Source organism: Bradysia coprophila (assembly GCF_014529535.1).
Source record: "Bradysia coprophila strain Holo2 chromosome IV unlocalized genomic scaffold, BU_Bcop_v1 contig_5, whole genome shotgun sequence".
In the NCBI taxonomy this organism is placed as follows: Eukaryota; Metazoa; Arthropoda; class Insecta; order Diptera; family Sciaridae; genus Bradysia; species Bradysia coprophila.
This window is the reverse complement of record NW_023503374.1, coordinates 1,777,310-1,829,349: the sequence shown is the minus strand read 5'-3', so window position 1 is coordinate 1,829,349 and position 52,040 is coordinate 1,777,310. Positions and strand designations below refer to the sequence as shown.

General features: G+C 38.8%; 8 protein-coding genes across 10 annotated transcripts; 2 read left to right on the top strand and 6 right to left on the bottom strand.

Moving 5' to 3' along the window:
- Positions 1 to 5,579: 5,579 nt before the first annotated feature.
- LOC119072006 lies at positions 5,580 to 16,592 on the bottom strand. Its single transcript, XM_037177124.1, has 4 exons — positions 16,109 to 16,592; positions 15,067 to 16,016; positions 7,421 to 7,754; positions 5,580 to 7,357 (listed from the first exon to the last, which is right to left on the bottom strand). The coding sequence occupies exons 1-4, from the start codon at positions 16,404 to 16,406 to the stop codon at positions 5,787 to 5,789; spliced, it is 3,153 nt and encodes a 1,050-aa protein (XP_037033019.1). The 5' UTR covers positions 16,407 to 16,592; the 3' UTR covers positions 5,580 to 5,786.
- Positions 16,593 to 20,960: 4,368 nt separating this feature from the next.
- On the top strand, positions 20,961 to 33,743 carry LOC119071533 (TNF receptor-associated factor 6). Of its 2 annotated transcripts, XM_037176417.1 has the most exons (7): positions 20,961 to 20,974; positions 22,555 to 22,564; positions 30,503 to 30,598; positions 31,703 to 31,827; positions 31,907 to 32,204; positions 32,277 to 32,726; positions 33,235 to 33,743. In XM_037176417.1, exons 3-7 carry the CDS (start codon positions 30,536 to 30,538, stop codon positions 33,460 to 33,462), a joined length of 1,164 nt encoding a protein of 387 aa, XP_037032312.1. In that variant the 5' UTR covers positions 20,961 to 20,974; positions 22,555 to 22,564; positions 30,503 to 30,535; the 3' UTR covers positions 33,463 to 33,743. The 2 variants fall into 2 exon arrangements, with proteins under 2 accessions (XP_037032312.1, XP_037032311.1); XM_037176416.1 differs by lacking the exons at positions 20,961 to 20,974; positions 22,555 to 22,564 and having other exon boundaries at positions 30,371 to 30,598.
- On the top strand, positions 26,044 to 28,647 carry LOC119071532. Its single transcript, XM_037176415.1, has 4 exons — positions 26,044 to 26,202; positions 26,288 to 27,699; positions 27,757 to 27,985; positions 28,056 to 28,647. The coding sequence occupies exons 1-4, from the start codon at positions 26,177 to 26,179 to the stop codon at positions 28,594 to 28,596; spliced, it is 2,208 nt and encodes a 735-aa protein (XP_037032310.1). The 5' UTR covers positions 26,044 to 26,176; the 3' UTR covers positions 28,597 to 28,647.
- Positions 28,616 to 30,225, bottom strand: LOC119071534 (polyprenol reductase). Its single transcript, XM_037176419.1, has 3 exons — positions 29,448 to 30,225; positions 29,050 to 29,376; positions 28,616 to 28,988 (listed from the first exon to the last, which is right to left on the bottom strand). The coding sequence occupies exons 1-3, from the start codon at positions 29,773 to 29,775 to the stop codon at positions 28,732 to 28,734; spliced, it is 912 nt and encodes a 303-aa protein (XP_037032314.1). The 5' UTR covers positions 29,776 to 30,225; the 3' UTR covers positions 28,616 to 28,731.
- Positions 33,744 to 33,760: 17 nt separating the features above from the next.
- Positions 33,761 to 34,293, bottom strand: LOC119071535 (U6 snRNA-associated Sm-like protein LSm8). Of its 2 annotated transcripts, none has more exons than XM_037176420.1 (2): positions 34,152 to 34,293; positions 33,761 to 34,085 (listed from the first exon to the last, which is right to left on the bottom strand). In XM_037176420.1, the coding sequence occupies exon 2, from the start codon at positions 34,081 to 34,083 to the stop codon at positions 33,793 to 33,795; it is 291 nt and encodes a 96-aa protein (XP_037032315.1). In that variant the 5' UTR covers positions 34,084 to 34,085; positions 34,152 to 34,293; the 3' UTR covers positions 33,761 to 33,792. The 2 variants fall into 2 exon arrangements, with proteins under 2 accessions (XP_037032315.1, XP_037032316.1); XM_037176421.1 differs by having other exon boundaries at positions 33,761 to 34,103; positions 34,152 to 34,259.
- A 2,280-nt stretch (positions 34,294 to 36,573) lies between these two features.
- Positions 36,574 to 37,781, bottom strand: LOC119071530 (protein lin-37 homolog). Its single transcript, XM_037176414.1, has 5 exons — positions 37,655 to 37,781; positions 37,427 to 37,528; positions 37,134 to 37,338; positions 36,885 to 37,074; positions 36,574 to 36,822 (listed from the first exon to the last, which is right to left on the bottom strand). The coding sequence occupies exons 1-5, from the start codon at positions 37,677 to 37,679 to the stop codon at positions 36,664 to 36,666; spliced, it is 681 nt and encodes a 226-aa protein (XP_037032309.1). The 5' UTR covers positions 37,680 to 37,781; the 3' UTR covers positions 36,574 to 36,663.
- A 3,643-nt stretch (positions 37,782 to 41,424) lies between these two features.
- Positions 41,425 to 43,846, bottom strand: LOC119071529. The gene is made up of 4 exons (XM_037176413.1): positions 43,609 to 43,846; positions 42,540 to 43,527; positions 41,586 to 42,016; positions 41,425 to 41,515 (listed from the first exon to the last, which is right to left on the bottom strand). Exons 1-4 carry the CDS (start codon positions 43,723 to 43,725, stop codon positions 41,465 to 41,467), a joined length of 1,587 nt encoding a protein of 528 aa, XP_037032308.1. The 5' UTR covers positions 43,726 to 43,846; the 3' UTR covers positions 41,425 to 41,464.
- Positions 43,847 to 43,965: 119 nt separating this feature from the next.
- Positions 43,966 to 51,098, bottom strand: LOC119071528 (serine/threonine-protein phosphatase PPQ-like). The gene is made up of 18 exons (XM_037176412.1): positions 50,668 to 51,098; positions 50,484 to 50,612; positions 50,160 to 50,413; positions 49,975 to 50,100; positions 49,787 to 49,918; positions 49,593 to 49,727; positions 49,470 to 49,528; positions 49,260 to 49,391; positions 48,826 to 48,899; positions 48,682 to 48,771; positions 48,597 to 48,615; positions 48,435 to 48,527; positions 48,057 to 48,294; positions 47,929 to 48,004; positions 47,826 to 47,852; positions 47,615 to 47,755; positions 47,380 to 47,556; positions 43,966 to 44,210 (listed from the first exon to the last, which is right to left on the bottom strand). The coding sequence occupies exons 1-18, from the start codon at positions 51,001 to 51,003 to the stop codon at positions 44,076 to 44,078; spliced, it is 2,373 nt and encodes a 790-aa protein (XP_037032307.1). The 5' UTR covers positions 51,004 to 51,098; the 3' UTR covers positions 43,966 to 44,075.
- Positions 51,099 to 52,040: the final 942 nt, after the last annotated feature.

Below are 52,040 nucleotides of genomic sequence, written 5' to 3'. Positions count from 1 at the left end.
TCAACAAGAGAAGAAGCAGTTCATCAAAATTATGTGTATCGCCATACGTCTACCGTTTCTGCAAGGTTAAATTCGACTTTTAAATATCTGGCGAGACTGGATATTCTTTTTCCTTTTTCATTCGATTGGATGATTGACAGAAGGAAAATGTATCAATGAAATTTGTCCCTCGTATCCGTACTCAACGTTTAATATATAATTTAGCATCCATGCCCCGACACTATAATATGTTAGTTAAAATAAGGTAACGAACTTGTTCACTGACGGATCGTTATTTTTGTTCATTTTTTTAAAATATTTTCTTTAAATTATTATTTTACACAATTTGCTTAGAAGTACTCCGCACGCTCTTTAAATACGTATATTATATGGGGGTAAACCCGTTTGATAAATTAACGAAAAATGTAGAATTAGTATGGCTGTGAAAATTCATTATGGGCCTTTTTGTACTGAGGAAGAAAGAAAAATTTAAATTAAAATAAATAATAAAAATTGATAGTTTATATAATATATTTGTAATGTGTACTTATAGACTAAAATAAATTTAAATTTAACGAAAACTTAAACTAAAAAATAAAAACAACTCTGCTTGCAAGTACCGTTCTTTTGTATAGGAATATCGTTACTATTGAATAGAGATACTTTGAACTGATAAAAATTTATTGAAAACAAAATTAATTAAGAGAAAAACTGAATTATAAGCAATCGTTTTATCTCGGTATTTTGACTATAAATTCAATAAAAAGAGAAAGAAATAATCAAAAACTGATTAGTGCCTCAAATAACTTCTTTTTTTTTGTGGATCAGAATATTTGAATTAAAACGAAAAATTATTTTAAAATTGCAAAGAAATAATAAAAAAAAACGAAAGAAAACAAAAAATATTTTCCACAAAAATATATTGTGATATGAAGATTGTGCTCCCTTTAAAATTTTTAATTTAATTTAATTTATGAAGAAAGAAAAACGAAGAAGAAGAAGATTCAATTGTTGGAATGAAATTTTTCCACTGGGTTTTTCTTTCATATTCAATTGTCAAACCAAAATTTTGATTAGACTTAACACGATTCGGAGCATTTTTTTGTGAATATTTTAATTTTATTTATTTTTTAAATTTATTGTAAATATTAAATTTTGTTTAGAATTTTTAAAAATTATTAATTAAAGAAATTTGAAAAAAAAAAACGCCAACCAGCCGAGGACATTTTTATTTAGCCAATTTCCACTTTAAGAGTCACTTTGCGAAAACTTCGACCAATTGAAATCCAAGGGGTCTCCGATTATAGCTTTTTTGGTATCGATGGATTCGTTGGAGTCTGCTGAGTCATTTGTAGAAGATTTTTTTTCCTTCAAACACTTTCACTTTAGGTGTGGACCTTAGTAGTTGATTTTTGTACTTAAAGGCACTCTCACTGCACTCAGCCCGAGGGGTAACCGACTCGGGAAATTGACTACTCACACTTAAAGGAATTGCCGGAGTATCCGGTAAATAATTGTAATTGATGGAAATACGAGAAATTGATGGAGTTATAAGGAATTGACCGGAATTGACTGGAAATACGTTAAATTGTAAGGAATTGAAAGTACCGTTTCCTGGTACTTTTTCCTATCATCATTTTTATCTGTATTTAATCTAATTTACTTTCAATTCCCTTACAATTTAACGTATTTCCGGTCAATTCCTTATAACTGAATCAATTTCTTGTCTTTCCATCAATTACAATTATTTTCCGGAGTACCCGGGAAGCTGCAACATAGCTGTTCCAAATTTTAGTTTCGTATAGTCTGACCATTCTTCTTTAAAAACGCGTTTCAAAATAATCTGTTCATTGCAAAACCCTTCTTTAACTTTGAATTTAGTCTCTATTTGACAACTATATTTATAGTGAGTCACCAATAATGGATAATAATGGAAAATATCGTGGAATTATTTCGAAAATTCGTGGAATTATTTCGAAAATTCGTGGAATTATTTCGAAAATTCGTGGAATTGTAGAAATTAATTGGAATTATAGGAATTGAAGAGCGAATCCGGCAAGTATAGGTGTTAATACGGTAATAATTGAAGTAATAGAAGGAATTGAAAGCAATAAAAGGAATTAGTAATTGATTTGCCACCATTTCGGCCAGTTACTGATAAAACGTGACTACAGATCATACTTATCGCGTTCGGATCCTATCGTATGAAGTGTCAATGGAAAGGTTGGAGTTCAGTGAACAATATAAGACAAAAATTTTCTAACAAAAAATTTTATACTGATGAGTGACCAAATTTTCACGGGGGTGTCATTTTTTTGCTCTTTTTTTGAAAAAGTGATACTGTTGCCGGCGATCTATATAGGGTTCTTATCTAGGTACCTAGTGATGACATCCCATTCATTACTTTGCAGGTATCCGGATCGCGCCGTCCTCCGGACCTCTTTGAAAATCGTCAATTTTTCGAGGTAAAAATACTGCTAGAGCGACACAGCAGAACTTTTTCGAACATATCGATACTGCTCTAAAATTTAATGTGGACCTTGTTGAGGCTAGCATTTGACCATAATTTCACATTTATGCGTTTAGTTGTAAGGAGAATATTGCCAAAATACACTTATGCCCCATTCGGTGTAGTGCATTTTTCCCAAAGGTCCACACCCAAGGTGAAAGTGTTTGAAGGAAAAAATTCTTCTACAAAGTACTCAGTCTGGAGAAAGCTTTCGAACGAGATCATAAAGATCGGATACCTATTGGTTTCAAATTTCATATAAGCTCGTCGAAGTTTTCGCAAAGTGACTCTTAAACAAGGCTAACGTACGAGAGCGCTAAGCAAAATGGTTGCTACATCAACTTGTTGCATAGCAAAAACCACTACCTGTCAACAGTTTTTAGCCCCGTATGAAGTACTGCGGGCTTATAAGATTAATATGCCGTTTGTAACATGTTGAATTGGAAGCAGACGGTAAGGGCAAAGCATTTGTCATAGATAACGAATTCGCAATAAAAAAAATGTCCATCTGTCCGTCTGTCCGTGACCCCTCTAGCTTAAGTAAATCACAACCTTTTTTCAAAGTTCTTTTTTTCCCCGATTGGTATCGACAAAAGTAAGGTCAAGTTCGAAAATGAGCATGTTAGGGTCGGCCCTTCCAGAGCTAGGGCCCTATAGGTGTTTTTCAGTCTTTCGACGATATCTACCGAAATACGCACGCAATAGCTGCTTGTGATATATCAAATGAAAGGTATTGACTAGTAGAACAAAGTTGCTGAACATTGTTTTTGGGTAAGATGCAACGCGGTCTCGTTGGGAGGGCTCAAAGGTCGTTACTCGGCCCTAAGTGTTTTTTGCACATAAATCGAGTAAATCTCATCCGATTTTGCTAGTTTTTGTTTCATTTGAGAGGTAATTGAATACCCAATGGAAGGTTGGCAAAACATTTTGGGTTTCTAAAATAATGTCGTAAATTTTTGGTTTTATTTGAGAGGTACTTCGTACGGGCTTTCGTAATTGCGCTATGCGCAATTTTAAAAATGAACGCTTTCAGTAAATTTGATCATGCCCAACTTGACCTGCATTTTGGTAACAGACGCATTAGAGGGTTGTAGACGTATTAGGGTTCCGGGCGTATTACGGCTACGGACGTATTATGGTTACGGACGAAATAGGATTACGGGTCGTACGGGGCTAAGTCGCAGCAAACGCTCCGACTGTTCTGATGCCTTGTTTTTTCTTCCACTTGGTGTGTATTGATTGTGCTAAAGCGCCAAATTTAGATGCTATTAATTATACATATGTGAATTTTAACGATAATTTAATATTTGATGTTAGTTCACTTCCAAAATACCAGTGACATCATACCAATAGCATAATAATCAGTTCTGGTTTTAACAGAAAATAGGAAATACTTTTTTTTTGTCGAAACACCGGATACTCGGCCCAGCGAGAAAAGGAGAAATGAAACAGGAAAATCAGAAAATGACAGAGAATCGGGAAACGATCAGAAATCTGGAAATGACCGGAAATCTGGAAATGACCGGAAATTGGAAAATGACCGGAAATGGGAAAATGACCGGAAATGACAACAGATGAGTATACAGCGGTAAGCGAGATCTTCTGTGGGAAAATTGGAAAATAAGTCTTATCATTGAACTGTAATAGTGATCAAACGGAAATTTTCTCTCGCTTCGCTAGCTATTTCAGGTTTGAAAAAATCTTTGATCGATTTTCTTCATTTCGGAAACGTTGAAATAGAGTCACCTCGCTCGGTTCGCTTCTGCATTTCTGATTATATGAAGAAAAACATTGTTTGTCAGCATTATCGAAAAATTATGATAAAATGATGCCAAATGTGTTCAGAAACCTTGAAGAGGACTTTCATAGGTGTTTTCCTACAAATCAGTTGACGCAAAGGGTGTTGTACCTGCTGTGTATTGCGCTTGTATTAAGAATTTTATGTGAGACATTAGAATAAGAAGAAGTCTCCGGAAGTCTCGCTACACTCGATTTCGCATTGAGGGATTTTTTTGAAAAACAGAAGACCGAAATCGAAAGCCTTTTCTATTGGAATTTTTTATATGTGCCCAGTAAGGTATTCGACCCCAAGCCAAAACCATTTTTCGAAAAATTCTTCGAAGCTTGTGTGGCTGGTGAGAGGTCATCAAATACCGAAAACATGCACTTTTCTTACAAAAATTTCTCCAGATACACGAGCTGTACAGGGTCGTGTGGGGTATCATTAGAAAGGTAATTGCATGTACTTCCGGGAAAATACGGTCTTATTGGGTTTAAAATTCATCCACGCTGAGATATGTACAGTTGTAGTTTTCAACCGAAAAAAGACTAAACACTTACACTTTTCTCACAGAAATTTCTCGAGGTACACGAAGCGTTCATGGTCGTTTGGGGTGTCATTCGAAAGGTAATTGCATATACTTTCAGGGAAAGTAGAGCTTACGAAAGTTTGGCTGCATCTGCGATTCAATATAAGCACTTAAACATTTCAACTTCTATTTCATCGTAGATGCATCCAAACCACCCTATTTGGCCCAAAAGCACATTAAATTACCTGTCAAATGACACCATACACGACCATGTACGTTTTGTGTACCTCGAGAAATTTCAGTAAGAACAGTGTAAGTCTTCGGTTGAAAACTTCAACTGTACATATCTCAGTGTGGATGAATTTTACCTTTCTAATGACACCCCACACGACCCTGTACGGCTCGTGTAACTGGAGAAATTTTTGTAAGAATAGTACATGTTTTCGGTTTTTGAATACCTCTCACCAGCCACACAAGCTTCGAAGAATTTTTTTGAAAGTGGTTTCGGCTTCTGGGGTCGAATATCGAATACCTTACTGGGCACATATAAAAAATTCCAATAGAAAATGCGGCCGATTTCGGTCTTCTGTTTTTCAGAAGAATCCCTCATTTGGAGACTCGGAATAGTTTGATTCCAGGTCTAGCAAAATTGACCCAGTCTCCAATCGCTGTGGGTCAAATATAACCCCGATTTTCTTCTAGCCTGATCTGAGGATTCAACCTGATAGACGTCTTTTCTATCGAGGCACCATGGACTAATAAAACGAAGAATGAGACTGTCAGACTCTTATATAAATATTTTATTGAAATTTGAACCAAAGACTCATTACATCTAACAGAATTTGTCACAAGTAGGATTTAACTTCCTGTCAAATTGAGTGCTTGATTCGTCGATATTAAGCGGACATTCCGCAAGTCCAATTCGTTTCTCATTGCACCGCTTTAAACTTAAGAAAATTGTCGTTGACCCCTTGATCACATTTAAAAAGTCAATTCGTTTTGGATAGCATTTCGCGGAAAGATTGCAAGTACGCCTGATGTAATTTGTGCATAAAGCCAGTGTCCGTTCTGATAAGATGTGAAATTGCTTGCAACAATTGATTTTGTGTCAACGGTTCCGGGCTGTCATTGCCATTTCTCTCCGACGAATTCACCCGAAACACCCCCGATGACAATTGTTCCATTCCTGTTTTCACCGAAGCATTGAAGGTTTCGTTTGTTGATTGTTTCCGTTCCATGGACACAAGGGGCGAAGGTTTAATTGGATCGTGCATAAATGCTTTCAAACTGCCATACCGTCCCGGTTTATTCAATCCAATCACCCCAGTGACCTCCGTTGGCGTAGAAGTATCGTTCTGCAATGGTTTCCTATCCATGAACATAAGTGGCGAGTACAATTTTGGCTTCGGTCGAATGGTAGCATTCAGATGAGATTCCCATGCGGAAGCTTCGGCTTCGTCTTCACGACGTGTCGACGTTGATGACATCAATTGTGGCAAATGATGAGACGACGATGAAGCTTGGCTGACAGTGTCTGAATTCGTTTGACTGCACTGAAAAGACGCTGCAATTTTCTGTCGTTTCTCGATTTTATCGACACGCAACGGTGCTGGTAACGTCCTCTTCTTTGCAGCATTTGCGCCATTCGACATACTCATTACAGATGTCGATTCCGGTGTCATAATCGAATATGATGGACTCGATTTATCAACTTGGTACAGGTCGTGCGCCATCGCTGCATTTACGGCATCAGTAGTACTCATAGCTTTTGACGATGCCGGTGCTGTCCTGAATAGTGATGATGCAGCTTTATCTACCTGACGCCTTCGTGCATTTGTGTCGCGAGAAATATATGACGACGGAGGATATGTCCTTGCGGGCGCGGTTGATGGAATTAGTTTATCTTCTCCATTTAGGCTGCGTTTCTTGAACTTGGCTGCGTTTGCGAGGTCAAAATTGCTCAAAACTTTTGAAGATGTCGGTCTTGTCCTTGAGAGTTCTGATATCGGTCGATATCCTAGTCTTGCGGCTGGATTTGAGGAGCAAAAAATGCTAGACCGATCGACTAATGTTTCATTCACTTGGTTTGGGAAGTGTTTCATTGGTTTCATTGCTGCATTTACGGCATCAATGACGGATGGCGATGCCGCTGTCGTCCTTGAGGATAATGGAAACATTGTATTTAACACTGACTGGCTCGTCGCTGGATTGGGGGGATCAAAATTAAATGGCGTTTCAGATGTTACACTCTCGCATGATCGGACTGTTTCATTTCCTTCAATTCGAGCGTGTCGCATTGGTTCATTTTCATCATCAAGAATTGTCCATACATTTGATGGTGTTGTCCTTGATAGTGATGTCATGGCTTCATTAGCTTGGTTCGATTGCTCGGCTGAATGATCAGACACCCCCTGAGAGTCTGCCAACATTGACAGGACATCAGTATAGTTGTACCTGGGCATGTGTTGCGAGCGGAAGCGTATGCTTTGCATTAGATGGCGGATGAGTTTGCTAATTCGATTAAAATCGTCCTCAGTTTCGAATCGAAAACAACGAACACCTGTGGGACAGAGACCGTTAGTAACGAATTATTCGAGTCATTAACCTTAGCTGTCACACATACGTCCCAGGTCCTTACAGAACAAAAACGGTGCCTCGAAATGGAATTCCTTCTGAGGCGCAAGAGTTGTCACTTCTTGAGTGCGAGAAGCGCGGTCGAATGTAAACAGGGCGTAGCCTGATTCATAACTACGGTTATAGACGAGTACTGATGCTTGGTTGAAGGCTTCTGACCAGTCATTCATTTCGGGGCTACATGTGAAAACAGCCACGTTATGTGCACGGTCCAAGATTGTTTCTGCATGAGGATCTGAACATTTAACTTCAGCAATGCTCAATCCATAGCCACCTTGCTGACCTTGATCCATCATTAATTTGTTCAATGCAGTTAGACAATTCTAGTGTAAGTTAAAGACAAATTGATCTGATCCTTCCAAACCTTCTGCTAGCCTTTAAGTTCGAACTATTTTCCGACTATTTGACATTAGCAAAGTCTAAAAACGCGCGCAAAATATTGTCAATGAGGAGGTTTCAATTTTGTGCCGCATCAATTAGGTCAGGGCTGTGTAATCATAGATTTTGATGTAGATGGGAAGGGATGTGTTAAACGTAACGTGAGACAACCTCAGTGATTCTTTGAAAATCGACATCCAAAAATGACGTTTCGTTTATGGATTTTGCGACTGCTATGAGCGATCGGCTTGCATCCTCGTCGGAGTACCCATATCAAGAAATCTTCTCATTTTGACGATATTTTTTGGTGATTCTTATCACTTTGGCGGTTTGGAAAAGCCAAAGTTACACTAAAATTGGAAGAATCGCCAGAGGAAAATCTCCGAAATCACAAAAAAAAATCGTCAAGACGAGAAGAATCGCCAAAAAATCAATAAAAGCAAAATTTGAAAAGAGTGAAGTTTTTTGCGATTCTTCTACTTTTTGGTGATTTACAGATAAGAAGACAAACGCATTAAATAAATCGCAAAAATATTGCCTGGGGGGAAATCAATCATGTCAATCATCTTACTTCATTTTTTTCTCTGCTATATACAAATAAATTGCCGGAGGCAATATAGACAGCCCCGTACGAAGTCAACTTTCATAAATTCCTATTTTAACAGCTATATACCGCTAAGCATTCGATGCTAGGGGCTAGTTGACACGTCATGTAGTTGACACACGTTTTTTTCATGCTCAAGTTTTTGCTTTAATTCGACTGTTTTGCGCTCGTTTGTTGATGTTTTTTCGTTTTTAAATTTCGATAGAAAGTGTTTCTAATGTTTTCTAATTGTTTTCGTATCAATTAAGTGTCAAATATCATCGAAAACAAAAGTTGCATTGCTTTAGTGCTCCTGAACAAATTATGGCGGTGTGTGTGTATTGCCATCGTTCATCATCATCGTAATTCAACGCCTCATTGTTTACATTATATCAAAGCATTGGCATCAAATCGAGAAAATGAACAATTGTATGGTGTGCGACGGCTGTTTCCAAAATGACAATCCAAATAAAATTATTTGCGATGGGATTTGTCGCCAATCTTTTCATGCCGAATGTGTCAACTTCAGTAAAACTGCACTGTTGTGCTATAGAGAAATGCCGAATCTTCAATGGTTATGTGATGACTGCATCATTCAAACACGCTCGTCCGACGTTTCATCTTATCGATTCAATAATTTCAATTCGACCACTGTTAATCGAACCTCATCGCCATCGTACGCCCAACGTTTGCTTATTGCTGCCAAACGTAAGGCTGCGAGCGCACTTACGCCGTTTAGCACTCCGTTTACGAGTGAACAATGGAAGCTCCTCCCACTTTCCATTGTTAAAACGTAAACGGAGAGCTAAACGGTGTAAGTGCGCTCGCAGCTTAAGCGTAATCGAAATCCGTTGTCTAATCCAAAACCGAAGAATAGTTCAGTATTTTTGGTAAACCGATCGCCGAACGACAAACTTGTCATTAGAAACGTCAATGATTCAAAGACCCCATCAGTAAACAAAACGCAACCCGAAAATCGTATGGTCAAATCTCCTGGTGCAAATGGATCGAATCAACGGATTTCATCTGTAATAAGTCGTCCGGATGTCGCTCAATCCAAGCCGGAGACGCAACCCGAAAATTGTATAGTCAAATCACCTGGTGCACATGGATCGAATCAACTGATTACGCCTTCAATAAATCGTTCAGATGTCGCTCAACCCAAGCATCGCAATGACTCCGCAGATGTCAAAGAAACTCTCAAAGTACCACCGGATATCGAAAACCCGACGTCTAATTCTAGTTCTTTTGCCGAGGTGGTAACTAAATCGTCCATTGCAAAACCGATGCCCGCTGAAGTCAAAGACAATTCAACCGCAAAATGATTCGATTCGGTCTCAACGTACCTTTACGCCGGCAACAGAGACACATAAGGTTGCTTATTTATCCCAATTTGATCCGTCTACTACCGAATCGCAAATTGTCAGCTATTTGCTACGGAAGAATGTAATAACGTCGGCTGAAGATGTGTCATGCAAGATATTGGTTTCGCCCTATGAAAATATGAACTTCGTTAGCTTTGTATCATTTAAGGTCACTGTGAATTCTGACATATTTGACTCTGTAGTTGACAGTGAATTGTGGCCCGAGGGCATTGTTGCTCGTGAGTTTTTAAAGCGTTGAAAAGCCAATGAATTTTTGATTTTGAATTTTTTAAGAAGCAATTTAATAGCGCTGTAACTTTAGTTGTAAATATTGTAAACATTTTATTCAGCCAGTTTTTTTGGCGGTGACAATAAATTCATTCATTCATTCATTCAAATAAATTGCCGGAGGCAATATAGACAGCCCCGTACGAAGTCAACTTTCATAAATTCCTATTTTAACAGCTATATACCGCTATATTTACCTATATTTCACTATAAATAAACATTTCACAGAGGAATATGCTATTGTATAGCTCTATATACCTGTATATAGCTCAATATAGCTGAATATAGTTATAACGTTGAAACATTGGACGAATTGAATACCAAAATCGTCGATACAATAATGGGTTTCATGAAATCCAAATGCAAATCCGTCCAAGGGAAAGAATCAAAACTCAGCAGAGAAACATTAGACCTGATCGCAAGCAGAGCAGAGTTGGTAAAAAACGGAGGACGAGATTCGGTGGAATACCGGAACCTGTCTAAAAGTATCAACAAAGCAAGGAGATCACATGAAAGAAAATATAATGTCCAATTGGCTCAAAACATAATTGAAGCTAACTGCAATATGAAAGTCCTACGGAGAAAAATGACAAACGCCAAAAAAGAAATCTTCAAATTACGAGACAAAACAGGAACGATCCAAACGGATCGAAATGCGATATTAAACATTGCAACAGAATTTTATGAGAATTTGTTTTCTTCAGCAAGACAGAGTCCAACGGAAGAAACCGAAGATAGACCAATAATAAGAAACGTGGGATCGGAGGATATGCCCGACATAACTGTTGATGAAGTCAAGGCCGCAGTAGCCGAGATGAAAAACAAAAAGTCTCCCGGAGAAGATGGTGTTCCAGTGGAAGCCATTAAACTCGGTGGAGACTCCTTATTAAAGGCAATCACGGCTTTGTTTAATCAACGTCTCCAATGGGAAGAAGTACCAGAAGCCTGGGAAAATGCGGTCATTACATTGCTGCATAAAAAAGGAGACATAACAAAGCTGGAAAATTACCGGCCCATAAGCCTATTGTCAACACTCTACAAGTTGTTTATGAAAATCATTACGAAGAGGAACACTAACAAGTTCGACTTGTACCAACCTGTTGAACAAGCTGCTTTCAGATCTGGTTTCAGCACAAACGACCATTTGCAGGTGATGAGAACGCTTATTGAGAAGTGTCGTGAATACAACATCGACATAGTCTTGCTATTCATAGACTTCGAAAAAGCTTTCGATTCAGTGGAAACATGGTCGATATTGGACGCATTAGACGAATGTAGAGTAGACTCAAGGTACTCCAACACAATTCGATATGTGTACAAAAATGCTACTTCATGTATAAAACTTCATAAGAGCACGGAGAAATTCAGAATCGGCCGAGGTGTAAGGCAGGGTGACACCATTTCACCGAAATTATTCACGGCGATTCTGCAGAGTGTTTTTAGGAAGTTAAACTGGAGTAAAATGGTAATAAAAAGATAAATGGAGAGTACCTGAGCAATCTCCGCTTCGCTGATGACATTGTACCGATAGCAGCGAATCTAGGTCAGGCTCAGCTTATGCTACAACAGTTAAGTGAAGAGGCAAGCAAGGTTGGCCTCAAGATGAACTTATCAAAAACAAAAGTCATGACCAATATCGGGGACGATAGAGAAATCAAAATTGGTGACACTGTCATTGAACGAGTCGACAGCTACATATATCTAGGACATAAACTGAAGTTAGGACAACCAGACTGCAGAAATAAGACGTAGGATTGGTCTTGCATGGGCAGCGTTCGGAAAACTCAGACTAATTTTCAAAAGCAAAATGAATAATAGTCTGAAACGCAAAGTTTTCGACACTTCCAGTGCTCACTTATGGAGCGGAAACGTTAACTTTAACGAAAGCATCCGAAGATAAATTGAGAGTGACACAAAGAGCCATGGAACGGAGTATGCTTGGAATAACACTCAGAGACAGAATGACGAATCAATGGATTCGACAACAAACCAGGGTCGTTGATGTCATGGAAAGAATAGCATCTCTGAAATGGAGCTGGGCGGGACATATTGCAAGAAGGACAGACGAACGTTGGACCAAAAAGATCATGAAGACCATATAAAAGACGAGCTATAGGTAGACCACCAGAGAGATGGACAAACGGAATTAAGAATATTGCAGGTACAAACTGGCAGCAAATGGCAATGGATCGTACGAAATGGAAAGAAGTTGGAGAGGCCTACATCCAGCAGTGGATAGAAACAGGCTGAAAAAGAAGAAGAAGAAGAAGATGGTACCCATCGAATCCTTGCTTCATTATGAGTTCAACGAGATACATCTCGCCTCTCGCGGAATTGTCGTTTTCGTGCTAGAGCTGTTGGAAATATCGGTGGTTTTTAGGTGGAAATTTTTTCACCCTGATTATCTCGGGTAACAAAGGGTCGACTTCGTTCAAATTTTAGGGGATTGTAGTACTAGACTAGGTCGATCACACAAGTCATCAAATACGTCGAACCGTTGGCTGTACTGGCTTCAGTGACTGTGTTGACAAAATTTTTTCTCTGACTAATAACGCTTGCGCGCATCAGCAAGCCTGACGGTTGAGGGTTCCATTGGAAGGCAAAGACTCCCTATTTCCTAAAAGTATAAAAACTTGTGCTGGAGGGATTATTGGCTGTAAGAGATAGGGCAATTTCTAAAAATGTCACCTTGTACTCGAAAGACCGGTTTGTCGACCACTTTCATTTTTTTTACCTTAAATTTAATTTACAGAGTTTCTTCATACCTCAGCTCAGCACAAATGGAACGCATCCGGTTAGCCGAAAGGAAAATACTACGGTCTACCACTAACACTAAACGCGAACGAGGCAGCTTCATGTACGCTAACAACTCGACGCTATATAGAAAAGCAAACACAGTACGAGTGGATCGACACATAGCGAATCAAGCGTTGAATTTTATTGACCGCTGCACTGAAAGTACGGAACCAAGCATCAGCAACATTAGCACTTTTCGCCATGGCAACGATCCCAAATATTTACCAACATCCTTCTGGTCGAAATGGCGTTCAAATGGCGTTCACTATTTGACAACGATAGTTTTCTTGTATTCAACAAGGGTCAACGTGGAGTGGCCCGTCAACTGTACAACACGAACCAATAATTGTAAAAAACGGAAATCGTTTGGCCTATGCAAGTTTCGGATTCAGTGTCTCCCGAACATTGCTTGTATGAGCGGTTGGTGAAAAGAAGAGTTTTTCTTACCTGAGTGTGACAGTTTTCTCCTTCTGAGTTTCCTTACATTTTTGCTTTCGTTTTGTATTCAGAAGATTTCTGCTCTTTAATTTTTCCTATTTAATTTTCATGTGCGATACTTTAAAATGAGTCAAGTTCAACGCAAAGTAGAAGGGTTTCCTTTGCCCACAATGATATGTTTTAGATTGTATTTGTTCTATATAAACAAATAAAAAATAATAAAAAATAATAAAAAATAATAAAAAATAATCAAAAATAATAAAAAACCTCAGCTCAGCACCACAATCACCTAAAATTTGAATGAAGTCGACCCCTTGTTCCCGGGATAATCAGGGCAAAAAATTTCCACCTGAAAAGCAAAGTTCTAGCACGAAAACGACAATACCCCGAGAGGCGAGACGTACCTCGTTGAGCACGTAATGAAACACGGATTCGATGGGTAACATAGTTACTCTTCAAAAATCCGAATGGCATGGAAAGCCGATTGTTCGAAGATTTCGCGATATGACTCTTAACCCTTTTAGCCATAAAAAAATAATTACTCCAACATGCGAGATGTGAATAATGTAAAATTGTGTACGTTTATGAAGTTCAATCAGCTGAATATTATTGACCAACAAAAGCCGATGTTCGGCCCACCCAGCCGCCGCAACAAGTGGAAAACCTCGAGAAAACAGAAATTTTTGAAGGGCTCTGGGCGGCTGCGAAAGTTAGTAGCTGGAAGCTCTAACCCGGAATTTTGTAGCTTACTTCAAGCTCTATCCATTGACACCCCCTCGACCATACCCATCGTCCAAGATACGAATGGAGTTAATTTTTCACAATGTATCTCAACCCATCAAATTTTAGAAAATCATCGAACTTTAAAGTTCCCCAAATAACGTTTTTTTCGAGCGAATTTTATTATTCATAGGCTTACGAGAAAACTAACTTGATACAGCCAGATGTCTCATACAATTTTTTTGTAGAGGACAGACTGACGAAAAGAAGCACGAGAAGCACAACAGGCCCATCTGAGGCTTAGGTGCAGGATATTTTCCACCCACTTTTTCTTCTATCTTGGACGATGCCAGCTACTAACTTTCGCAGCCGCCCCATAGCCCTTCAAAAATTTCGGTTATTTCGAGGTTTTCCGCTTGTTGTGGCGGCTGGGTGGGCCGAACAGCGGCGTTTGTTGGTCAATAATATTCATCTCATTGTCCTTCATAAACGTGCACAATTTGACATCATTCATATTTCGGATGTTGGAGTAATTGATAAAAAACGATTTTCGCGACCACTTCGAAGAAAAATTTTCTAAGGGCCATGACAGACCAATAAAATTTTTTCGGGATCGACGATTCATTTGAGCCATAGCTCGATCGAATCGCCGTCGGCTTGAATCCCGACTGTTCGAAGTTTTGGCGAATTCACTCTTAAAAGATGCGGTAGACTGTGGAGATCCGTCGAGCCCATTCAAACAATTTGCCATTTTCATTTTGACATTCAACATTATTTTTATTTTCCTTTTTGTTTTTGCTCAGTTGATGCATCTCTAAGCAAACCACAACTATATTTTCAGTGGGGAAACGAAAATGTTTCCACACGAAAAAAAAAAAACGAGAAAGAAAATGAAAACAAAAATTAATTCAGATTCATTTTAACAAAATTGGATAAATTACGCAACGACGAATTTGGAAATAAAGCTTTTTTTTGTTGCTTCATCGATCGAAATTTAGATTATACAAAACGCTTCGACAATTTCCGTCCCACAACTTCTTTTTTGTTTTTGCTGCTTTTTTTGCTCTATAGGGACACCATCTCGGTGAACGATTTCAAATAGGCTTCGTGCAATTTCTTTACGAAGTCCGTGTCATTTTTGATGAGATACGACATCGCTTGCAGCAATTGACTTTGCGTTAACGGTTCCGGTTTACCAGGTACTACTGACGCTTGCTCCAGTTGGCCCAACGTCGCTGCCAAAGATTCCGCACCGGATCTGCCACCTTTATCGACCGAATTTTGTGTCACGGCAAACATTGTCGGTAACATTAGGGCAGGTTTACTCTGGCCGGTGATTGGTTCACCGGTTTTCTTAAGCAGTGCCTGCAACGGCTTCTGTCTCAGTTCCAATTCACTAACGTCCGTCGTATTAGCTGTAGGTGGTGCAGGTGGTCGATTCGAAGTCGACAGAAAATTGGCGAAAGGAGAGGTACCAAATTCTGGCGGATGATTCGGCGAATGAATTCGCATGAACGTAGCACCGGAACCATTTTCGACGGCTGTCGACGAATTCGGAATATTGATGGATTCCTGTGGCGGTGAATTGTTCTTTTCGTGCGGCGTAACGGTTCGTTGTTGTTTCTCAATTTGATCGACATGCACCGGTTGGGATAACATTCGCTGGAAAAACGGAACTTCTTTGGGGGCGGCCGGTTTAGCCGCTGCGAAGAAATTCATCACACTTTGAGATGTCACATCGGGATTTGTTTGACTTTTGTCCGGAAATTTGTTTGGCAGCGTTGTGCTCATACCAGCAGCCGGAACGCCAGGAATTCCAGCAACCGAATTGTTGAAATCCTCCTGCGCCTTTGTCAGCATCGAAAATATGTCCACGTTCTTGTTCATTTGTTGTGAATGTTGTAAGAAGGAAATATCTTTGTAATTTGAATTCTTATCGCTGCTTTGAATGATCCGTTCCACCAGTGTGCCAATTCGTTCGCATTCAGCTTTGTTGTAAAACCAGAAACAGCGTGTACCTGATGGGATCGCAAAAGATTTATAAATTTCTCTCTTTCTCTCTCTCCCTGCGACAACAATGCTTTGTTGCACTGCACAAGTAAATACGTACGGCTACGTTCGTTACGATACAGCATAAACGGTGCCTCGATTTGCAATTCTATCTGGGCGGTGATTGGTTCAACCAACGATTTTGTATTCAATCTATTGTTTATGAATACGCTGTGATATGGTTCGGCGTTACGGCTATAAATGAAAAATGCACCTTCCACGTCCGTTTTTTCCCACTCCTCTTCTTCTTTATTGAATGTGTAAAAGGCAACGTGAGCTGAACTATCGACAATGTCTTTTGCGTAAGGATCCACACGTTTGATAGCAACAATGTTCATACGCAATTCTCTTTGATCCATACTCGTAATATGTGGCCGATTGAAATTGATTTTTGACTTTTTGTGTCCCTACACTGGAAGTGTTTCTTCTCTTTTCAATTGAAATTTTTTTTCTTTTCCCTTTTGATATTGACGGCTTTAATTACACACTTTCTGTACAACGACACAACAGCTATGAAGTTAGCTGGTCATTGTAAAAAGCCGAGAGAAGAAAGAAAAGCAATCATAAATTGGCTACGTACTTTGCGGTCGGTTGGAAATTCCAGTCTGCTGTCAGAATTTCGATCAGAACAGAACATTCGAATGATTTTAGCGCGTTTTTACACTGACCTCAATTTGACCTGTTACTACGACATTTAAACAATATTTCAAGTAGGACATCACTTTTATCGCCAACTTATGTTAACATGAAAATTATAAAGGTCTCCACGCACCTACGCTGTAAAAAGAGAATGTCAAAAATACTATTTTTTTTCCTGCTGGACATACATATTTTGACACATCGAGACTAGTCGTTTTTCTCGCTTTTTCCGCTCTCCATTTGAGGGATTCTTTTCAGGCCTCTCATACCTCCTTATTTCTTTATTTTTGCTTATTTTTATGAAAACCTCCTTATTTCTTCTTATTTTGTTAAAAAATCCTTATTTTCCTTATTTTTTGCAAATTTTACCGACAAAAAAATAAAAATTCATTCGTTGCGCGGCGTTTCCAAATTACTTTTATTATGCAACACAAAGAACTCTAATAGAAAAGTGAAGTGGTGGCGCATTGTCGTTCCAATATGATTGATTTACTGGACTTACCATATATTTTTGTGGTTTCCTTCGATAGTTAGCACCACCTAAGAGGCGGCACCTCTCGAGTAGAACTATTTTATTTACCATTAACATTAGGGTGTAGCGGTTTTACAAAATGTATTAGTTCTGTTAAGGCTCAGCCGGAAATCCACTCAGCTGGTCAATCTGATCATTTTATGGAAGAATTTTTTTTTTTCAAACTGATTTTGCGCTGCCGCCAGATCGATTTTTGAAAATTTCGTCGTTTTCGGTCCACGTCACATATATCGATTTTTTACGGTGGGTAGCTTAGAAAACGCTTAAAATTGAAGGTTTCGCATTGTCAGAACCTGGGAATACATTTTAAGCTAAAAAATTATTGATTTGAGGTTATTCGACTTTCGCCAACAATATTCCATGTACCAAAAACACAACTTTTTGTCAGATAAATATCAAATTTAGGTGTCCCAAATCAAATCAGATGTTGTATTTGACTCACCGCGGTCCATTTAGCATATTTAAAGTTTAATTTACATTTTTGCACATTTTCATCAAATTTTGTGGCGAGATTAAAGTCTCAAAATCACCATCGGGGAACTTTGACGATCAGTCATGAACTCAAAAAATATTTTTTAGACTTGATCTTTTTTATAAAATAATCTGTGAAGCCTGGAGATTAGATTAAAGTTGAGCCCACCGTAAAAAATCGATATATGTGATGTGGACCGAAAACGACGAAATTTTCAAAAATCGATCTGGCGGCAGCACAAAATCAAAGTTTGAAATTTTTTTTTCTTCCATAAAATGATCAGATGGACCAGCTGAGTGGATTTCCGGCTGAGCCTTAAAAGAACTAACACATTTTGTAAAAACCGCTACACCCTAATTAACATCACCTTTAAGAGCGATATCGCAAAAAAATGAGCACGTTGGAAGACAAATGTTTTTTTTTTTTAATGGAATGACTTATGGCTCATTTTATTTGCCTTTCAATTCTAAAAGACACGTATGTTTCACCTTTACTTTAAATTGCTTATTTTCGGACTTATACTCCGGCAAAACGGAGGTTGCAAAATGGTTTTTTCGATGTAACTGAAGCAAGAGGCAATGAATTAAGTTGTTATTAGGTTAGAAAGTGGGGCATTAATAGACACAAATTTTGGTTATGGTCACCGGTTAGTTCCGATTGATCTTAGGAAGTTATATTCGAAAATAAGGTCGATTTTCAATCGAAATTGGGGGCTTGCGAAACTTACCCATGACAAAAAAAGTGGACAATCACATCCTATGAAAATAAAACCCGATGACTGTTCTATTGCAAAATTCATTTAATGTGAACCTAACATGCTAGTCGTAACATACATTGTCTAAGCTTTCCGTTGATACCTCATTTGCAGTGCTGGTGATTGCCGACATAACAGAGTTTTATGTTAGTACAACCGCTACTCGTAAAACTCGCCAGCAATCACCAGCACAGCAAATGAGGTATCAATGGAAAGCTTAGAAAATGTATGTTACGACTAGCATCTTAGGTTCACATTAAGCGTCATCAGTACCAGCCCAGACCTGTCTAAAGTTCACACAGATTTTGAAAATTTTTCTTGCAAATTTTTGCAAACATTTATCAAAATCAAACTAGGCATGACCCGATAGTACTTAAGCTCAACTTTCCAACGAGCCCATTCTCACGCGGAAGAATCATTTATAACGGCCAAAAAATTCGGATAAAAAACACTATTTTTCCAACTTCGAAGATCTTCCACCAGCAACCAGCTGTGGCTCGAGACTGTGTGAGGTCTGTTTTGAGGTCTACTGGCAAAGACCTTTCAAACCATGTATACATCCATCCTAGACGAAATGGGTCCGGTTTTGATAGGTGGATTTTCAAAAGAATCCATCTTTGCGATCAAACAATGGAACCTCCTTCCAATTTCCATTGTTAAAAACTAAATCAAGATAGAGCTAAACAGCGTAAGTGCGATTACAGCTTAAGCAGAAAACCTTCTCGCGATACAAATGAGTTTTAAAGAATTTTGGTAAGAAACTGAATCGCAAAATCAATGTAAGAAATAAAAATAAAGAAACAAAGAAATAGGAAAATTGTAAGGCGACATAGCGTCACAGTGGGATCCGATCAATTTCTGCAAAATCGAGTAAAGTCTCTGCTTGAGCTGTAGATTAGATGACGTCGTAGAGAAAAGTTATAGCTCGGATAAGGTCATTCTTTAAGAAAAACGCGAAAGAACGAAATTAGTCGAGCCATTACTTTTACGTTTGTATGCAGCCGATCGTTGACACCTTCAGGAGATGGCTCCTCTCACGGCAGAGTAAAATAAACCAGGCAGGAGCGTTTCATTTTCGAAACGTCAAATAAGGGACCTAATACACTGGATGAAAATGAACTCAAATGAACAGTGACATAAATTGAAAAATTTTATTCGCAAAAAATACCTGCGGAAATTTTTTTTTGTCAAATTTTTCAGTGTGAACGGACTTGCGTCACGGTTCTTCACTAACGTAGGGCCATGATACAGCCAAGGACAGTCAAAAAAGTGTATTTTTATGATTTTCGTGTTTATCGATTTCAGCTGTTTTAACAATACAAATTACAATGGCAAAACAGCTGAAATCGATGAAACACGCAAGGGCCCTCTCAATAGAACAAACTGACAAATTAAAATGAAAAATCATATGTTTAAATGTGTGTGTGACAGCTTCGTGTGCAGACAGTATAGGGACTCTTAATGTCAAAAGTAATGCTTAGTTTCCTCTTACCAAAAAAAGTACTCCGTGTGAGAGACAAAATTGAATTTTTTCAATTTTTCTTTGTTTATTTGACAGCTTGCTCTCTCACGGAGTACTTTTTTTAAGTGGAATGGGCACTTAAATGTTACCAAAACTTGCAACAACATGTTCATAGTGGAATGTCTGTTTTTTTTGTTTATCAATTATTTCGTTCAAATGTTTTAAATAAATGTTGATAATAGTTTCAATCAATTAAAATATCAATTAAATTTGATAATAAATACTTTTTCAGTGTCAAATCATATTTTTGTAGAACATTTTAAGTGAAAATAAAATTTGATTGAAAAACACTCAAACACTCAAAATGTCAAGTAAACGGATGAACCGTTTTCTAAACGGAGAGCTCTCCGTTTAACTGCGCTAGCGGCCTAAGGGACTCATAACGTCAAAAGAATAATATCAAATTTATGGTCCCAAAAATGTCCGCGAAATTTTGAATATTATTACTTCAAACGAAATGCAAATTAAAAAATATATTTTTTTTCGTTATAAGTGGTGTTTGTGAATGAAAGTTAGTTGAATTAGTTTATATGTGGTCTGTTTCATATTTCTTAAATTCACCAGTTTGCTTTCTGGCTTTATTTTGCAAATGATACAAATATCTGCAAGAATAAATTGCAAAAACATTTTTAAATTCGTTATAACTATTTCAATATCAAATTGTAATTTTACCAAAAGTTTACAATTTTTTGTAAAAGGATGTTTCCTTGAAGTTCAATAAATGTGAAAAGGAGTCTTGTTTTGGTTTTCTGTGTACGGAAATTCTGTTCTTGCAATTTGCGTCCCTGGACAAATGTGGACAAATTCGGTTTTGTCGGATCAGGATTTCTAAAGGCATTTTCAATTCAAAAAAGAAATTGAAAACTTCATTTACTCTTTTAATTGTAACTCATACACGTGTTATGAACGAATAATGAATGACAACATGAATAAATATATGTATGAATGGAACAAGACAATTATTGTAATAAAAAAAAGGAAGAAGTAGAGTTGACGTTTTTGGATTTAGTGGTGTGTGTAATATGATTTTTCAATGAATTTCGGGTCATAATTCCTCTAGGTAGTCTACCTCTATGGAAACACGTATAGAACAAAAATGCACTTTTTTGACTGTCCCAGGCTGTAGGGCTACTAGATTATTCAGGTCCTGAGTCAAATCAGCGCTCCTGCCTGGTTAACTTTACTCTGTCGTGCTCCTCTAATTAATATATATTTCTTTGCTGAAGACATTTAAGCTCTACAACGTCATCCACATCCCAATCTTAAGCTGATTTAAAAATAAAAATCGCTCGGCTCCCCACTCTGCGATAGTGTGCTCGGTTTGTTTCTTTTGTAAAGATATTTGAAGTACTTTTGTTATAATTCTTAAGCTTACGTCTCACGAAAGCCGCAAAATCTTACACCAATCAAGCCAGTGTTGTCAATGTATGTGGGATCAACGTTCAATACTTAGTCTTCATCAATTTAAACGGAGTCGCAGAGTTTATTTCACAATGGTCCTTCCTAAATTCTGAAAGAACCAACTCACGAAGGTGGATTGAAGCAAAATTCGAGCGGTTCAGTCGCCACTAGAATATATTTGACTTTCAATAGGTTTGTTCCAAATAACTGTGAACCCAAACTTTGACAACACGAACGACGACGATTTCATCCTCATCTCACATAACCTAAACGTCGACAAATTTCTTTGTAAATTTTTCGTTAAAATTTCCGTCAACCTGAAAGTTGAGGTTAAGTTGGCTTCTGTGGGTGAAATTTGACATTTCGAAATGACCTTGGAACAAACCTATGATTTCGCTGGGTGATATGTCAAAATTTGTATAAAAACAGGAGAAAAATCAGTTAATTTAATTGATCTCGATGGGTGATGTGTGAAAAAAAATTCTACGCTCTTTTAACACTCATATAGAATGTTTAAGATTAGTGTATAGAACTGTTATGATCAGAGCGAGAAAACCGAAGACTAGTTAATATAACCTGCCTTGGGGTACTTGTCAAAGTATTTGCTTTACTTTCAAGATGTTACGTTACGAAGATCAGTTTACTGTAACTTGACTTGGGGTACTTGTCAAAATATTTCTTTCTCTTTCATCATAATCATGCCCGCACGTTAGTAAGCGGGCGTGACGCAAGTCCACTACCAAAAATGTTTTAACCAAAATTTTTTGAGGACGGCGGAGCATATTTACAGCAACTTTTTGACTTCTACCCCTTAACTCCAGCGACCCCCAAACTAGGATACCTTGAATCTAGGAATCCATACGAGTTCAACGAGCTATCACACGTTACTGCAGCTTCAAAATTGGCCGAGATATTGAACTTCGAAATATTGATTTTTGTATGAAAATAAGCAAAATTTCGTTTTTTCAGATAATTGAAATCGCCTACGTTAGTTAGTTAGTCAGTTACTTCGTTCCTATGGAAAAGTGGATCCAGCAACTCCCAAACGTTTCTATAGATTTTCCTGAAATTTCGGTTATAGGCTAATAATGGCCCAAAAATAAGAATGGAATGTTCAAAAGTTGGAAAAAACCCATATCTTGGGAGGTGGAGCTCCCCAAAGTCTCCATACAAATGCCATATAAAAGCCAATTTGTATGTGTGTTTTGTATATTTTGGCACATGAAATAGGGTGTGTCGATTTCAATTATTTTTTTTAGTCATTCCGGGTTCCGCCCTACCGCGATTCACCCTCGCACTAGCAATAATAATCAGCAAATTTTTTTTTTCTAAGTCAATATAAGCTTGCATCGTCACTTTTTCAAAAATTTTCGAGCTACACGAGATAGCTGGATTATGGGTCCGAACCAAAAAAAAATCTACAGATGCTTTTGCAAAGTTTTCACTCTGTACGGCATCTAGAGGGTCTACTAGAACATACAAAAATTAAAAAAAGTTAAAAAAATGTTTTACCGTCATTTTGGTATAGCATCAAGTTTCACCAAGGTGGAATTTTCAAGAATTTTGTAAGTGGAAAAGTCATCTCACCTGGGTGAATTTTTTTCAAGCTATTGTTGTAATAGCTCATTTTGTAGGTATTTCAATAGCGCATCCAGCAAACGTACAGTTTCGATAGGTAAATTTAAATATTTTTTGGTTTCACTGTTGGAAGGCCCAAAAATGGGGCATTTCTTTGGGTATTTTCGAAAACATAACAAATTGGCTTCTCTTAAAAAACGAAATCTTACTATTTTCAGCTTTTAAATGTGTTATTCATGAATAATATTTGAATTTCTGTCAAAATTTTTCATTTACTTGCTGTATTTAAAATGTTAATTGTCTCCATACTCAAAGAAATGCCCAATTTTTGGGCCTTCCAACAGCGAAACCAAAAAATATTTAAATTTATCTATCTAAACTGTATGTTTGCTGGATGCGCTATTGAAATACCTACAAAATGAGCTATCACAACAATAGCTTGAAAAAAAATCACCCAGAAGAGATGACTTTTCCACTTACAAAATTCTTGAAAATTCCACCTCAGTGAAACTTGATGCTATACCAAAATGACATTTTTTTAACTTTTTTTAATTTTTGTATGTTCTAGTAGACCCTCTAGATGCCGTACAGAGTGAAAACTTTGCAAAAGCATCTGTAGATTTTTTTTGGTTCGGACCCATAATCCAGCTATCTCGTGTAGCTCGAAAATTTTTGAAAAAGTTACGGTGCAAGCTTATATTGACTTAGAAAAAAAAAAAAATTTGCTGATTATTATTGCTAGTGCGAGGGTGAATCGCGGTAGGGCGGAACCCGGAATGACTAAAAAAAATAATTGAAATCGACACACCCTAACATGAAATGGATGGCCATGTGTGTTGTTTTGGGATGTGTTTCTTGTAGAAAATTGTGTGGATCCACTAGGTTGGTTCCTAAAATCGTCGTATGGTTGGGCAGCTGGAAAAATTTAGTCACTTTCAGTTTTGACACTTATCTCGGGAACTGTGGCAGATGGAAGGTTGGTTTCTTCGGCAAAGTCTCAGAGTTTTGGGAGTAGAATAAGGCAGTATTGGAAAAGTGTTTCAATTTTATGTTTTTGGACTTTTTTCGAAATGTATGGCAGATGGAGAATTGGTGTCTTCGGCAAAGTCTCTAGAGTTTTGGGAGTAGAATACGGGCGAAATGACCAAAACTGGAAAAGTGTTTCAATTTTATGTTTTTGGACTTTTTTCGAAATGTATGGCAGCAGATGGAGAATTGGTGTCTTCGGCAAAGTCTCAGAGTTTTGGGAGTAGAATACGAGCGAAATGACCAAAAGTGTTTCAATTTTAAGGTCGGTGTCTTCGACAAAGTCTCAGTGTTTTAGAATCAGAAAACAGTGGCAAATATGAAAATTATCTTGTAGTTGGATTTTCCTGTTTCAAATGTGGTTTTGGTATTATCTTTTGTGTTACGGGACATATAAAATTGCTTTCTTCGTCTCTAAAAAAAAAATTTTGGATATGTTCACGGTGAGCTTGAAAAAAATTTTATTCGACCTCTCGTGGACATGAAATGTTTTTAGTGGTTTTTGTAGAGGGCGGCACCACGAGTAAGGATAACATAACAAGAAAATATTTCGATGGGAAAATTTTCAATTAGATCGATTTTTCGTTTTTCTGTGCGCTGCAGGAAGCTTCGAAAACTGTTTGGACCCTACTGGTGACTTGTTTGATCACAAAAATATAGTTACTGTTTAGCCTGAGGTCTAAGCTTTACAGCGATACCAATCATGACATTCATGACTACCAAAAAACATCTTTTATGAAGGAAAGTCATTCTGCTATGTCGATGTGAATTTTAAAGGCTGTATCATACGTGGTTTACTTTTATTTTCTCTTATAAATTATTTTTAGTTATTTTACATAATTTAAGGGGTTAATAAAAGGTCGAAAGAAGATTTTTAACTCGAAATAGGTTTCTTTGTAAATTGCACCCATGAGTAAACTGCATTATCTCGAGTCAAAAATTAACAAACCTTTCTTTTGTTTCGTTCGTAGTTTCTCCAATAGTCATTCTAAGCTAATTCTGCAACATTTTAGTTGTTTCCACTAAAAAATGAGACATTATACGAAGAAATTTGGGTGGTCGTTCAGGTGTACCAACAAAGATTTTGTCAGAATGAAATCCAAGCTCATCCTTTGACCTTTTATTAACCCCTTAAATTATGTTAATTAACTAAAAATACTTTTTAAGAGAAAATATAAGTAATCCACGTATGATACAGCCTTTAAAATTCACATCGACATAGTAGAATGACTTTCCTTCATAAAAGATGTTTCTTGGTAGTCATGAATGTCATGATTGGTATCGCTGTAAAGCCTAGACCTCAGGCTAAACAGTAACTATATTTTTGTGATCATACAAGTCACCAGTAGGTTTCAAACAATTTTCGAAGCTTCCTGCAGGGCACAGAAAAACGAAAAATCGATCTAATTAAAAATTTTCCCATCGAAATATTTTCTTGTTATGTTATTCTTACTCGTGCTGCCGCCCTCTACAAAAACCACTAAAAACATTTCATGTCCACGAGAGGTCAAATAAAAAAAATTTCAAGCTCACCGTGTGTTATAACTGGCGCTTTATCCTTAAAACTTACAAAAGTACTGATATCAGTCAAAAACCCTTAAAGGGTAAATGTGACGCAAGTCCTTTATCTTACTTTCAAAATAACTGATATCGCTGAGGGTGACGCATTGTGCGCCGTACGCAAAAAATTGACCCAAAAAATTTGTGAAAGAAAGTTTTACAAAAAGAAATTTGCGTCACATTTTTTGCGTACGGCGCACAATGCGTCACCCTTAGCGATGTCAGTTATTTTGAAAGTAAGATAAAGGACTTGCGTCACATTTACCCTTTAAGGGTTTTTGACTGATACTCTATTACAACTGGTCTCGGGGTGACACGTTAAAATGAGAGAAATCACATACAAATTAAAGCTGGGCTTACTCTCGATATTTGACAGCTGAATCCGAGACAAGTTAAATTTAACTGGGTTTTGCCATCTTTAAACATTCTGTGACATTATTTTCAGCTCTGACGTCGTGTTTTTTTAAATAGTTCCCGCTAACTCTCGCCCGTATGGCTACAATCATATTCCAGTGTCATGTGTGTCATTAATACGTTCGTAAACAACATCTTTTCACTGTTTTGAAAATCTTGTGCTAATTTTGTTTGATTAGTTTAACATAATATGCTACAGCTGCTAGTGCACCACTTTGCTATCGAAGACCGATGGACGAATTTAAAAATTTAAATTGGTAAGGACGACTGTCAATGCAAATAATTCCGATATTCTAACCTCAAACTCGTTTCGTTTCTACTTTCCTCGCTATCCTAATCAAGGCTATGGAAAGGAAGCGGATCAGCAGCATCAAGTCTGTACAAGAAACAAATCTCGGACGATGAAAAGGACATATTCTTTTGCCATCTCAACGAAATCGACCACATTCACCTACTGGACAACTATGGATTGGGAAATGATTTGCCCACCGAAAATAAGTTCATCCGAACCGATCCTCGTACCGGCCAAGAAGTAACGAAAGAGTTGTACTACCACGGTAATCCTTCGAAAACGGTTCTGTTTGCCCAATTTCCCGAACGATCGTCGATGAATTCGCAACAGCACCAATCGTGTTTGAATGCAATTGCAAAGCTGAGAGGCGATCCGAGTGGTGTATCGATGAGCGATCGCAATGATATTCGAGTCTATGGGCAGTTAACGATCGAGCGGAACAGGGAGAAAGCGAAATTTTACGAATTCGTGAAAAGTGAATTCTACAAACGGAACATCAAGAACTGCTACGATCTGCAGACCGAACTGAATAAGTTTATAACGAAACGATGGCAGGATGCGGTCCAGAGCGCATCGACAGCGAACAACACTTGCTATCAGTTACAATCGGCTATTCCTATCAGTCGAGCGGATAGTGATGGTGATGCGACGGTCGAACACGAAAAAACAATCAAGCAAACGGGTGTCGTATTGATGGTGAACCCCAATAAGTACCGAAATCTCGTACGGTTGAGCTGTCCGTTTTTGAACCATTTTTTTTCGAACATTACGGAGATCACATTGGATCCACTAGACGACTCATTCATACAAAGTGAATCAATTGACGTTGTCATCAGTCTAAAGACTCTCGCAGCAATATTGAGTTCTGCCAGAATTCTATCGACAGATTGGAATGTTACGTTCACCGTCAAAACGTACGAAGACAAGAACGTCGTCATCTTTGATGACCTGTTGCCGGCACTGTCATTGGGTTGTTTGGAGAAGAACCGGCTCGCTTTCATGCACGCCGTTAAGGCGAACATTGTTGTTCCGAAGAAGAACGAGGTGTTTTCATTCGAAACCAATCAGTTCGTCGAACGAGTCGATAGGACATTCGATCCAAATTTCATACGCCAGCCACAACCGCTGGAAGAGTCCGTATCCAATTATAAAATCTGGGAATACGAAGAATATTTGCAGAAGTTCGGCGCATCGGTTCCATCAAGCGAGAGTCTCACTTTGGACACAAATCGCACACGCCGTTTGTGGAAGGTGAAACGCAACAACGTCGACTGTTGTCGCTTGGTGGTCGACAGCAGCCAGGATTATTGCGAAAAACAGAAGGACGGCACTGTAAAGCACGTCAATTTGTCACCGAAGCTAGAATATCAGTGCGAATTCGGAGCCGAACAAATGACTCTGGCGGAATTGATAGCAGAATGGTGTGCATTACGGTTCGGTCCCGATACGATAACTCATCGAGGTACAATTTCGAATTGGAAGTTCGTTTTCTTGCTGTACTGACCTTCCTCAATTTCAGTTCGTATTAATGCCAGCACAGGAGGTGTTACCGACATGAAAGTGATAACAATTAGTGACGTTGAATATGACCTGCAACGACTGTATCGAGTCAAAAGTGAAACGCTACTGGTACCGCTATTGAACTGCATTGAAAAAATCAAACAATTTCCCGCCAATGAATATTTGCTCAGTCATCTGGGGAAACATAACGCTCAAGCGATGGTCTATGTTAAGTCTATCGGGACAAGGTGGGTACTCGGAGCGGGGTGTGATCATCATTCTGACAATTTTTGCTAAAATCTTTGATTTCGTTGACAGCTCCGGCAACACAATCCGAATAGCTGATCTCTACAAATCACGTGAATCAGACTCTTCCACCCACCTAGAGACGATAGAATGGAATCCAATTGACGACACAATATGCACGGCTATTCATTCGGCGGTGATGCCATGTGCATTTAATCATTGGGTCAACGGTAAAAAGCGAGGCGTAGCTGCTCCGTCCAATGATCGATTGCTGATGGTGGAGAAAGCTCTGCGAAAGGACCGGGAAAAGGAGGAAAAGGAACAAACCAAACAGAATTTGATCAAGAAAAGGCAAGGAGAGAAGAAGAATCGCAAAGCGAATCACAAACGGAAGCTTCTACAGGCAAAACGACCGAAATTCGAGGGCGAATCACTCGATCCGAATGTGTTGTTCGACGAGCAAGGGAACATAAATATCTTAGATCTGGTCAGCAGTGGTTATGCCGGGGAAAATCATCAGTCGGGCGAACAGAATAGTTTATCGGAATCGGTGTGCCTTGAGACGTATTGCAGAGATGCGGGCACTGTTCCTGACGATTCCATTGAAGGCTAATTGACCGGACACACTGTGATATTGACGACAATAAATTTTGTTTATTTTAGCATTCGAAACCGTTTGCTTTCACACAAAAGACAAAAAACTCTTCAACGAGAGACGCGGTGGGTGTGGGCGTGTTCGAATCTCGTTCTACAAAAAGTTCGGGAAAATTGCCTTTCGACTTTTCGGGTAGTCGGGAAACGTTTCCACGTACCATTTGTGTGTCAGCCACGCATTTTCGATTTGATTCGAAATGACCCAGCACAAGACGAACAGCCACGACGAATTGTTGTGCAAAATGATGTACAGAGCGACGTAGATGACGACTTCGAAGAACATGTGAGGTGACGAGACTGACTCGAAATAGCCTCCCGTTGGTAGCAAGTGCTTTTGTGTGATGACTGTGCCTGTGAACGATGTTTGGTATGAGTAAATTTCAATCAGTCTTGACCGACCGATCGGCCGTACCTGCATTATTTTTCCTCAAACTCGCCAATATCAAATTGGATATGAACTGGTTGTACCAAGCGTACAGAAACACTCCAATGGCTATGTTATGTCGTAGCGTAATATCGTCCCATCGAATCAGTTCCGCTTGAGATCCACGAACAAATCCTTGCGCCTGCGAAATTATAGCCAGAAGGGCACCGAAGTAGTGAAAGTATCCGACGATGTAGTGCGATAGATTGATTTTGCTCGTACTCGAAAAGACCTGCACGAAATGGGTCTCGTAGAATCGTCGAACGCATTGTAGCATCAGCAAAACGATTGCGATGAAAGTGGATGCGGCGTTTGCTACAGGAGGAAAGGTAAATCGAAAAAATTGAATTTGTTACGTTGGCCAGAGATGCGTGCATTGAACCTACTTTTCACCTGCCGATTTCTGCCACATATGACATCCAGACCGGTTACGACAAATTCCGGAATCGCATATCCACCCACGTACGTCCATGTCACCAAATACGTTATCAGGATCGACCAGATCAACGCAAACACATAGAAGTGCTTGAAATACGATTTGGGTATTTCGGTCAGTTGGGCAATTTTGTTGGGCACCCCTTTGTACGAGTGTTTGCCGTAGCGAAAGGTTTGCGTTATGAATGTCGGCAGATACGGTTCGATGAAATTTATCAACACTCCCAGTATCACAATCACGACAATGAAATTGATAAAAATTAGATCGATGAAATTCATTGTGGACACAGTCAACAACAGATTAATGAATGCAGCGACACTACACGAAATTATACAAAATGCCACGACTGATTGTACGGTACTTTCTATGACCCACTTATCAACTGGGAAATATTTTCAATTTTGTGCTTTAGTTCGTCGGGTGGATGATTGTACACTTTTGCATTACGTTTATCAGTGGCACATTATCCGACGGTCTGATAAAAACTTGGAACAATATCATTCAGGAGTCGTATACAACACTGTACGGAGAGGACACATGATATTTGTTTATGTTTACGTTTTCATTTTCGGAAGAGTGGGATAGCAAGGGTATGGAGGGAGGGCTATGTTGACGTTTCAATACTGCTCCCTCTACATGTGGAATTATGACGAAAATGAAATTGTTGCGGGAATACGAAATTAAACGAAATACAGGGACACATCTACCCATCATCCGTATAAAAGAATCGTAGCCTGAAATGGCACGACCGGGATAAAATGAATTGAATTTACTCTCCGATTCAAACGGAGAAATTTAATTTAAAAAAATTAAATCGTTCACTTCACTTAAAGTACCAACAACCAGGCGGCTCTGCCTGTACATCTCTCTCTCCTCTTCACATTCCAATGTCATGATCGAATCAATAATATTTTTTGTACCCAAAGTCTGAAGTGTTTTCTAATCTTATACATTCCAATTTACACTTTTTGAACGAACCGAAGCATTTGTGATGCGTTTTTGGATTTACACCGTCGCATAGACTGATCTAAGTATTAAATGGCCACATCAATAGGCAGACGAGCCTCAGCACAAGAAGCTACTATTCAGGTAGAAACAAAGGTAAAAGAGTGCATCCAGAGTGCTTCTGGTCGTGCATATAGTTTCATGCACAACTTTCGCAGACGATTGATAAAAAGAGGTATGCTCTTTGTGGGTGGTTCCTATTGGAACCGGTTTCTATGCCTCAACTGAATTCTTTCAATTTGAGAAAGAAGTTGTCGTCTGTGTCAATTTCAACTCAATCGTCTTTTGATTTAAGTTACACGTTCAAAGTGTTTACAACTACTATGACTACTACTCACCTATTTAAAAACAATTGGCTGGTAAAGAGCAATGATGTGAACAAACTAAGGATACTATCGGGTCAATTTGAATACAGTGACACCCTCAATATACTGTAGAACTTACGATTGCATCAGTAGAATTCCTCCAGTGAATTTTTCAAAATTATCTTCTTCATCTCAACTCATCAATTATAAGCGAATAACTAAATAATAGTCCCATAACACAGTTATTGTACACAATCGGTGGCTTAGTGCGTTGGATAGGTGTCAGTGCCGTGAGTACATACGAAACACACATCCGTTGGTCTCAATGATGCTCGTGGTTCCGCTGGAGCCACTTCACAACTTTGTTGTTTGTAAAGTAATGCGAATGAGGCAGTTGTTGGTGCTGCGAGTATTTAGGGTACCGTGAGATCTTCATTACCTATCGTTAGAACAATATCGAAGGAAGGCAAAAGTTACTCATACATGTCTACCTTCCATATTGTACTAAAAATATGTAGTGAAGAACGATTGAGTGGTTATTTGAACTAACGACACCCTAGATATCCGCTGCACCATAGAATGCCTGTTGCCATAACTTTTTAATAAATTTTGTGAAGCGGCTGCAATAGAAGCACAGACGTAACTGAGACCGACAGATGCGCGTTTAGTATTTAGAGCGCCGAAACCTATCCAACGAACCATTTGTGCACATTCCAAAAGTTTAAAGTTTGTAATCATCCAGTGAAGGTTTGCATTACCCTTAGCTGTTAATACACATTGGGTGAAGAATACTCGGTCAATCACAATTTTATCCTAACCGGTCATTTTCGTCACGGTGAATCACGTTTGAATTGGAAGAAAAAGATTAACCAAATGAAAATTGTATCCGTTTCAGTCCGATGAACCATCTCAACTGGAATCCCGTTTTGAATGTCCCATATGTATCTACTGGTTGAACGAACCAGTTTTAACTTCTTGTGGTCATCGATTCTGTAAAAAGTGTATCACTTCATGGATAAAGTAAGTGAATCCCATCCAACGCCACTTGAGTTAATCGTAAACGAATTCCTCTCATTTAAACCTGTCATTTCTTTCGCAGAAACAAAACCAACTGCTGCCCCATCGACAATAAACCGTTGACCGAAAACGATCTGTTTCCCGACAATTTTACGAGACGGGAAATTCAAAATATGCGAAAGTCATGCCCGAACTCTTCATTTGGATGCCAAATAAGCATTTCTCCGCTTGCGATGGACACACACATTTTGGAATGTTCGTTTCGCGAACGAATTCCTGCGATCGAATGTACATTCCGACAGTGCGGATGCACATTTAAGGCAAACGCACAAAGTGAAATCGATGCGCATGTGCAGGAGGAAATGGCGTCTCATTTGAATGTAAGTCAATCATTCTGACTCTGATGCAAAAAAGGATTTCCTTATGCAACGCACTTCTCATTTGTTCGACAGCTTTTAATGGCATCCTTTAAGCAAAACATTTCATTCGAATTCAAATCAATCGAAGAGAACAAACTCTGGGACGCACCAAACAAAAATACCAACGGAACCGAAGATCTGCTCAAAGCTCTCTACGAACGAATCGTTGTGCTGGAACAGCAGAATCGCGAAAAGGATGCCAAAATCGATAAGTTAACGCTGGACATGTCAAAGGCCTGTCTTTCCAGCGACATTCTGGCGCGTTATAGTAACGGAGTCCTGGTCTGGCAAATAACACAATTTCACAGCAAAATCAAATCGATGCGAGCCGATCCGAATAAAATGTACTACAGCAATGAGGTGTTCACGTCGCCTCACGGATATCGGTTCTGTGCGCGGATAAAAATATCACCGGAAATGAAGGATCACATCGGCCTACATATACACCTCATGCGATCGGATAACGATTTTCATTTGGATTGGGTAAGTTACTTGTTCACGCATGTGGCGGCGAAGATGGGACTTTATGGCAATAATATCCGTTGGACAAGGTCTCGATACGTATCCATTGGTCCAAGTGACGTCTGTGATTCCACTGCAGCCGATTCACAAAAATATAAAATGTAATGAGAACGGGACAGTTGTAGGTGTCTAGGGTATCGGGAGGTCAGATAACCACTTTATAAGTCTTCATAGGTATAGTTAGGACAACATCGAAGGCATCAATGATTGTCCCGTTTCTATTACTTTTTTTTGTGAAACGGCTGCAGTAGAACCACAGACGTCATTGGGACCAACGGATGCGTGTCTTGAACTAACAGCATCGAGACATTGATCAACAAACAATGCGACCATTTGTGCACAAAGCCTTTGTTGCCCAGAGTGTTAGCCAAATCCAATTTCGATTTCTGAAGCACTATCTCTGTCACCACAAGTTTTCCACTTTTACAATGACCTAAAACTTTGCTTCACTTTTCCGAAAATCAAACAGCCATTCCGCGGACGGATACGAATCAGCACGATCCATCGAAATCTGAACGAAACCAGACACGAGACAATAATGTCCAAACCGGATATCCTGGCATTCCATCGTCCCACACAAGAAATCAGTCCCCGTGGATTCGGATTCGTTGACTATGCGAACATAAGCGAACTGATCAACAAGGGCTTCATCATCATGGACACATTGAGTCTCAAAATCGAGTTGAATATTGTTTGAGGTGTAAAATGACGGAAAATGACCGCAGTTGTGATTTTGCATTAGTTTTGGTAGAAATGTGATGTAATTTTTGTCGGTGTGTGTATAACGCTCTAGTTGAATAATATCGTGATTTTGTAGAAGAACCACCCCACCCCTGATATGCCTGTTTTGTTTTACTTAAAATTGCATTAGCAGCGGACGTTTATAGATCCTTAGTTCTTAGCCCGTCCAAAAAAAAAAATTGTTACACAGCAGACGAGACGGCATAGTTTCCAATAAAAAAGAAAGTGCAAAACAAACGAAAAATGTTTTTTTGTTTCTCATTTTCCACTTTACTCACTCACTCTCTCAATGTACAACCGGTCCCAACGGTTCCCCTCTAATTGTATGAAAATCAAGTCTACTATCTAACACTTCATCAATTTGTCCGATGACGGCGATGTTGTCACCGCGGATGATATGCAAACCGAGAACGACTTGTTCGATGCCAGCCGTTGTGGAGAATACCCGTTCGTGTGATTCATCGAGAATTATGTTTATCGTTTGGTCGAAACCTTTCAGTGTGCCCACGAAATTCCGACCATCAGAGGTTATAATGGACACAGTATTGTTGACGTACGAATCAAGCGTCGAAGCCATACCTAGTATAAAGTTATCGTCTTTATTTATTTATGAAACGTCCAGTCGTCGAACACTAGTCGGCTCACCTGATGTACAAATAATTTAAGTTAAAATCACAAAATATTTTTGTGTTTTGGTAACGTTTAAGCGTCAGCGGTGGTGGTTAAAAATAAATTTTCAGGTTATGATTGTGCAATGTCAAAAATGTCACTTGCTTGCAGTAGACCAAATGTAGATGGCAGCACAAGAACACTTCATCTCATTATTTATTTTCGCACGAATCCAAACGCAATTATTTAACATGCAGCCCATTATAAAACATTTGTTCCCGACAACCGCGACCAGCGATAGGGTCCCCAATAGATCAAGTCCAAGGTTATTCGAAATGTCAAAAATCATCCGCAGAGAACAACCTCAACGTATGTGCACTGAAAATGAGCAGGCACTATGCTCATGTTTGAAAATAGAAACAAATATTTGAATGGTTTTCATGGTTTTCTTGTATAATAATGAGCTTAAACACTTCGCCATACAAGAAACAATCATAATTTCACCTTTTATACATTGGAAATCAACTAAATTAAACGTTTTTGTAGATCCAAACAAAACATAAAATTAAACGGCATCTCAATAATTTCACTTTTTTTCACCGAGTTGAGGTTAGGGTTCTCTATGGATGAGGATGCAGCTGTCAGTGTTCGGATTTACAGTTACTCGAACTTGATCTATACTGAAAAGTCTATAGGAGCTGCGGGAATTTACCAAGAAAACCAACTTTTTGACCATTGAAAATGTACTGGAGAACCTCCAGCTGAACTTGAACTTGAACTTATGAAATGTTATGCTCTTCGTTTGCTCAATTAGAAGTCCAAAAACATAGCTGTTGACTTTTTTTTTAATGTTTTGATAGCTATTGTATGAAAAGGAATAGCCAAATTTGATCGGTTCAGTCCTATATTTGAGTGACGTCAAAGTCAGCTTCGGTGCTAGACAGTGCGTTGACCAGAGCTATATTTGAATGTCTTATTGTATACTTTTACTGACTTAATTAAAACAAGCTAAGCCCTGTTCGTATTAAAATACCACAAATTTCGTCATATTTCCGATTTTAGCTTTGCTTCAACCTTTATCCCTATATCCACATTTCCTGGCCCTTCACGGTGAGCCTTAAAAAAAATTTAATCGACCTCTCGTGGACAAGACATGGTTTTAGTGGTTTTTATAGAGGGCAGCACCACAATTGAGAATAACATCAGAAGAAAATATTTCGATGAGAAATTTTTATATTAGATCGATTTTAAGTTCTTTGCGACCTGCGGGAAGCTTCGAAGACGTTCGTACATTCGTACCCTACTGGTGAGTTGTTTGATCACAAAAATATAGCTGCTGTTTATACTGAAGTCTAAGCTTTACAGTTATGTTATTCTTACTAGTGGTGCTGCCCTCTACAAAAACCACTAAAGCAATTTCTTGTCCACGATAGGTCGAATAAAAAAAAAATCGCGCTCACCGTGCCTCATTCACAAAAATCTGAAAACATTTAGATGAAATTTTAGTTTCTTTTCGACATGTTTGGCATGTTTAGCGTTTTTCAGCAGATGCCATCAAAATTTAATTTTTTTGACCTATTTCCTAGAGCTCGTCTGGATAAATGTTAGATGAAATTTGAAAGAAATTTTCGTTAAAATTTATCATTTTTTGTATTGTTTTATACAGCGCTGCATTGAAATGGTCAAATTTCATTCTGTTTCCTACAACTCATCAATTTGAAGGAATTGAAATAAATTCCGAAACTATTGGGTTTTCTTGTGTCATTCCCTTACCGCAAAACAAATGCGTTGAAACAAATGAAGTAATAGATTTAGTATCACTATTTTGAGTAACAGATGTAATAATCATCAATATGGCAAAATCGATTGTCGCTTCACAAACCAGTTGGCTGCTGTTCGACCAGATCCACACATATTTTTACCACGACGATATGGTCGATTTGTTTTGAGCTTGTAGCTTTGAAAAGCTTTTAACAGAGCTTATTATTCGGAATTAAAATTCTTTTCGAATTTTAAGAGCACTAAGGATCCTGAAAGAATTTTAATTTCCAATAAGCTCGGATGACTCTTGTCCTAATATTGAGAATTATTTCACTAAATGATGATTTTCATTAGCGAAATGTGGTGAAATTTAGTGAAATATTTCTCAACATGACGCCCTGCGTCGTTTAGACACAATTATTCCCAAAAATAAGCTCTGAAATGTGCGAAAACGACTGGAACAAGGGAAAATCTAGGCAAAGGTTCTCTAAGCAAAATGAACAGTTATGTCGATCTCATTAGCAACGAATAGGTAAAAATTTCATGTCGTGCGTTTACTTTGGCCGTATTCACTAAAGACTTCGCCTGATTACGGCTTGTTTCGGTTTGGTTGTACCCATGTGGGCAAATGAGCTTTGCTTATGTTCAGCCCCGCTTACCTTAAAATTATATAAATCACAAACAACGAACTTACACTGCACTCAAATCCATTTTTGTCGATTAAAAATTTATTTTCCATACAAATGATGACAAAAGTAATGCTTACGATGTTACGATTCCATTGGTCTCACTTCTTAAAGATCTCGTCCAACAATTTACAGCTCATCGGATATCGGTCTTCGTGATAAATTTTAGCGTGCGATTGCCATTTTCTCCGAACCTGACGTCCCTTAAATTTCAAATCGGCAATCAAATCGTCTAAACTGATCACCGGATCGTCCAGATCCTGAAACAATAACGACTGATGTAATCAAACAATATTCGTTTCGCACACTGTACTGTACGAACATAGTCAAGATTGATGTTATCCCGAGATGACTCCTTTTGAAATGGCAACGGTGATGGGATGCGCTTAATTTTCGGCCTATCATTTCCAGCTGGCATTGCTTGAATGTCGGTCACATCTCCGCTTTTCAGATCGTCAATAATGTTCGGCATTGCGACCCGCTTCTTTGCGGACGAACTCTTTTTCGATTTGCTAAAACGGCAAAGACCGACTCAACAGCTTTCTCATCAAAATGACGAGCAACAACAAACCTGATCACTTTGCTCGATCGAGGTTGATTTTGCATCCAGGCGCGGCATATCGGATACAAAGGCGACGTCTGATTGTACTTGGCCAGGTCTACACTTCGATCGAACAGTTTCATGATGTAGCTCTGGTGAAGCGGTAGAGTTTGATTCGTAACAGTCGATTTGGTTACTTCCGATCTTCTTGACCGTAGTGGAGGACGACCTCTTGCTGTAAATAAAATAGTCAGTTGCAATGGCCGAAAGTTGTTATACGACCAGTAGGTGCTCTTAATGCACTTCATTCATTTACTAATTACCTGGTAGCGATGACTCAACTGCTTCATCATCTTCGGAAGGAGGTGCAACCGCTACCTTCAAAGCTCCAGTTAATCGTCCTCGTGCGGTTTGAACGTCTGTGCCTTTAATAAACGAAATTGACGAACTTCAATAAACAATAGAAGCATCGTACCGCGTAACGGGCGTCTTATAAATTCATAGACGTTGGGCATTTTGATTTATTATCGACGAATGTGTCTCTCAGTTACCTTTCTTTCTTGGTGAATTTTTCATTTCCGTTTCGAGTGAATATTCGACAAAAAAATAGAATTATTCCAACAGTCCTCTGCACGACCAATATTGTTTGTTTCAAAATATTTGATTGTGACAGCTGCTATGCAGTCAGTTTTATGTGTGAGTGTATGTGTATGCTTTCAGTTTTTGGTTTGTTAGATGCGTCCTTCTTAAGAACTTTTTCAAAAAATCGCGCGAAATGATAGCTTGTTCATCAGAAACAATTTTGCGGATTGGAGAACCATCGTCCGACCACTTCAAATGTAACATTCCTTGTCAAACTATTTTGCATGTTAGCGTACGGTAAAGTACACTTTATGTCACTGTTTCACTGTCACTTGCAGCTCCATTAACTTGAAATAGTTATTTGTTATGTTCGGCTCATTTTAGGCAATTTTACGAGTTGTAGTCCGAGCGAGGGAGAGCTACACCGGAACTAGATTCAATCAACTCAACATTACAGACAGGTACAGAGATATATCTACAGCACTGAAAAGATAAGTCGAGTGGTTCTGGGTATAATCACCACGGATTTTTTGCTATTCTGGATAATCGCATTGGAAACGAATGAGTATTTTTCCGTAACTGATCTCACCTCTAAGATGGAACGTGCTGAGTTTTGTGAAAGTATTTTAGCGCTAACACCGCCAAAGACTGTCCCAAGCCAGTTTGAAAAAGAGTGGAGGGAATGAAGTTTAACGAGGACGTAGCAGTAGATAAGATAGGATTAGATAGATCAATCTTAAGGCTGAATGAATCGTGAGCTGGAAGCCGAAAGAATTGGGGTTAAGGGACCAACGTTGAGGCGAAACAACACGATCAGGAAGCCCAAGGATAGAACGATCCCAGAATTCTTATTAGCTACTAGGTTAAGCTTTAGAAGGACGTCCTTTAAAAGACGCCAATAACCTTTTGCTCAGATAGGTTCAAAAGAATGGGCAAAGCTTTATGGAAAAGAATGTTCAAAAAGAGTAACACTACCCCGTCGGGCACTGTGCACTTTGATAGGCACTGTGGTCCCGGAACGTGCAGAAATGTGCGGGTCAGAGCTCGGGGATTACCGGGGGCGAGCAAAGTAAAGCTTTCATACTCACCAACCCGCAGTAGCAAGCGTGGTGTTTTAATGCTAAAAACCTTCAAACGAAGCCACACGAACTATACATTGCCACATATAATGCCAGAACATTGTCGTCAAGACAAAAAATGCAAGAAATGGAAGAAGAGCTAGAAAAGATAAAATGGGATGTGGTGGGATGTGGTGGGAGTGAGCGAAGTGAGAAAACCGGGAGAGGAATGCCTAAAATTACAATCAGGGCATACATTCTTCTATCGAGGAAGTGACAGTCAGATGCTGATGCACGGTGTCGGATTGTTCATACATAAACGATGGTCGGATCGCATAACTCACACGAAAAGCATATCCGATCGAGTGATATACGTAAGCCTGAAGATAAATAACAGATACAGTGTCAAATTAATTCAGGTTTACGCACCCACTTCCACCCATGATGACGAAGAAGTAGAAAGATTCTATGAAGATGTCGAGAAAGCTCTGGACGAAAACCCACCACATTACCAATATCTAATCGGTGACTTCAATGCGAAGCTCGGAAAACGAGAAGATGACTCCGAAGTTTCTATTGGTAGTTTTAGCAACGACCAAAGAAATGAGCGTGGAAATACTCTACTCAACTTCCTACAGCAACACAATTTGTACGCAATGAATTCATTTTTTGCCGGAAAGCCTCAACGGAAATGGACTTGGGCTAGTGCAGATGGTGTAACGAAAAATGAGATCGATTACATCATAACTGGCTGTAAGTCAACCGTTAAGAACGTTACGGTCCTAAACAATTTTTCAACCGGTAGTGATCACCGAATGGTTTTGCAAGAGTCACGTTAAATACCAGATTTCAAAGATCACAACTAGTTCAAAAAAGTGAAAGGATTGACGTACAACGGCTTTACACACAAAATGAAGAATTTGCTACGAAAATGACTGCCGAATTAGATAACGTCAACAATAAATGTGAAACATTGGACGAATTGAATACCAAAATCGTCGATACAATATGAAATCCAAATGCAAATCCGTCCAACGAATGCCCGACATAACTGTTGATGAAGTCAAGGCCGCAGTAGCCGAGATGAAAAACAAAAAGTCTCCCGGAGAAGATGGTGTTCCAGTGGAAGCCATTAAACTGGGTGGAGACTCCTTATTAAAGGCAATCACGGCTTTGTTTAATCAATGTCTCCAATGGGAAGAAGTACCAGAAGCCTGGGAAAATGCGGTAATTACATTGCTGCATAAAAAAGGAGACATAACAAAGCTGGAAAATTACCGGCCCATAAGCCTATTGTCAACACTCTACAAGTTGTTTATGAAAATCATTACGAAGAGGAACACTAACAAGTTCGACTTCTACCAACCTGTTGAACAAGCTGCTTTCAGATCTGGTTTCAGCACAAACGACCATTTGCAGGTGATGAGAACGCTTATTGAGAAGTGTCGTGAATACAGCATCGACATAGTCTTGCTATTCATAGACTTCGAAAAAGCTTTCGATTCAGTGGAAACATGGTCGATATTGGACGAATTAGACGAATGTAGAGTAGACTCAAGGTACTACAACACAATTCGATATGTGTACAAAAATGCTACTTCATGTATAAAACTTCATAAGAGCACGGAGAAATTCTGAATTGGCCGAGGTGTAAGGCAGGGTGACACTATTTCACCGAAATTATTCACGGCGATTCTGCAGAGTATTTTTAAGAAGTTAAACTGGAGTAAAATGGGAATAAAGATAAATGGAGAGTACCTGAGCAATCTCCGCTTCGCTGATGACATTGTACCGATAGCAGCGAATCTAGGTCAGGCTCAGCTTATGCTACAACAGTTAAGTGAAGAGGCAAGCAAAGTTGGCCTCAAGATGAACTTATCGAAAACAAAAGTCATGACCAACATCGGGGACGATAGAGAAATCAAAATTGGTGACACTGTCATTGAACGAGTCGACAGCTATGTATATCTAGGACATAAACTGAAGTTAGGTCTGGACAACCAAACTGCAGGAATAAGACGTAGGATTGGTCTTGCGTTCGGAAAACTCAGACTAATTTTCAAAGGCAAAATGAATAATAGTCTGAAACGCAAAGTTTTCGACACTTGTGTCCTTCCAGTGCTCACTTATGGAGCGGAAACGTTAACTTTAACAAAAGCATCCGAAGATAAATTGAGAGTGACACAAAGAGCCATGGAACGGAGTATGCTTGGAATAACACTCAGAGACAGAATGACGAATGAATGGATTCGACAACAAACCAGGGTCGTTGATGTCATGGAAAGAATAGCATCTCTGAAATGGAGCTGGGCGGGACATATTGCAAGAAGGACAGACGAACGTTGGACCAAAAAGATCATGAACTGGCGACCATATAAAAGACGAGCTATAGGTAGACCACCAGAGAGATGGACAAACGGAATTAAGAATATTGCAGGTACAAACTGGCTCTGGCAGCAAATGGCAATGGATTGTACGAAATGGAAAGAAGTTGGAGAGGCCTACATCCAGCAGTGGATAGAAACAGGCTGAAAAAGAAGAAGAAGAAGATTTTAGCGCTGGCATTCTATTTGACTTGATCGATTAAGAGATTCTGACTTATTATGGGTCCGGTAACGGCATTTATATCTCGGCTGCCGCGATTACAGCTGCATAAATGTTTTAGTTCAATTACAGAAGGAAATCAACAAAATATTTATTCAATTCAAAAGGTAATAACAGCTAAGGTTTATACAGATCAAACGAAACCAACTTTACGACGCTGTACAATTTCTGGAAATTAAATGTTTGAATTTTCAATTAATTTGCCGTTCAGATATAAACGTAAATCGACATCACAAACCTCTCTATTCAATTCTGGATGAATTTTGTCAGCATACAGCACCATAGTTACAGCCCCCGAGCCTTGCCGACTAGTTGCAATGTTCTCGAGCATTGTGTCCGTTATTTCCAAACCGCATCCATTAATAGTGAAAATCTCCAAATTCTTGGCGTATCGGATGAAATTTTGCAATGTCTCTGCATCGATTTGGCAGTAGCGAAGGTGAAATCGTTTCAACTGTGGCAGTTCTTGTGCCAACGTTACGATCAAATCGAAATTCGGTTGAAACACGTACTCCAGGTCTATGTCGTCGGGGCCATCGTAATGTAAATGCAACTGTAATGCTTCTAGTTGTCGGAATTTGGGCAAACAATTCAAAATTCCGTTGAAATCTTCTTCGTCCAAGTACATCAGTTCCAATGATTTCAGTTGCTGCATAACCGTTAAATGTTCTGCAGAAAGAAACAAACAAGCAAAAATGCTTTCTGGTCAGTTCCGTAAAGGTTTTAGGAGTGTACCACAATGAACCTTTAATGCAAAGCTTTGTAAGCTTTAAGCTTCATGTTATTGCATTTACTCTAACTGTGGATTTAGAGAGCGACGTATGGACAACGTATGTAGTGTTTAAGGAGAGCGAAAACTAGTTAAATTTCATTGGTCTCGGGGTCAGCTGTCAAATTTCATCAATGAAAAAAGAAATTGAGAGTTGAGTCCAGTTTAAATTTGTATGTGATTTCTCTCATTTGACGTGTGACCCCGAGACCAGTTTAAACAAAGTGGTCAAAAATCGCTCTCCTTCAACACTGTCCAAAATTGACAGAATTCTTTTGTTGTAGTGATAATTTTAACTCTATACGTTGCTCATACGTCGCTCTCTAACTGGCCAGTAATACAAAGGACGAAAATAAACCGATCGAGACCAGTGCCGTAAATGAATCAAGTCGAATGTTAGATGTAAGATGAGTAACAACTCACCCAAATTTTCTGCCGTTATATTCGGATAGCCTTGATGCAAGCAAAGGTGTTCCAGTTTCGGTAAGTGCAACGGTATTTGCTTCAGAAAATTATTGGCATCGTTGGCTTGGATCTTCAAGTGCACCAGCTGCGGATTATTTTTCATAAATTCAAGAACCAATGTCTCCTCCATGAACTGATTGTGCAACATTGATAATTTCTCCAATTTCGGCTGTTTCCGGCTCAAGTGTGTCCCTTTCAAGTTCATGTAGATGTTTAGCGTTTTCACGTTCGGGCAGCACGCTTCGAAATCAATGTCATACTCGAAGTCGTAATTGCTCGTTCGCAAAGAGAAGCATTCAATTCGACAGAGTAACGGTTTCAACGCAATGAGCCATCCTTGGTTCGCTGGAACGCCACTCAGTGATAGTGTCTTCAGTTGTGGTCCAACGTACTGGCAAATTTTCTGATAATATCGATCGGTATACTTCGGATATTTGTCCATGCGGAACGTGACACCCAGCTCAGAAATGTGTTGACCAATGCATTGCAGAATCGAACGAACTTCACTGAGAAAAACAGCTGTGCCCTTTGCATCGGTCAATTGAAATTCAAAACTTTTCACCAACGGTAGAATACGATCTACCGCTTCTTTCACTGTTGGCGCCCTAGATTTCGTTGACATGAATATCAATTGTCTAAGTGATGGAAGTCCATCCGTTTGACTTTCGTCGGAGTTGGAAGCAGTTTCAAATTTATGTAATGCATCAACCAATGACTGGGCATCCGGCTCTGTCGAGGAAAACAGTGTTGGTTGGGCCCATGTATCAGCTGGTAAAGCTACTTCGATTTCTTCTAAGTTTGACGCGTCTCGGACGGCATAATATGCATCGTTACTATCTACGTATGTCACATGTGCCCAGGTATGATCACTTTCTTGGAATATTTCTACCGATTCGATCTGATCAACTTTTTTAAATGCACCTCGAATCCACTGTTCGTCTTTGTTCTACATTATGAGGTGGAAATGGTTAATTGAATGTTTAAGCCCGTAGCAACAAACAGAAGAGAAACATTTTCAATATTACACCTTAGCATGCTCCTTGAATCTTAGAAAGACTTTCCTTGCAATTACGTATTGACTCCGATCAAAATCGTCCGAATCATCGATAAGTTGGGTTTGATCGTCATTCCAAATTAACGGCATTTTCACAGTTTTGTCCGCCTTTTTCCGACTTAAACGTACAATAATAACGCAACAACTTAACCAAAACACAAACTAAGATTGAACCGGACTTCTACTTGTTTCAAATGTGTTACGCAAATGAGCTAAACTAATGATCCAAATGGTCAGTTGCACTAATCATACCATGTAATAATTCTTGTATACTCTTGCTGATCGCTAGATCTATTCTATAAAGAGTGAAACAAAACCATTTTTCATCCGAACTCATGCGTCTCAAAATTTAATCTTTGAAAAATTTATCCCAATTTTGATGGATACACCTTCCACAGCAGTTATAACTATAGAATTTTTATTATTTTACTTAGACTCATTCATAGACTTCCCCGAGAAGCCAGTCGAATTACACTAATTTTCTTTTGAGCTAATAGAATACAGGCAGAATCGTTACGTCCTCCACAGTAATCTGATGTCGAGAAAACGGTTAAAAGTCGTCCGTTAAATTGAACCTGTTCGGAGAGAAACGTTTCAGCAGTTAATTGTTGAAGATTCACTAAAATTAAGAAGTAAGGTCACACTTTGCCAAAAGGTTGTCAATGTTCAAAGATGCTTGACTATTCCTCTTCATTAATTGTTTATTCATTCAGACACATCACCCTTATAGTATATCGAATCTTTTACTACATTTGCATTAACATACCTAGCCTAGCACACTAATCAGAGCTAACCTCTCATCAGTTAAAAAAAAACCTTAAAAGTTAAAGGTGACGCAAGTCCTTGTGTCGTTACTTGCAAAATCACATCAAATCTCGAAATTTGGCTTGTTTCACCGCACCGTCCGTAACCGTCCAGGTAGCTCAATCGATAGAGCGATGGACTCACGCCCAATGAACATCAACACAAGGTATGGTCGAATGTCAAACTTTGTACGTAGCGGAGGACATAGCGATTTCATATAAACAAACTCACCTCCCATGAGATGTGAGTTTGTTCATATGAAATCGCTATGTCCTCCGGTTTGTATGAACAGACCATACCTGGTTTATAATTGCTCACGCCCTGTCACGGGTTCGACTCCCGTGTCAAACATAGTTCATAGGGTTTTCCTAATCGTATATGATTAGTCTCTGCTGTTAGTTACCACTAATCAGTTCTATCGACCGTGATATATCTCTAAGAAACAACAAAAAATTGCTGAACACAGTTGTCATACGTCACATGCATAAGTCACAATCATGATTCTAAAAATATCAACTACTAGCGACACCTATGTTCTAATAAATAAAACGATTCACAATTGTAAAATCTCTCGAGAATATAGGTAATGCACAACAGGCCCATTGGCGGCTTAGGTGCTTGGAAAGCATCAGCTTTCCTACTCATCTTATCTTATCTTATTTCACAGAACTGCTTCTATCATGAACATGGAAACTATTCGAAGGCCGATGAAATCGAAATAGCCACTCTTCATACTTGTTTTCGTTGTATGAGTTAAAACAAGCGGTAGCTCTTATCACTAAAGTCTCCAAATTTGACATTTGTCAACTCAGTGTTCATGCTAAGGTGGTGCTGTGGTTATTTTCGTACAGCAATCAAAAATTTGAAATTCAATATCTCGACCAAAACTTCACCGACTCGAAATATGTAAATATGGGCGTCATTAGGGCCGAAGGGGCTCAAATAGTTGCTGTTGTTTCTTAGCCCCTAAAAAAATATTTTTGTGTAGTAGCGGACATGCGTCACACCCGCTAACTTTCGTGCAGTAATGGTTTCTGTCGTGGTTATCGATAACAGCATATTCACAACATTATAGTAACTATAACAGTCATCACATTTTTAGCCCCGTACAAGGGGGCTCATAGGATTACGATGCCATGTGTAATTGATGGAATTCGAAGGGCAAAGTGTTTGCCGATGTCAAAGCACCTAGCAGGGTAATAGAAAAAAATAAAGTAGTACTTTAATCGAAGCATGCGAATATTTTTTTCATAATGTCATTGCAAAATTACCATTAAGGCTGCTAATGGTATTATTGGTATCAAAAAACTACTCTATTTGACGTGTAAAAACCTCTATTACCCTGCTAGGTGCTTTGTCGATGTTCATAGATGACGAATCCGCAATAAAAAATTTGTCTGTCCGTCTTTCTGTCTGTCCGCCACGTCGATGTCTTAAGAAAATCAAATCCGATTTCAAAAAAAAAATCCTGAAAGAAATCCTCCCGAGCCCCATAAGTTATTTTATGTTTGGTGTAAACTAGATACAGGGCGGCAAGCCGTTTTTGCTTGTATGTTGGCCAAATTTGAACAGATTTAGATGGATGTTGCTTTATTAGATAGTATTGACCGTGACAGTATTATAGAAAAAAAAGTTTATGAAATTCTGTTTACCGGAGCGAAAGCTAGGTCTCTTGGAGTGAGCTTATATGAGGCAACTCGGCCGTACAGTGAAGGCGGTGTTTTTTTGTTAATATCTCGAGTAAACTTTGACCGAATTTTATGATTTTTTTTTCGTTTGAAAGGTACTAACGAATGTAAAACAGCCGTTCTACTTTCCATCTGCTAACAAAATGGCAGTCGGCCGCCATTTTGGATGTTTGTAAAAAAGATATAAATCGGTGAAAATGATAATTACAAAGTCACTGATCAGTGGGAAGTGATTGGTTATGTGTGTGGGTTGTTTCCAAAGTATATAAACACTGAAGGTAATGCAGACCCTCAGCGGATCAGAGAAATTACGGATCCAAACTTTCAGGTGAATTCATTTTCGTATGTTGTCTAACTTAGACTTGTGCAACATGACGGCCCTAAATACTTCCAATTCACCACTAAATACAACTTGACGCAAACGAATTTTATATGTGTGCAACATAACGCCGCTAAATCTTTCCAGATTCACCACTAGATGCAACTTGACGCAAATGAATTCAATACGTGTGCAACATGACGGAGCTAAAATTCACCTGAAAGTTTGGATCCGTGTGTAACTGCGGATTTGCATTACCTTCAGTGTTTATATACTTTGGGTTGTTTCAATCATCCCAAATATGGATATCTATATATAAATATATACAGCTATATTGAGCTATATAGGGGTATAGATAGGTATTTTGAGCTATATGCTACAGTAAATTGTTTATTTATAGGTAAATATAGGACTGAGCAAATTTGAGGTCAATTTAAAGTTTTTGTTACATTTGATAGGAACGACGTCCGGGCTTCGTAATTGCGCTATGCGCAATTTCTAAGATGTAAACATTTTATAATAATTTTACTTTAACTACGTTTACGGGCGCAATAGGCTAACGGTCAAAGTAAAGCGACAGACGCACTAGGGTTACGTACGCAATAGATATACGGGTTCGTACGAAGCTCAGTCGAAGCAAACGCTCCGACTGTTCTGATGGCTCGTTTCTTTGAACTCACACCTTACAGAAATGGCTACTCATCTGTATCGATAACGACGTTAAGTATAAGCAACGAGCTATGGCGATGGTTCTCTTATATTGTGAAAAGAACGTTAAGACGAATGAAGTAAAAGATTTTTCATCTAACACGAACAGATAATTTACGTAAGTGAAGTGAAGTGAAGTGAACGATTTAGTTGCGATGCACTTGTCCTCGCGAAAGTTTCACCAAGCAAATTGTAAGAGTGTTAAAATTTACAAAAAAAACTTACAGATACGCCAGCGACCTGATATTCATGAGCTCTAATCATATGAGACAATTCATGTTTACCCAAAAACGCATTGAAAGCGTCCGAAGTAAAGCATAAACCCGTTCCACGTCGACTGTTGAATGCAAATCCATTTCGAGATGCTAGTTCCGATTTCGATAGATCTGAAATGTCTGACAGCTGATATGGAAGCCTCTATAGCAAAACATTGTAATCAACTCAATAAATAAAGTCTTACTCTAACGGGATCGTTCCACATTAAATTCCAAGCCAATTGACTCTGTTCGAATGGTAACGGTAAATGAACGGGTATATTATTGATATCTAATAAATTAGGGCACATTGACGGTTCGGGTATCCCGCCATGGCAACAAAAGATCTTTTATTGAAAATGATTAAGGGGAAAATGTAAAATTTCTCAATTTTTCAATTGAATTGCAGAAACATACCCGCTGATCGATTCTAGCAGCGATAGGCTGGGGAGGAAAAATTGTATTCGATGAGTCGTGAGAATTGAAACTAAATCTTCAAAAGATGGAACAACTGTAATACCATGACATCAAAGACATTATTTATACTCGTCCACACATCATAGCCTAGCTGCCCTCCGAATTTTTCGACACATTCCCTGTGCGTGATATAAAATCATTTAGGTGCGAGCAGGATGATCAAAAACTTACTTGTAAAATGAAAACGTTTTTTGAATATCGCGAACTTCATGGTTGCCACGCAGCAGGAACACTTTTTTCGGATTATGCAACTTGTAGGCAAATAAGTAGCACACCACTTCCAGCCCATTCAAGCCGCGGTCGACATAATCGCCAAGGAATAGTAGGTTGCAGGGGCTTAGTGTCGGACTCAATGGCCAAAAAATCTCTTCAAAATGCATCAAATTATCGAAATTTCCATGCAAGTCGCCTGGTGAGATAGAAAATGGAAGGCTGGAAATTATAATTGTTGGAAGAGTATACACCGACAGAATCGGTCACTGGGATGGGCTTTTGGATTTTCTTGTGACCACTGTCTGCATATAGTTTAGAAATCGGTATTAAACTCACCCATTACATATACAGGCGACGCTATTTCTAACATTCGTTGTTCATTTTCCATAATCGACGTCAAGCTGCTGGATAGGACAATTATGGCCATACCTTCAATTGAACATACCCAGTCTAAGTTTAGGAGATTGTGAGCATTCAATTATGTTGTACGCAATTTACCTAACTTCTTCATGTCAAACTAGAGGAAAAAAAATAACTTTTCACAGTAAAACGTTGAAGCAAATTGAAAATGTAGTAAATCTACCGTTCCCCAACACATTTTCGATTTGCCATCGACCGCAGAAGGTTGTGAAAAATATTTAAGGAAATTGATGATTTCATTCGGTGCCGACGCCTGAAACAGATTTTTTTTCATCACGGAAAAATGGTGTACTGTCTACATCAATACCTGATTGAAGCGTTCGATCGATATTTTATTTTTCGCCGTCTTCATTAATCTACTTGATGACGGTGATACCCAGTCTTTGGACGAAAACACGATCATTTGATCAACATATTGAAAGTCAGGAAGCAGAAAGACATACAGTTAGAGGCAGTGAAATTTCAGCGTGCATCTGCTTCAGCTGTTTTTCAGCTGATCCACACATACAATCAATTTTACTGTCTCTGACTGTATTAAGGGAATCTTTTGAAAATCGACTTCCAAAAATCGGACCCATTTTTGACGGGATGGTTTATACATGCCTACATATTGACAAAAAATAAAAATTGGGAGTGGTTTCGGTGCCTGCAGTTCAAGACCTCTCTAGACATATATAAGCCATCTTTCGAAAAAATAGGTACGTCTTTTGGAGGTCGATTTTCAAAACAATCACTCATTACCATGTTGTGACCATATTTCGTCAATATCAATGAATGCGCCAGAGTTTTTGATTTTTAAACTGTGTGTGGATATGTTGAATTTGTCGTCGTACACTGTGGGCACAATTCTTTTGTCATCAATGGTCTCGGTAGCTTTAAAGAGAGTTAGATAAATGTCTTAGCCACATCACAGCTGTCTTTTCCCTGTGCAAATTTGAATAATTCACTAACCATCAGGATTTGCCGAAATGCTTCCTACTTGGTAAGTCGACGGTTTCATTTGGTTAGTTCTGAAAAATTTCTATTATTCGGGCAATTCATTCTTTTCCCAAGTCCACAACATTGGAGACTTACCTATGATGAAACATGTATTCCTTGATGCTGTTCGGAAATCTAAGCAACGTCGAGGTACCTCTCAGTTTCAGTTCTCCCACAGCAGCGCAAAATTGCATTTGAGTCATACTAATTGACGGACTTATACCAATAGATCTGCACGGGAGAAAGTATCAGCGTTTCAACATTACGATACGGAGTGTAGACAATTTTACGCTTCGTATTTTTTCACTTCTTCACTGATCGATCCGTTGTCCGTGGGTAGGTTTTTCGCTATTCGAATACATTTAATGAGATTCGTGAAATTACTGTAACTCATCAATCCATCGGAATCGTCGTCGAAGAATCTAAGATTTTCGAGCAGAAATTGATTGATCTGCGGAAAAGTCTGGATGGAAGTCACCTGAAAATGTATCTACTCCGCGCTTCGGCAGGGAGTCCCGTGTGAGGAGTGGTTCTCGAACAGGCAGCACTTATGAGTAAGAAGTCTTGGAAAGACAAGGCACCCCTTCCATGTAAATCAGCTGATCTAACCGTTTACATTTGATTGCATTAATAAGTCTAAGCGAAAATCTGATTACGACAAACCTGAACAACGATAATGCATCAGCTTTATCCCATTTCACATTTTCGGTGATAATGTGCACGAAATTCGGGCCATTCATGTACAAATACGGAAACGAGTTTTGTATGAAATCGGTGTAAAGGCATCGCTGTTCAGACATTCCTATTTCAGCACTCTTCAAAAGCTCCAGATATTTTTCAGGGGTTGACTCGGTTTGCAACAATAAAACGTTCTTATCCAACACTTCAGTCAACAAATCCTTGTTCTCATCTAAGTCCTGCGAACGGGAATTGGTCGTTGTGTTACTAATAATAGACCTATTGAACGGTCTGCATTCTCATTCTCACCAAAAGGTATTCACTTAAATGCTGAATTTCTCCATGGGCTGCTTCACTGAGTATCGCAAAAGTCAAAATCTCCGGGCTATATAACATCGCGTGCTTTGCAGCTCCTTCAATATCCGCAAAAGACATCCACTAAAATTTCACAGGTGAAATTACGCCTACAGCATTGGGTAACCGATCCGTTTACCTTAAAATGATTGTTCGAAGACTTGATAGTGTCGACACCAGTCGGAATCTGAACGGAAAATATGACATGGTAGACATGCTTTCTCGGAAAGTTGGGCACCCAAACTTTAACGATTTTTAGAATCGTCTTGTCGAAACGTGAGCCAATAACAGTGTCCTGAACATGATTAGCCGTTGCATTCCAATTTTCTTCCCGGATTTTTGAGCACGGCAATGTAAGTAAGTCGTTGCATTGTTGCAGTAAATATTGAACATTCGTTCCAGTATTTGTACTTTTCTTATGAAATAGAACCGAAATGATGTCGCATATGAATGAATTTGTCCGGGTGGTAGACATAATTAGAGAAAGTTTTTCGGATGAAAGTAAAAGACTAACAACTACTGCACGCAATGTTCTATGACAAAGTGTGAGTATCGGCTTCCTATTGTTATTCTCGTATCAACACTGATGATGATTGATGAAGTAAAAAATACTAGTTCCAAAAGTGCATACACCTCCCTTGAGACAAAAAATAGATTACGATAACTAATGTGTCGCGTTATATTACACGGAAAGTCGTTAGCAATTTTCCAATTGTTTAGTCTTTCATTTCGTTTTCATGCTTCGGGGCCGAAAATGAGGGCAATTTTTTGAATTTTCTCGGGTTTCCGGCCCTCTGCATGAAAACTACATGTGCACCTGTTTGGGACGGTTGATTTAAGGCACTTTCGCCTGTAAGCCTCACTTCGTTCGGCCTACAATCCGCGAAATTGCCTAAAATCAATCGTCCAAAACAGGTACACAAATAACCATTACTTCATCGTTTATAAATGTAACCTTTAATGGACAGCTATGTTATGTGTGGCTGGTCCAAGCCATCGACAATGACACAATGACGATAAGTGGATGTTAAAACAAATGCAGTAAAAGATCCAGTCTGTTGAAACTTATAAATTAAAGGTCGGAATCGGTATTAGGGTTCCCCAAAAAAGTATCCCGAAATAGTATTTTTCCAAACGCATGCTAAATAAATTGGTTTTTCATACCTAGGACGAGGACGAGGATTTTTTTAGCGAACGAGAGGCTTCCAACACGATGCGGAGGCGAGTTCTGGAATCGAGTTCGCTAAAAAAAGCCTCTCAGCATAAGTTAGGAAAAACGTTTTGTTTACAGGGTGTCGCAAATGAGCGACGAAGTCGCGATATTGACGCCGCATCGACTCGTTCACTTGAAATTCAAATTTTATGCACACTTACGGCGTGAATTTCGACACTAGATAAACAAAATTTATCAACGTTGAAGCCATTTCATCGTTACTTCCCCTCTCCTTCATTTCTGTCCATGGAAAGTTCGATTTTTGGGACGTTATTGTCGAAATTTCCTACGAAAACCGG

Bases quoted from the DNA above. Each gene is read 5' to 3' on its own strand.
- LOC119072006 (XM_037177124.1), bottom strand. From the start codon at position 16,406: ATGGATCAAAGAGAATTGCGTATGAACATTGTTGCTATCAAACGTGTG. The intron at 16,017-16,108 runs GTACGTATTTAC...CGATCCCATCAG, and splicing joins GTATCGTAACGAACGTAGCC to GTACACGCTGTTTCTGGTTT. The intron at 7,358-7,420 runs GTATGTGTGACA...TCTGTCCCACAG, and splicing joins GTTCTGTAAGGACCTGGGAC to GTGTTCGTTGTTTTCGATTC.
- LOC119071533 (XM_037176417.1), top strand. From the start codon at position 30,536: ATGGCCACATCAATAGGCAGACGAGCCTCAGCACAAGAAGCTACTATT. The intron at 31,828-31,906 runs GTAAGTGAATCC...TTTCTTTCGCAG, and splicing joins TGTATCACTTCATGGATAAA to AAACAAAACCAACTGCTGCC. The intron at 32,727-33,234 runs GTAAGTTACTTG...AAAATCAAACAG, and splicing joins ACGATTTTCATTTGGATTGG to CCATTCCGCGGACGGATACG.
- LOC119071535 (XM_037176420.1), bottom strand. From the start codon at position 34,083: ATGGCTTCGACGCTTGATTCGTACGTCAACAATACTGTGTCCATTATA.
- LOC119071529 (XM_037176413.1), bottom strand. From the start codon at position 43,725: ATGCCGTTAATTTGGAATGACGATCAAACCCAACTTATCGATGATTCG. The intron at 43,528-43,608 runs GTGTAATATTGA...CTCATAATGTAG, and splicing joins GATTCAAGGAGCATGCTAAG to AACAAAGACGAACAGTGGAT. The intron at 41,516-41,585 runs GTTTGTGATGTC...TTTAATTTCCAG, and splicing joins ATCCAGAATTGAATAGAGAG to AAATTGTACAGCGTCGTAAA.
- LOC119071532 (XM_037176415.1), top strand. From the start codon at position 26,177: ATGGACGAATTTAAAAATTTAAATTG. The intron at 27,700-27,756 runs GTACAATTTCGA...CCTCAATTTCAG, and splicing joins CGATACGATAACTCATCGAG to TTCGTATTAATGCCAGCACA. The intron at 27,986-28,055 runs GTGGGTACTCGG...TTTCGTTGACAG, and splicing joins GTTAAGTCTATCGGGACAAG to CTCCGGCAACACAATCCGAA.
- LOC119071528 (XM_037176412.1), bottom strand. From the start codon at position 51,003: ATGTCTACCACCCGGACAAATTCATTCATATGCGACATCATTTCGGTT. The intron at 49,728-49,786 runs GTAAAATTGTCT...TCTCCCGTGCAG, and splicing joins GAAGTGAAAAAATACGAAGC to ATCTATTGGTATAAGTCCGT. The intron at 48,295-48,434 runs GTGAGTTTAATA...CTATCTCACCAG, and splicing joins GTCGCCTGTATATGTAATGG to GCGACTTGCATGGAAATTTC.
- LOC119071530 (XM_037176414.1), bottom strand. From the start codon at position 37,679: ATGAAAAATTCACCAAGAAAGAAAG. The intron at 37,529-37,654 runs GTAACTGAGAGA...CGTTTATTAAAG, and splicing joins AAATTCACCAAGAAAGAAAG to GCACAGACGTTCAAACCGCA. The intron at 37,075-37,133 runs GTTTGTTGTTGC...TTGCCGTTTTAG, and splicing joins CGATCGAGCAAAGTGATCAG to CAAATCGAAAAAGAGTTCGT.
- LOC119071534 (XM_037176419.1), bottom strand. From the start codon at position 29,775: ATGAATTTCATCGATCTAATTTTTATCAATTTCATTGTCGTGATTGTG. The intron at 29,377-29,447 runs GTAGGTTCAATG...TTCCTCCTGTAG, and splicing joins CAGAAATCGGCAGGTGAAAA to CAAACGCCGCATCCACTTTC. The intron at 28,989-29,049 runs GTACGGCCGATC...CATCGTTCACAG, and splicing joins TTTGAGGAAAAATAATGCAG to GCACAGTCATCACACAAAAG.